The sequence below is a fragment of the Aegilops tauschii genome, chromosome 7 (genome assembly GCF_002575655.3).
Source record: "Aegilops tauschii subsp. strangulata cultivar AL8/78 chromosome 7, Aet v6.0, whole genome shotgun sequence".
In the NCBI taxonomy this organism is placed as follows: Eukaryota; Viridiplantae; Streptophyta; class Magnoliopsida; order Poales; family Poaceae; genus Aegilops; species Aegilops tauschii.
Genome location: NC_053041.3, coordinates 106,786,274 through 106,847,221, shown reverse-complemented (window position 1 = coordinate 106,847,221; position 60,948 = coordinate 106,786,274). Strand labels below are relative to the sequence as shown.

Sequence of the window (60,948 nt, the reverse complement as noted above, 5' to 3'; positions counted from 1 at the left end):
GCGTTAAATTCTTCAAGCATTGCATTATACCAGTTGGGGTCTTTGAGAGCGATTTTATAGTTAGGGGGAATGGGGGAGATGGAGGATGGTGCAGTGGTGATCGTCATTAGTTTACGTGGTTGGAGGAAGCCAGATTTAGCCCGCGTTCGCATATTGTGAAGGTTCTTGGGAGGCGCGACTGGGATGGCGCGCGGTGGTAGTGGGCGGGCAGGTGGCCTATCAGGAGAGGACGGGGCAGATTCGGTGGGGTTGGTAGGGGACATCGAGCGAGATGGCGAGCGGGGAGCGGGCGAGGTGGGCGCGTGATCCGAGGAGGATGCGCTGGGCCCCGGGTCCTCGGGCGAGGGCGACGCAGGTGTGGTGGGCTCGCGATCCGGAGAAGATGGGCTGGTGGGGCGGGATCCCGGGGGGAATCGGTCAGTACGAGGTGCGGGGATTGGTGAGGGGTGGGGATCGAGGTGGATAGGCTGGAAGGCTGGCGCGGGATCCAGTGTGGTGGGTGCGGGGCGGTCGTCTGTGTGGCGTGACGAGAGAGAACTAAAAGGAAAAGTTGTCTCGTCAAAAATGACGTGCCGAGAGGTGATAACACGATGGGTGGCTAGGTCGAGACAACGGTAGCCTTTGTGCTCTAATGGCATGCCAAGGAGCACACAGCGAATCGAGCGCGGCGCGAGTTTGTGGGGCATGGTGGCGTAGGTGTTAGGAAAACACAAGCAACCAAAGGTGCGTAGGGTGGCGTAGTTTGGGTGGGTGCCAAAGAGGACGAGATAAGGTGTAAGGTTTCCTACAACACGCGAGGGACGAATGTTGAGGAGATAGGTGGCGGAGTGCAAAGATTCGACCCAAAACTCGGGTGGCATGTGGGCTTGGAGGAGGGTGCGAAGGATGTCATTTGTGGAGCGGATGGCACGTTCGGCTTTCCCGTTCTGTGGAGACGTATGGGGGCAGGAGAGACGGAGCGCAACGCCGTGATCGGAGAGAAAAGTGCGGAGGCGTACATTCAAGAACTCGCCTCCGTTATCGCATTGCATGCATTTGATCACAACATGAAATTGTGTGCGGACGTAGGTGAAGAAGCGTTCGAGAGTGGCAGCGGCATCAGATTTATTGCGGAGACGAAAACTCCAAGAAAAGTGTGTAAAATCATCTAGAATAAGCAAATAGTATTTATATCCGGAAAAACTTGATACAGGAGAGGTCCATAGGTCACAGTGGACAATTTGAAAAGGAAAAGTGGTAAAGTGGACCGAAGTAGGGAAGGGGAGGCGAGCCTGGTGCCCTAGTTGGCACGCCTCACACGCACCGCGGGGGTGCACTAGCTTATTACACGAAGGTAAAAAAGATTGCAAACAGGAAAGTGATGCCGCGCTGGGGTGACCGAGGCGCCGATGCCAGAGGCTGTCAACGTTCACGGAGAGCGCCGCTGGACGAGTCGTGGTGTCGCCGTAGAACGGATAGAGCTGGCCGTAGCTACTGGAGCTCATGAGTGGTGTCCGAGTGGCTAGATCCTTCACAACAAAGCCAAAAGGGAAAAAATCAATTGTCACGGAATTGTCAATGCAAAAACGACGGACAAAGATAAGATTCGTAACAACGCGTGGAGAGTAGAGGATGTTGCGGAGGTAGAATGGGCGCGAGGTGAGGGTAGATGAACCAGTGGCAGTAATGGGAAGATGAGACCCGTCACCGACAATGATGCTAGAAGAAGAAAACTTTGATGGAGAACAAAGCGTGTCGAGGTTACCTGGGTTCCCGGTCACGTGGGCGGCGGCGCCGGTGTCGAGGTACCACTCGCCCTGGGCGCCAGGCTGCTGCTGCTGCATGGATAGGTTGTTCATGGCAGCGAGGAGACCGGCCTGGTCCCATGACGGCTGATGTGGCGGAGGCGGAGTCGAGGACGAAGCGCCGCCGTGGTAGGCTATGGGGTAGGCATGGGCAGGATTGCCAGGGCGCGCTCCGAGCACCCCGGCGGCGTTGGGCGGGATCCAGGGCGCACGGCCTGGCGGGGGAAAAGGCGCGCCCCAGGGCGCGAAGTAGCCCATCCGGGAGTCTTGCCCCCCGGCATCAGATGAGCCTGGCCGCGCCCGTCCGGCTGCCCGTTGTTGAAGCCGCCGCGACCTTGGCCGCGACCGCGGCCGCGCCCCTGGCCACGCCCGCGAGAGTAGCCGCCGCCACGCGCCGGAGTGCCCACGTCAGCCGGGGCTTTGCCGCGATCACCGGAGGAGGAGCCACCAGCACCGGACGAGGGCCCCCTGCCCCCGCCGCGGAGCCCGATCGCGAGCGCGGTGGAGCCGTCAGCGCGGTCACGCGCGTCCTGCGTGAGCTCCTCGAGGAGCAGCTGCGAGCGTGCCTGATTGAAGGTGGGGAAGGGGTTTTGCATCGGCAGAACCGTGGCGATCACCTGAAAGCGTCGGGAGAGGCCGCGTAGCATCTGGAGGGTGAGGGTGCGGTCAGTGATGCGCTCGCCGACGTCAGACAGGGCGTCCGCCATAGCCTTGAGCTTGCCGCAGTAGTCGGCGACGCGGAGGGTGCCTTGGGTGAGAGCGCGGAATTCCGCGCTGAGGTGGACCGCCTGCGCGAGCTGATTGGTGAGGAAGAATTCCTGCAGCATGTGCCAGGCGCGGTACGCCGTGTTGCCGTCGCCCCAGATGACCTCGTACAGGGCGTCGGTGATGGTGGAGTAGATCAGCAGGAGGATCGTGAGATCGGTGTGGCGCCAGGAAGGAGTCTGCTGGGAGGGGTCGGAGTAGTGGTCGACGTGCCTCTCGATGGCGTACATGGTGAGGATGCAGCACCAGAGCTCGCGCCACTTGGAGTAGCTGCCAGCCTCGACGTCGAGCTTGATGGTGACGAGACTCCCGATGTTGTTGAGGTTGTGGATGGAGGGGAGGGCGGCGGAAGGCGCCGTAGCCGGGAGCATGGGAGCCATGGTCATGGCAGAGGTGGAAGAGGCGGGTGGGGCAGTGCCGATGGGTGAGGTGAGCCCGAGAGAAGAGGGCAGCGGAGGAGGAGGAGGGATAGGGCTCGTGGTGTCGCCGGAGGAGGAGGAGGAGGAGGAGTTGTCCATCGCCATGGGCCTGAGGAAAGAGAGCTCTAATTACCAAGTTGGAAGATATATTTCACGCACTGTTTATCATTGATACAGAGTTACAATATATACACTTGAGATTACAACAGCCCGAGCTGGCGACGTGCGTAACAGACGCACGAAGAGAGGCGTCGTGGGAGCGATCTGGTGCAGCCGCAGGACTCGGTCAGGAGGATGCAGTCGTGGTCGTAGGAGCCGTTTTCCAACACCGGCGAGCGCGGGAGAAGAGAAGAGCAGCATCCACCAACGACGGGAGGAGCCGAGGAGGAGATGGGGTTGGGCGCTTGGTGCCGGCGGTGGCTGGACCTCCTGTGCGTCGTCCTCCTCCCGCCGCTCGGCGTCTACCTCCGTCATGGCCGCTACTCCGTACGTACACAACACACACACACGCCGAAGAGCGAGCTCACCGTGTTTCATTTCCTCCATGCATCTCTTTCACCAGCTGATTCACCGGATGCCTGGCCATCTCTTTCTCTTTTGCATGCTGTTTCTTTTGCCTTGTTACTTCTTCTTCGGTACAACCCCTGAAAACATCAACGGTCCAGATCTTTCTATACCCCCTCATCTGAAAACTTAAAAAAGGATAGGATGGTCATTGCCCCTTCCCCTCCCCAGCCCCGGCCCCGCGACGTACCCGCGCGGCCCGTCGACGTACGTACGCGTACGCGCGTCCGACGGCGTTTTTTTTACTGTGGCGACGTACTTTTTTTTACTGTGGCGTCGGTGGTCAATCCGCGCGTCGCCCGGTGAAAGCGCGTCGTGGCGCGTGAACTGCGGCCCGCCGTCCCGTCCCGTCCGTCCCCTCGTCTGCCGCCCCGTCCCCTCGTCTGCCGCGCCGCCGCCCTCGACTGTCGGCCCGTCCGCCCATCGCATTAGCTGCCCACCCGTCCACCCGCTGCCCCGCCGTCTGCCCTATAAATCGCACCCCCGTCCGCCCGTCGCCGCAAACACCACTCCTCCCGACTCCACCTCCCAAAAGGCCGCCGGCGACATGTCGTTCCACCGCGGCAGCAGCTCCGGCACCGGCGGCGACGACGGACCGAGCGCGTGGCCGTCGAGCCTGAGCACGCCGGAGACAGAGGAGCTGTACCGGTTTGGGCTCCTCGTGTCGCCGGGTTGCCGTCTTCCGCACAACTGGAAACTCGACAAGGACAGCTACCCGAGGCGCGGGCCCGGCGCCACCGCGGAGGAGAAGCGGACCGGCGGCCGCAACAACATCGCCGGCCGTCACGCGTTCTGGGACGGCAAAGAGTACGCCGCCGTCATCGGCGCGTACCGGCTGGCGGAGTCCGGCGTCACGCCAGACCTCATCGGCGACCGCCGCCGCCTTCTTGTCCCACGCCCCCATCCAGAAGCGCGCGGCCGTCGGGCCCCTCCACCACCTGCGCCGGCGCCCGACGATCCCCCCGCCCCGTCGGAGGTGGAACTGCCGCCGGAGCAGGTGGTTCTTCGGGAGGACGGCGATCCCGACGATACGCCGGGTTACCTCGTCGCCCTGCGGGCGTCGGTGGCTGCAGCGGCGGCTGCAGATGCGGCGACGGCTGCGAGGGAGGCCGCCGAGCAGGCGGCAGCGATCCAGGCGGCGGCGGCGATTCCGCCGGTGGTCCCGCAGGCAGAGGCGGAGTCGTCGGACGAAGACGTCATCGACTGGGAGCGGTTAGCCCAGGTCAGCGACGACGACGACGACGACGGCGGCGGTGACGGCGCGGCGGAGTTCATCGATCTCGCGACTAGCGACGAGGAGTAGGAGTAGTTGTTTATTTAAGAAAAATGTTATAAGTATGAACTATGTATCGTTTAGGTTCGTATAAACTCGTTTCGTTTCGGTAGTGTTTAATGGACTATGTAAAATATCTCTATGTTCAATCTAGTTTGTTCGAATCTTGTTTTAATTTGTCTTCAAAGTTTGTTCAAAAAATTAGCAAAATAATGAACAGTTATTTTGAAAAAAAATTGAAAACACATAAAATAAAAAAGAAAACTGAATAAAAAATCAAAAGTGTATCTAAATGTTTATAAAGTGGTTTTAGAAATGTTCAGGTTTTGTTAAAATATGTGCATATAGTAAAGCCCGGTGGATGAAAAAATTGAAATTTTGAAATAAAAAATATAACAAATAAAAAACAAAAATAAAATAAAAAATAAAAAATAAAACAAAAATGGGCACGTTTGGCGGATGCGTAGCGGAGACGTGCGACCGAGGGTCCCCTTCGCCCATACCGAAACCACCCCCTTAAACAGCAAGTACCTGAGCGGTTTCACGGAATGCACCCAACTTTTGCCGGCGCGTGCGGGGCCCCACCCGGGCACCCCACGGCCAAAATGAACGAAATCCGATAACGAACGCACGTTGCGTCACGTCCGGGCAGTATTTTATGGGTTTTCGGCCCGGAAAATCGTAGAAAATCCATACGGACTCGAAACGCGACAAATTTTTGCATGCGTGCCCTGCAAGGGCACTGTAGCACGTGGAAAAAAATGGGCACATTTGGCGGATGCGTAGCGGAGACGTGCGACCGAGGGTCCCCTCCGCCCATACCGAAACCACCCCCTTCCACAGCAAGTACCTGAGCGGTTTCACGAAATGCACCCAACTTTTGCCAGCGCGTGCGGGGCCCCACCCGGGCACCCCACGGCCAAAATGAACGAAATCCGACAACGAACGCACGTTGTGTCACGTCCGGGCAGTATTTTAGGGGTTTTCGGCCCGGAAAATCGTAGAAAATCCATACGGACTCGAAATGCGACAAATTTTTGCGTGCGTGCCCTACAAGGGCACTGTAGCACATGGAAAAAAGGGCACGTTTGGCGGATGCGTAGCGGAGACGTGCGACCGAGGGTCCCCTCCGCCCATACCGAAACCACCCCCTTCCACAGCAAGTACCTGAGCGGTTTCGCGGAATGCACCCAACTTTTGCCAGCGTGTGCGGGGCCCCACCCGGGCACCCCACGGCAAAAATGAACGAAATCCGACAACGAACGCACGTTGCGTCACGTTCGGGCAGTATTTTAGGGCTTTCGGCCCGGAAAATCATAGAAAATCCATACGGACTCGAAACGCGACAAATTTTTGCGTGCGTGCCCTGCAAGGGCACTGTAGCACGTGGAAAAAAATGGGCATGTTTGGCGGATGCGTAGCGGAGACGTGCGACCAAGGGTCCCCTCCGCCCATACCGAAACCACCCCCTTCCACAGCAAGTACCTGAGCGGTTTCACGGAATGCACCCAACTTTTGCCAGCGCGTGCGGGGCCCCACCCGGGCACCCCACGCCCAAAATGAACGAAATCCGACAACGAACGCACGTTGCGTCACGTCCGGGCAGTATTTTAGGGGTTTTCGGCCCGGAAAATCGTAGAAAATCCATACGGACTCGAAACGCGACAAATTTTTGCATGCGTGCCCTGCAAGGGCACTGTAGCACGTGGAAAAAAATGGGCACATTTGGCGGATGCGTAGCGGAGACGTGCGACCGAGGGTCCCCTCCGCCCATACCGAAACCACCCCCTTCCACAGCAAGTACCTGAGCGGTTTCACGGAATGCACCCAACTTTTGCCAGCGCGTGCGGGGCCCCACCCGGGCACCCCACGGCCAAAATGAACGAAATCCGACAACGAACGCATGTTGTGTCACGTCCGGGCAGTATTTTAGGGGTTTTCGGCCCGGAAAATCGTAGAAAATCCATACGGACTCGAAACGCGACAAATTTTTGCGTGCGTGCCCTACAAGGGCACTGTAGCACGTGGAAAAAAATGGGCACGTTTGGCGGATGCGTAGCGGAGACGTGCGACCGAGGGTCCCCTCCGCCCATACCGAAACCACCCCCTTCCACAGCAAGTACCTGAGCGGTTTCGCGGAATGCACCCAACTTTTGCCAGCGTGCGCGGGGCCCCACCCGGGCACCCCACGGCAAAAATGAACGAAATCCGACAACGAACGCACGTTGCGTCACGTCCGGGCAGTATTTTAGGGGTTTTCGGCCCGGAAAATCGTAGAAAATCCATACGGACTCGAAACGCGACAAATTTTTGCGTGCGTGCCCTGCAAGGGCACTGTAGCACGTGGAAAAAAATGGGCACGTTTGGCTAAGTTAAAAAAATGAGCCTACTTGATTAAGTAAAACAAATGGGCACTTTGGCTAAGTTAACAAAAATTGGTGAAGGTAAATTTTTTTGATACAGTTTAAAAAAATGAGCCTATTTTATTTAGTTAAAAAAATGAGGCCCTCTATGAAAAAAAAGCCGGCCGTCTCGCTAACCGACGCGCATGCGTGCATGGGGCCGTCGCACTAACAACGACGCCGCAATCAGCGCTCGGGCGACGTCGTTAGCCGACGCGCATGCAGATTTTCCTTGTACGTCCAGCCCGTCTCGCCGCCGGCACGATCTGCACGTGCTGCCGACGTACGCCGCCCGTCGCCCCACACTCCAAACGGCGCCCGCGCCGGCTTGACCTGACCTGACCCGTCGCCCTCTATACGCTGCCGGTGCCGCTCCCACCGTCGCCCCACCGTCCAAACGCAGTCGGTGCGCCCGTGCCGGCCTGCGTACCCTGACCTATCGCCCACTATACGCCGCCGGTGCCTCTCCCACCGTCGCCGTCGTGTAAGTTTTTTTTGTCTGTTTTTTTATACGACGAGGCTCATAGCAGTATGATGGTATGTGACAGAAAACTATTTGATGCAGTATGAATATCGACGGTGTGATTCCATGTTCTGTTCAAAAGTGGGTTAGCCTAGTTGATAAACTGTCACCAAGTCAGAAAATCCGGTTTTATGAAACAGATATGCAGGGCATGTTTAGAATACCATCGATACAGATGCATGATTTTTTGCTTCACTTTTTACTCCAAGGTTACAATCCAAGTAGCAAAAAATTCATGGTCGAAGAGAGTTCTGAAAGTACTGCTGGAAGTAAAGTCCTTATTTCACTAAGGCCTGATGATGTGTACTCCATATTTGGTTGGAAAAACAATGGAGTGGATGTTTTTGGGTTTCTTAGTACTGAAGGAGAAAAAGCAACGAAAAAATACCAGTTAGTTTTGTTAGCAAGAAAAATGGTAAGATCATGATTGATGATCTCATAGAAAAGATTGTGAAGAATAAGAGCACTGACGATGACTTTATTCGGATGACATTTCTAGTTCTCTTAGGAACTATAATTGCACCAGTCTCTCATGAATACATTCCGAAGAAATACTATGCCTTAGTGCAAAATATTAAGTTGATAAGGAAGTTCAACTGGAATGCATTCACTTCGCGTTTTTGTTTGTCGGAGATTGGTAAGCTTCTGCAGGACGGCCATGTTAGGCAGTGGCCCCAGGGGAACCTCGCCCTTTTGCAAGTACGTTGTATTTATTGATTTCAACACTTTTGTTATAAAATGTCATGGAAGAACATGTAATTTAATTAGTTTATGTGTTTTGCAGTACCTATATTGGGAGAAGGTGCAACCAATTACCGGTCCAAAATATGATCCGTTGGCATTGTTGAGCCCGCTGATGAGGAACTGGACGGAAGATATGGCTGTGAGAAGAGACAAATACGACTATGAATATGGTCGTGGTGTTGGGATGGTAATCCGAGTAATCATGTTTTTTTACATTTATGAAATAAAATTAAGTGTGCATATGGTTTGTATGTATAATTCTCTTGTTGCATTTGTAGATCGATGACAACATTACAGAGGAGTACAGGCTGAAAAAAATTGCAGAAGAAGAAGCTCAAAAAACCAAGAAAGCTAGTAGCAAAAAATCTAACGTTACTGGAATGAGGAAAGAGGGCAGTACCTCGGAGGCTTCGAGCCAGAAGCCTACTATGGACCGGATTTTGAGTGAGATGAATGAGCTTCGGAAGGAAATGCTTCGTTTGCCAGAGTTATGCGCACAGGTAACACTTGAGCACGTCACTTTAATGTCCATCACTGAATTGAAGAACAAAGATGAAATGTTTTCTTGCAGAGGATGATTGAGAAACTGAACAAAACCGGCGTCTTCTACAAACCCAGTAACCTGGAAGAAGACGAAGAGAATCTGTACGGAGGCATTAATGAGTCTTCAAACGATGGTGGACTTCCGAAAAAAGAGTTTGTATATCAAAAAGATGATTCAGACCGGTTCCGCACACCTTCCAAAATGAATTTGCAAAAGGATGATGACGGCGTTGATGTAACTTCTCGTGGAAACACACCTTTTTACTGCACACCTGAGTACTGGGGTAGTTTCAAGGGTGATATGGATGATCCTATCCAAGTACCAGAAGTATCAGATGAAAAAGCTGCCACATCTTTAGGGACGGACGAGATCGCATCGCATGCATCGCTTGGTTCTCAAGGAGTAGAAGAGGAAGTGGAGGAGGTTACTGGCAGGCGCAAGCGCAGAGGATCACAACATGTCAAGTCTCCTTATGTGGTCCCTAAACCGAACAAGCGTGCAAAACGTTCTGCGAAAGGAAGTAAGTTTTTTGTGTTTCTAATTGTTCTTGCGTAGTAATTATTTATATATTTGCGTTTATAAATATTTGAGTTCTGTGTTACAGAATTGTTCCAAAATGATGGTGTTAACAAATCTAGTGATGAGTATGATGTGGTGAAAGCGTCCATCAAGTACGTGCACGCGCATGAGTATTCACAAAAACATGCCAAAACAGAAATTTTCAATGATGGCATGGAAGAAGGTCTCAGTGTGCAGAGAGCTTGTCAGATTATTAACCATGAGTGGCTAAGTGGCGCCGTAAGTTAATTTCATATATTGTTTTACAATTGATTCGAAAATACCATTGTTAAATCTGACACATTATTTATAGGTAATTAATGCATACTCATCATATTTGGTCGACAAAGTTAATGATGATCGTTTCATGTTGACAACTTGGAGGATACATTGGTTGCTTCACATTAGACCCGGAAAGAAGACCGCCGGTAACGATTATGAAGCAGAGTCGCATAGTAATGGACCCGTGAATAGATGTGAGGACGAGTATTTCAAAAAATCAAAGGTAAGTTTGATTGGTTACACGGTACATACATACGACAATATGTGCTGATTGTGTTTTATGGTCCTTGTGATGCAGACTTATATTCCTCTAAACAAGGAAAACACTCACTGGGTTACTGTCGTCATGCATAGCGGGAAGAGAGAGTTTCAGGTTCTTGACTCGTTGATGACCGGAAAACTTGACAGTGTTACTAGAGAACTCGTTGAGGACCTGGTAGGTTTAACTTTCAAATGTGCATTTGGTAACATTCGTTTTCTTTAGTACACTGAATGACATTCTTTCCACCATGTTAATTATATCTTTAGAGAAAACAACTAGCAGAAGATATCCAAGAAGCAAATGTAACCGGAATTGTGAATTATCTGGATGTTTCCAATTGGCCTATTCAAACGTATGACATGCCAAAACAACATAATGGGTGAGTTCTTACTTTGACAGAATGTCGGTCCTGTATGTACAATAGATATTTAATCTCCGTAAATTGTATGCACTAGGAATTCGTGTGGAATATTTCTCCTTCGATGCTTTCAATATTGGGATGGTGACAAATGGACAGGCTTATTTTCACAGGTACACAAGTAATGTTTATACTACGATGTACAATGAAAGCTGTGCTAACACCACTTTTTTTCAGAGGTCAATTGATGATTCAAGAGAGGTAATGATAGCGCAACTTATCTTTTCGGAAAGAAACAAGCTTGATGAAGTGAAAAACAAAGTTATTCGGATATCAAAGAAGAAGAAATAGATGCGCCACGGAGGAGTTTTGCATGTGATTGGGTGGTAGTGGAGGACTATATTTTCCAAACGCTTTGCGCACTTGCTTATAAATTTTATGTAATAGACATATTTATTGATTTTGCCACTATTTTGTTCCGAAAAGATTATACACTTAATTACGTTTTTTATGTCCACATGATATTTTGTTTCATAAATATTATATAATCAGTATTTTTTTTGTTTACATGATTTTTTGTTTCCGAACTATGGCAGCACACTGCGTGTTATTTTGTTAGCAAAAAGTTGGTTTACAGCACACTGCGTGTTATTTTGTTAGCAAAAAGTTAGTTTACAAAAGCTAAAAAAATATTTTAGGTAAAAAAATTTCCCGCCCGTCCACAACGTGTCTTAGTAAGCCCGTCGTTATCAAGCCCACCGGGCGACTACGACAAGCGTTTCAGAACACGCCGTGTAAACTAGGCCCAACAGGGCAGCATCGACGGGGTACATCGACGGGGTAGTAACCAGAGGAGTTCAATGTGCCGACGGGAGCTGAGTATATAAGCTGGTCGTCGTCCCCTTCGGCCGGCGAGGTGGGACTAAACTTGCGTCGGCCGCGGGGCGACGTGGAGACAGCCAGACGCGACGTGGGCCGTCCCAAAAAGGCCATGGACAGCGCGGACTTCTCGACAGCTCAACGCGCCATGGGCCGGCCCAGTTAACCCACGCTGAGACGACGCGGCAGGGAAACTAACGCTAGTTTAGTCCCACCTCGCCGGCCGAAGGCGACGACGACCAGTTTATATACCCAGCTCCCGTCGGCACATTGAACTCCTCTGGTCTACTACCCCGTCGATGCTGCCCTGTTGGGCCTAGTTTTCACGGCGTGCTCTGTGGAGACGGGCGGGCATTTTTTTTCCTTTTTTTTCCTTTTTAACAATAATTCGCAGAGTACTTCTCTTATTTTAATATATTTGACAGCCGACGGAACTGTAGTAAATACATGCAGAATTCATAATATAAATAACGAATAGTGAATATTTATATCAACAATAATGATGTCTCAACATAACAATTGTTACCACAGTAATTTTATTGTAGTGGACAGAAAATAACAAGTCTCAAATAACAACGGTCTGTAGGCAATAATCTTGTTTCACACATATAAAATACTCAACACGAACATAAATTTAACAAATGTTTTTCATATAAATGGAAGAGGTAAAACACTTGCATCATCTTCACTTGAGTCTTCAAGCCCAGTTGCTGCATAGAATAAATAAAAAAATTGTGAGAATCAATGTACTGTAGATGAATCAACGAAACTAACATAAACAAAGCAAAAAGACATACAGTTACATATAAATGGATGCAGTAAAACAGATGCACCGTCCTCACTTCTGTCTTCAAGCCCAGTTGCTGCATAGAATAAACTATGAGAATCAATGTACCGTAAATGAAACAACAAAACTAACATAAACAAAGAATAGACATACTCTTCATTTTTGCTGCATGTGCTCCTGTTATGACCTGAGCCGCTGCATATGCTACATTTTCGTCCAGATTTCTTGTCAAATGCTTTAGGCCTCTCATTTTTTGTCACATCTGGGCCACCCTTACCGCGACCTCTACTGTTCTGCTTAGGTGTGCCCTTCGTCGAAACCTTTACTGGATCACAAACCAGAATATGATCTCGGTTAGGATCAAATGGATTATTGTTCACGAAGCTTCGCTGACTATCATCTTCATTTCCCTGAATGTCCTTATTCGCTATAATATCATCCAGAGCTGCCGTCAACTTGTCGAATAAGAAAGGATTACTGCATGCGACATGACATGCTTCTGAAGATTTGATGGTCAACTCACTATATCTAGCTCTGTCCTCACCACTCGACCAACCCCACGCAAACAGATCGCTGGTGCGCTTCACAGGCAGTCCAGCTCGTGCTTTTTTTGAGAATCTTCGCAGGACACTACACTTGGGTATCACAGGTAAGTTCAGTGCATTCAAAACATGAAGAATATGCTTGCAAGGAAGCCCTTTGCGAGTCATACTTCGGCAACTACACTTTATAGTTTCTGCCGAGTTACCTGGCGTATAGTCCACATTAAATCTGTGATCCCTGTTATTCTTCCACGCAACCACAAATCTCTGACTATCGGTCCCTGTCAGTCTATCAATTACCTCAAGCTCCTGTACCTTCTTCATATCTTGTTGCAACATATAAAAGTTTGCCTGCGTGAATGCTTTCGCAGCATACGACTGTTGGGTAACGTAGCAGAAATTCAAAATTTTCTACGCATCACCAAGATCAATCTATGGAGTAATCTAGCAACGAGGGGAAGGAGTGCATCTACATACCCTTGTAGATCGCGAGCGGAAGCGTTCAAGAGAACGGGGTTGATGGAGTCGTACTCGTCGTGGTCCAAATCACCGATGATCCTAGCGCCGAACGGACGGCACCTCCGCGTTCAACACACGTACGGAGCAGCGACGTCTCCTCCTTCTTGATCCAGCAAGGGGGGAGGAGAGGTTGATGGAGATCTAGCAGCACGACGGCGTGGTGGTGGAAGTAGTGGGATCCCGGCAGGGCTTCGCCAAGCGCAAGCGGGGAGGAAGAGGTGTCACGGGAGGGAGAGGGAGGCGCCAGGGCCAAGATCTTGCTGCCCTCCCTCCCCCCCCACTATATATAGGGCCAAGGGAGAGGGGGGGCGCAGCCTTGGCCCTTCCTCCAAGGAAGGGTGCGGCCAGGGAGGAGTCCATCCTCCCCAAGGCACCTCGGAGGTGCCTTCCCCCTTTAGGACTCTCCCTTTCCCTTATCTCTTGGCGCATGGGCCTCTTGGGGCTGGTGCCCTTGGCCCATATAGGCCAAGGCGCACACCCCTACAGCCCATGTGGCCCCCCGGGGCTGGTGGACCCCCGGACCCCTTTCGGCACTCCCGGTACAATACCGATAAAGTGCGAAACTTTTCCGGCGACCAAAATAAGACTTCCCATATATAAATCTTTACCTCCGGACCATTCCAGAACTCCTCGTGACGTCCGGGATCTCATCCGGGACTCCGAACAACTTTTGGGTTACCGCATACTAATATCTCTATAACCCTAGCGTCACCGAACCTTAAGTGTGTAGACCCTACGGGTTCGGGAGACATGCAGACATGACCGAGACGACTCTCCGGTCAATAACCAACAGCGGGATCTGGATACCCATGTTGGCTCCCACATGCTCCTCGATGATCTCATCGGATGAACCACGATGTCGAGGATTCAATCAATCCCGTATACAATTCCCTTTGTCTATCGGTATGTTACTTGCCCGAGATTCGATCGTCGGTATCCCGATACCTTGTTCAATCTCGTTCCCGGCAAGTCTCTTTACTCGTTCCGTAACACATCATCCCGTGATCAACTCCTTGGTCACATTGTGCACATTATGATGATGTCCTACCGAGTGGGCCCAGAGATACCTCTCCGTTTACATGGAGTGACAAATCCCAGTCTCGATTCGTGCCAACCCAACAGACACTTTCGGAGATACCTGTAGTGCACCTTTATAGCCACCCAGTTACGTTGTGACGTTTGGTACATCCAAAGCATTCCTACGGTATCCGGGAGTTGCACAATCTCATGGTCTAAGGAAATGATACTTGACATTAGAAAAGCACTTAGCAAACGAACTACACGATCTTGTGCTAGGCTTAGGATTGGGTCTTGTCCATCACATCATTCTCCTAATGATGCGATCCCCTTATCAACGACATCCAATGTCCATGGTCAGGAAGCCGTAACCATCTATTGATCAACGAGCTAGTCAATTAGAGGCTTACTAGGGACATGGTGTTGTCTATGTATCCACACATGTATCTGAGTTTCCTATCAATACAATTTTAGCATGGATAATAAACGATTATCATGAACAAGGAAATATAATAATAACCAATTTATTATTGCCTCTAGGGCATATTTCCAACAGTCTCCCACTTGCACTAGAGTCAATAATCTAGTTCACATCACCATGTGATTAACACTCACAGGTCACATCACCATGTGACTAACATCCAAAGAGTTTACTAGAGTCAACAATCTAGTTCACATCACTATGTGATTAACACTCAATGAGTTCTGGTTTGATCATGTTATGCTTGTGAGAGAGGTTGTAGTCAACGGGTCTGAACCTTTCAGATCCGTGTGTGCTTTACGAATATCTATGTCATCTTGTGGATGCTACCACGCGCTACTTGGAGCCATTTCAAATAACTGCTCTACTATACGAATCCGGTTTACTACTCAGAGTCATCCGGATTAGTGTCAAAGTTCGCATCGACGTAACCCTTTACGACGAACTCCTTTTCACCTCCATAATCGAGAAAATTCCTTAGTCCACTAGATACTAAGGATAAGTTCGACCGCTGTCATGTGATCCATTCCCGGATCACTATTGTACCCCTTGACCAACTCATGGCAAGGCACACTTCATGTGCGGTACACAGCATAGCATACTGTAGAGCCTACGTCTAAAGCATAGGGGACGACCTTCGTCCTTTCTCTCTCTTCTGCTGTGGTCAGGTCTTGAGTCTTACTCAATACTCACACCTTGTAACACAGCCAAGAACTCCTTCTTTGCTGATCTATTTTGAACTCTTGCAAAATCATGTCAAGGTGTGCGTTCTTTGAAAGTATCATCAGGCGTCTTGATCTATCTCTATAGATCTTGATGCCCAATATGTAAGCAGCTTTATCCAGGTCTTCCTTTGAAAAACTCCTTTCATACAACCCTGAATGCTTTCCAGAAATCATTTCTGATCAACAATATGTTAACAACATATACTCATCAAAAATTCTATAGTGCTCCACTCACTTCTTTGGAAATACAAGTTTCTCACAAACTTTGTATAAACCCAAAATCTTTGATCATCTCATCAAAGCGTACATTCCAACTCCGAGATGCTTACTCCAGTCCTTAGGAGGATTGCTGGAGCTTTGCATACTTGTTAGCATCTTTCAGGATTGACAAAACCTTCTGGTTGTATCACATACAACCTTTCCTCAAGAAAATCGTCGAGGAAACAATGTTTTGACATCCTATCTGCAAGATTTCATAAATAATGCAGTAACTGCTAATATAATTCCAACAGACTCTTTAGCATCGCTACGAGTGAGAAAGTCTCATCGCAGTCAACTCCTTGAACTTGTCGGAAAACATCTTAACGAAAAGTCGAGCTTTCTTAATGGTGACACTTACCATCATTGTCTGTCTTCCTTTTAAAATCCATCTGCACCCAATAGCCTTACGACCATCAAGTATTTCTTCCAAAGTCTATACTTTGCTTTTATACATGGATCCTCTCTCGGATTTCATGGCCTCGAGCCATTCGTCGGAATCCGGGCCCACCATCGCTTCCCCATAGCTCGTAGGTTCATTGTTGTCTAGCAACATGACTTTCAAGACAGGATTATGTACCACTCTGAAGTAGTACGCATCCTTATCGACCTACGAGGTTTGGTAGTGACTTGATCCGAAGTTTCATGATCACTATCATAAGCTTCCACTTCAATTGGTGTAGGTGCCACAGGAACAACTTCCTGTGCCCTGCTACACACTAGTTGAAGTTGTGGTTCAATAACCTCATCAAGTCTCCACCATCCTCCCACTCAATTCTTTCGAGAGAAACTTTTGCTCGAGGAAGGACCTGTTAACTTCCAGATCTGAAACAGGAGGTATACCCAACTGTTTTGGGTATTCTATGAAGATGCATTTATCCGCTTTGGGTTCGAGCTTATCAGCCTGAAACTTTTTCACATAAGCATCGCAGCCCCAAACTTTTAAGAAACGACAACTTAGGTTTCTCTAAACGGTGTCGTCTCAACGGAATTGCGTGGTGCCCCTTTTAAAGTGAATGCGGTTGTCTCTAATGCCTAACCCATAAACGATAGTGTAATTCGATAAGAGACATCATGGTATGCACCATATCCAATAGGGTGCAGTTATGATGTTCGGACACACCATCACACTATGGTGCTCCAAGCGGTATTAGTCGTGAAACAATTTCCACAATTTCTTAATTGTGTGCCAAACTCGTAACTTAGATATCTCTATGATCATATCATAGACATTTTATCCTCTTGTCACGACGATCTTTAACTTCACTCTGAAATTACTTTGAACCTTTCAATAATTCAGACTTGTGTTTCATCAAGTAAATACACTCAGCATCTACTCAAATCATCTGTGAAGTAAGAACATATCGATATCCACTGCGTGCCTCAGCACTCATTGGACTGCACACATCAAATGTATTGCTTCCAACAAGTTGCTCTCTTGTTCCATCTTACTGAAAACGAGGCCTTTCAGTCATCTTGCCCATGTGGTATGATTTGCATGTCTCAAGTGATTCAAAATCAAGTGAGTCTAAACGATCCATCTGCATGGACTTTCTTCACGCATATATACCAATAGACATGGTTCGCATGTCTCAATCCTTTCAAAAACGAGTGAGTCCAAAGATCCATCTACATGGAGCTTCTTCATGCGTTCTATACCAATATGACTCAAATGGCAGTGCCACAAGTATGTGGTACTATCATTACTATTTTATATCTTTTGGCACGAACATGTGTATCACTGCGATCGAGATTCATTTTAGGTGCAAGACCATTGAAGGTATTATTCAAATAAACAGAGTAACCATTATTCTCCTTAAATGAATAACCATATTGCGATAAACATAATCCAATCATGCTCAACACAAACACCAAATCTCGATGGTAGAGGGAGCATGCGATGCTTGATCACATCAACCTTGGAAATACTTCCAACACATATCGTCATCTCACCTTTAGCTAGTCTCCTTTTATTCCGCAGCTTTTATTTCGAGTTACTAACACTTAGCAACCGAACCGGTATCTAATACCCTGGTGCTACTAGGAGTACTAGTAAAGTACACATTCATATAATGTATATCCAATATACTTCTGTCGACCTTGCCTGCCTTCTCATCTACCAAGTATCTAGGGCAGTTCTGCTTCAGTGACCGTTCCCCTCATTACAGAAGCACTTAGTCTCGGGTTTGGGTTCAACCTTGGAATTCTCCACTAGAGCAGCAAATGATTTGCTGTTTCATGAAGTATCCCTTTTGCCCTTGCCCTTCTAGAAACTAGTGGTTTTACTAACCATCAACAATTGATGCTCCTTCTTGATTTCTACTCTCGCGGTGTCAAACATCGCGAGTTGCTCAAGGATCATCATGTCTATCCCTGATATGTTATAGTTCACCACGAAGCTCTAATAGCTTGGTGGCAGTGACTATGGAGAACCATCACTATCTCATCTGGAAGATTAACTCCCACTCGATTCAAGCGATTGTGGTATTCAGACAATCTGAGCACATGCTCAACGATTGAGCTTTTCTCCCTTAGTCTGCAGGCTTAAGAAACTTATCAGAGGTCTCATACCTCTTGACGTAGGCACTAGTCTGAAATCCCAATTTCAATCTTCGGAACATCTCATATGTTCTGCGACGTTTCAAAACGTCTTTGGTGCCACAATTCTAAACCGTTAGCATTACGCACTGAACTATCACGTAGTCATCAAAACGTGTATGTCAGATGTTTCGCAACATCTACAGACGACGCTGAGGTTCAGCACACCGAGCGGTGCATTAAGGACATAAGCCTTCTGTGCAGCAATGAGGACAATCCTCAGTTTACGGACCCAGTCCGCATAATTGCTACTTTCAACTTTCAACTAAATTTTCTCTAGGAACATATCTTAAACAGTAGAACTAAAGCGTAAGCTATGACATAATTTGCAAAGACCTTTTGACTATGTTCATGATAATTAAGTTCATCTGATTATTTAATGAACTCCCACTCAGATAGACATCCCTCTAGTCATCTAAGTGATACATGATCCGAGTCAAACTAGGCCGTGTCCGATCATCACGTGAGACGGACTAGTCATCATCGGTGATCATCTCCATGTTGATCGTATCTGCTATACGACTCATGTTCGACCTTTCGGTCTCTTGTGTTCCGAGGCCATGTCTGTACATGCTAGGCTCGTCAAGTCAACCTAAGTGTTTTGCATGTGTTCCGAGGCCATGTCTATACATGCTAGGCTCGTCAACACCGTTGTATTCGAACGTTAGAATCTATCACACCCGATCATCACGTGGTGCTTCGAAACAACGAACCTTCGCAACGGTGCACAGTTAGGGGGAACACGTCTCTTGAAATTTTAGTGAGGGATCATCTTATTTATGCTACCGTCGTTCTAAGCAAATAAGATGTAAACATGACAAACATCACATGCAAATCATAAAGTGACGTGATATGGCCAATATCATCTTGCGCCTTTGATCTCCATCTTTGAGGCGCGGCATGATCACCTTCGTCACCGGCATGACACCATGATCTCCATCATCGTGTCTTCATGAAGTTGTCTCACCAACTATTACTTCTACTACTATGGCTAACGGTTAGCAATAAAGTAAAGTAATTACATGGCGTTTTCATTGACACGCAGGTCATACAATAAATTAAGACAACTCCTATGGCTCCTGCCGGTTGTCATACTCATCGACATGCAAGTCGTGATTCCTATTACAAGAACATGATCAATCTCATACATCACATATATCATTCATCACATCCTTTTGGACATATCACATCACATAGCATACCCTGCAAAAACAAGTTAGACATCCTCTAATTGTTGTTGCATGTTTTACGTGGCTGCTACGGGTTTCTAGCAAGAACGTTTCTTACCTACGCAAAAGCCACAACGTGATATGCCAATTTCTATTTACCCTTCATAAGGACCCTTTTCATCGAATCCGATCCGAGTAAAGTGGGAGAGACAGACACCCGCTAGCCACCTTATGCAACTAGTGCATGTCAGTCGGTGGAACCTGTCTCACGTAAGTGTACGTGTAAGGTCGGTCCGTGCCGCTTCATCCCAGGATGCCGCCGAATCAAGATAAGACTAGTAACGGTAAGTAAATTGACAAAATCGACGCCCACAACTACTTTGTGTTCTACTCGTGCATAGAAACTACGCATAGACCTAGCTCATGATGCCACTGTTGGGTAACGTAGCAGAAATTCAAAATTTTCTACGCATCACCAAGATCAATCTATGGAGTAATCTAGCAACGAGGGGAAGGAGTGCATCTACATACCCTTGTAGATCGCGAGCGGAAGCGTTCAAGAGAACGGGGTTGATGGAGTCGTACTCGTCGTGATCCAAATCACCGGTGATCCTAGCGCCGAACGGACGGCACCTCCGCGTTCAACACACGTACGGAGCAGCGACGTCTCCTCCTTCTTGATCCAGCAAGGGGGGAGGAGAGGTTGATGGAGATCCAGCAGCACGACGGCGTGGTGGTGGAAGTAGCGGGATCCCGGCAGGGCTTCGCCAAGCGCAAGCGGGGAGGAAGAGGTGTCACGGGAGGGAGAGGGAGGCGCCAGGGCCTAGATCTTGCTGCCCTCCCTCCCCGCACTATATATAGGGCCAAGGGAGAGGGGGGCGCAGCCTTGGCCCTTCCTCCAAGGAAGGGTGCGGCCAGGGAGGAGTCCATCCTCCCCAAGGCACCTCGGAGGTGCCTTCCCCCTTTAGGACTCTCCCTTTCCCTTATCTCTTGGCGCATGGGCCTCTTGGGGCTGGTGCCCTTGGCCCATATAGGCCAAGGCGCACACCCCTACAGCCCATGTGGCCCCCCGGGGCTGGTGGACCACCGGACCCCTTTCGGCACTCCCGGTACAATACCGATAAAGTGCGAAACTTTTCCGGCGACCAAAATAAGACTTCCCATATATAAATCTTTACCTCCGGACCATTCCAGAACTCCTCGTGACGTCCGGGATCTCATCCGGGACTCCGAACAACTTTTGGGTTACCGCATACTAATATCTCTATAACCCTAGCGTCACCGAACCTTAAGTGTGTAGACCCTACGGGTTCGGGAGACATGCATACATGACCGAGACGACTCTTCGGTCAATAACCAACAGCGGGATCTGGATACCCATGTTGGCTCCCACATGCTCCTCGATGATCTCATCGGATGAACCACGATGTCGAGGATTCAATCAATCCCGTATACAATTCCCTTTGTCTATCGGTATGTTACTTGCCCGAGATTCGATCGTCGGTATCCCGATACCTTGTTCAATCTCGTTCCCGGCAAGTCTCTTTACTCGTTCCGTAACACATCATCCCGTGATCAACTCCTTGGTCACATTGTGCACATTATGATGATGTCCTACCGAGTGGGCCCAGAGATACCTCTCCGTTTACACGGAGTGACAAATCCCAGTCTCGATTCGTGCCAACCCAACAGACACTTTCGGAGATACCTGTAGTGCACCTTTATAGCCACCCAGTTACGTTGTGACGTTTGGTACACCCAAAGCATTCCTACGGTATCCGGGAGTTGCACAATCTCATGGTCTAAGGAAATGATACTTGACATTAGAAAAGCACTTAGCAAACGAACTACATGATCTTGTGCTAGGCTTAGGATTGGGTCTTGTCCATCACATCATTCTCCTAATGATGTGATCCCGTTATCAACGACATCCAATGTCCATGGTCAGGAAACCGTAACCATCTATTGATCAACGAGCTAGTCAATTAGAGGCTTACTAGGGACATGGTGTTGTCTATGTATCCACACATGTATCTGAGTTTCCTATCAATACAATTTTAGCATGGATAATAAACGATTATCATGAACAAGGAAATATAATAATAACCAATTTATTATTGCCTCTAGGGCATATTTCCAACAACGACTCAATGGCCTGACACTCAATCACTGTTACTGGGAGAGTCTATGAGGCCGTGTAGTCATCATAAGCTTCATTCTCACGGAGGCGAACAATACAATTCTCGTAGTGTACAATCATGTCAACGATCGTCATACCATAGTCAAGATGAAGGTGCAGGCTGGAGTTCAGACTCTCACTCCTCTGATTACTGCGCATACCAAAGGAAAAACCCACCAGACAAATATGATGCAGCCCAAAGCGTCCTCTTCCTGTACATCCTATGGAGCCATGTTTTCGTTCTTTTCTTCTGCCATTTGCGCACAAACGCGGTCCATCTCTCCTCAAAAACCTTATATGTAGTGGCATAGTACAATAATGCCCTGAACTCCTTCAATGACTTGTGGTTGAGGTGTTTCTGCATATTCTTTTCAATATGCCATGAACATAGACGATGCCACACGTCAGAAAGCACCTTCCTGATAGCCCTTATCATCGCTGCATCTCCATCGGTAATTACAGATTTGGGCCTCTTCTGACAGTTAGCTTTCAAGAACGTGTTAAGCAACCAAACATATGTAGCCTCAGTCTCGTCCGAAACAATGGCGCAGGCGAATACCGTAGTGCAACGGTGGTTGTTCAGACCCACAAAAGGGATGAACGGCATTCCATACCTGTTCATCTTGTATGTGTTGTCGAAGACGACAACATCACCATAGTCTAGATAATCCCGGCGTGACTGCGAATCACACCAGAACAGGTTTTGGAGCCTGCCTTCAGCGTCAACTGTGTGCTCAAAGAAGAAGTCTGGATCTCTGTCCTTTCTGGTCAACATGATTCCTATGGAAGTATCAGCATCACCTTGTGCAAGCAATTTCATCTTCTCCCTATAGCACATGTTATACAGCTTTGTCCTCTGAAACGGTGACTTTGCATAGGACCCATACCTGCTAACAACGTTGTCAAAAATGATATGTTTTCTTATCCCAGCTCCAGCCATAGCTAAGATCTCAGCTCTCTCAAATGCTTTGATCTGATTATGAGATCGGAGGAAAGGGACTTCGTCCGGTCGTGCAAGAGTGTGGCTGTGATCATCGGAGAAACTGCTGACATACCACAGATTGAGCTTTTTATCAAGCTTAACTGTCAAATGGGCTTCGCATAAGAATCGACTCTCCGGTCTAAGCCTGCGGGTCCGGCCTTCCATGGTACAGAACTTGGCCTGTCGTTTTCCTGCGGCGGAACAGAGATACCTCCTCAAGCGCACAGTCCTTGCGCGATCCTTTGAATGTTTTAGCGAGTCCTTCCTGATGCTGAACCCACGTTCTCTCGCGTGCTTGTTGTAGAACGTGTACACCTCGTCTAATGACCTGAATGTCTTTACCATCACTGCCCAATGCCTATCAAGTGACTCTTGCTGATATTCATCATAGGACATATCAAGGTCAAACTGATCATCATCGCTGTGCTCATCGTTCCCGCTAGGACCATCAATACCTCCCTGCAAAATATGACATATAACCTTGCATGTCAATCTGTTCTTGTATTGTTACTAACCATAAATAATGTAAAGAACTTACTTGGCAACCGCTCCCACTACGAGATGCATCGACCTCGCTCTCGGCATTGTCATCATCTATATTATTACGCTCATTGTCACCATTAGCATTTATCTGTGCAAATGTAAAGTAAAATAAGTGGTCATACAATTTTAATGTCAACCATTGCCCTACAATTTTTTCAACATACCTGGCTCACACTATCTGCATAAAATTGTTCATCTATATCATATTCCTCATCGTCATCATTGCCATGTAGTTGTACAAATTTAAAAGGACATGTAAGTGTCAAATAACTAGTTTCTATTCAATATGTTTTGGTCAACATTGAAGGCACTTACATTACCACTGTACGATTCATCCTGACTCATATAGTTGTCTCCGGGAGGTTGGTTCGCATTTAATGACGAGGATCCATTATCGCTACCGGAATCATCACTGGCGTATCCGGTTACTTGCTCCATCTATGCACATACAGATAAGGTGTGAGATCAATGCCAACATTCCACAACATCATCGCGAATACAGTAAATTCGTCAACAGTGACATGACTATGTGGCATGCATACAAATTTGAACATACAAAATCATTATGAGGTCATTAAGAGGTCACTACTCTCCTCTCTAATTTAGCTAAGTAGGGAATCATTTTGCATAAAAAATGCAATGGCCAAATCAAAAAGAAAAAAAAGAGCCAGAGAACCTATTGTGCGCCGTCGAGGGGTCCTCGCCTGGGGTCGACGCTGATGCACTGCTGCCACCCACGTCGTGGAGGGCGCGTACCAGGACAGAACGTTGACGCGGGAGCGCTGGGCGTTTCACCGGCGACACGGCGTGTGCGTGAATACGGACGCCGTCGGTGCTCGCGACTAGACGGGCACGTCGGGGTCGACGTCGTGACGGCGGTGGACCACGGCGGCGTTGATGCCGCTAGGGTTTCCTAGGCGGGGACGGGGTGTCGGTTTCACGCGACACCGATGATACGGCGCGTGGGTGACTACGGTCGCCGCCCGACGTCGTGGCGGCGGTGGACCACGGCGCCGTTGATGCCGCTAGGATTTCGTACGCGGGGATGGGGTGTCGGGGTGGGGCGTCGTTTTTTTTTCCTTTCCCGATCGCACTACCGAACCGCACGGTATGCGTACGAAGCGGGCGTACGGGCCGGGACGTACACGGGCGGCCGGCCCTACGACGGACGGCGGGTACACAAATACACAATTTAGTATGGACACCCCTTCTACGTTTATTTTGGGGGGGGGGGGGGGGGGGGGTCGGTTTGTACCGAAGTACTTCTCCTTGTTTTGTTGCTGGAGCAGACGGGGTTCTGGATCAGCGTGCTGCTCACCATCCTCGGTTACCTCCTGTTATTTCTCGAGGTCCACTTCATGGGCTACGCCTACTGCGTCGTCTACGCCGTCTGGGTCCTCGTCTACGTCTACCGTGACGGCCTCCCCCATAACGGCGACGACGATGATGACGAGTCCCCATGTGCCACCGCCTCCTACGTCTTCGTTGCCTGACCAACGGACCAACCAGCAAAACCGTCGCCATCCCCTGCATTGATTTTTGTATGGACCTTGCCCTTGCAAGCTCAGTCTGCCCGACTGCTGAACGTTGAGATTAACTTATTTGACATTTTATTATTGTAGGAGTAGGAAAGAAAGCATAAAAGGAGATAAAAACAGGTTAACCAAACAATAAAACAAGCAAAAGAACTCTGGAACTGTTCGTGCAGATGAAATTTTCATTCACTCTGAGTCTCTGACCTCTTGGAAGAAACCTATGTACTCCTTCCGTCCGAAAAAACTTGTCCCTCAAATGGATGTATCTAATACTAAGTTAGTGCTAGTACATCCATTTGAGGAACAAGCTTGGGACAAGCTTTTTGGAACGGAGGGAGTACTTCCTATGAAAATAAACTTCAATGCAAATCCATTCATGTAGGTCATGCGCCTTTTCTATTCTTGAGTTTTTAGGAGTAATTGCTCAAAACCACCACATTCGTGGCTAGAGTATTGTAAAATGTCATTTTTGTCAAAAATCACAAAAAACCACCACTTCTGCGTCAAGTGAATAACAAAGTGCACTAAACGGGCTGCAAGCCGCGACTAACTGGATAACTAACAGGGATGGCCCACCTGTCGGGTACATGTGGCGCGGGCAAACTGTTGTGCGGAGACGGACGTTGGCACTAGATCTTCTTCCTCCCACACCCTTTCCCCCATCCTCGATGGAACCACCGCGGAAGGGAGGGGGTTGGGCTGCTGGAATCCCACGACGGCGACTGGTGGTCGCTGCAGTCCACAAGCAGCGATGCGCGCACTAGCTACACCACTGACACCTGGCGAACCGCACGAGGGGCGCTGGACAGCACCACGCCCGGCCGGCACCAAGACCGGTGTAGCGGTAGTGAGCAGCGACGGCGCAAGCAGAAGCAACAACACAGGCATTGGGCAGCAGCGACGCAAGCAGAAGAAGCAACACATGCAGCAGGCAACAACGGCGGCGGGCGGCGGCAAACAGCAACAGAGGGCGGCGGCGGCAAGCAGCATCAACGGCACATGCAGCGGCAGCGGCGGCGGGCAGCCACGGCCGGCCACCACCACGGTGGGCCCTGCCATGGCCGGCCACCATCATCGTCATTACACAAAGAGGACTTGGTTGCTTTTTAAAAGAAACTAACAGGGACTTGATTTTTTTTTTAAGTTACAGGGACCCAATTGTTTTTTTTAAGTCCAGCGGTGACAACCGTCTGGCTGCGACTGTTTTCCCTTGCCACGTGGCTCCGACAGGTAGGCCCTGGATGTCAGTTTTTCTGTTATTCGTGGCTCGAACCTTGTTTAGTGCATTTTGTTATTCACTTGACGTAGAAGTGGTGGTCTTTTGTGATTTTTGATAAAAATGATAGTTTTGAAGTACTCTAGCCATGAATGTGGTGGTTTTGAACAATTTACTCAGTTTTTATAGACCTACAAATCAAGAAGGCAACTGGGGATATCTTAAGAAAGTATAGTTTAGGAAAAGTTGATGTAAACTCTATGATGTCTTAGGGCATGTACAATGATGATATTTTAGTGATGCCACGTCGGATAAAAAAAACACATGAAACTTGTTGTATCCCACATTGGATAATAGTGAAAAAGATTTGGATAGCTTTGGCCTACCGTTTGTACCCCAACTTGAGCATCGCCCCGAGAAGCTCCAAATCCACCCATTGGACTTGGACCCTGATCTGGATCCAAACATGACCGAAGAGGAGAGAGGAGGAGACGGGAAATGAGAGTGAGAGCTCGGGTTTGTGCGGATGGGTCAGGACAAGCCGACATGGCAGACATGTCTGAACATGCTCACATAATTCAATATCCGGCCAACATTTGGGATGAGTTTGAGGAGATCAGGGCAGTTCAGATAAAATGGGTGGCTTCAGTGAGAATTTTTCCGGATGGTGTCCATACAATTCGACTGGACAAACGAGGTGGCTATGAGGACGACGACCGGAGATGCTCTGATGGTACGTAACTGGTTTTTCAACTTCAGTTTTGGATGGCCATCGGAACTGGAATGTTGGTTGATGCTTATATTCAAAGAATGGGAGTCGTAGAATTTTAGATTTTGTCGCTCTCAATACGCAATTTGGCAGGACACGTGAGCGCGTGATAAACCCGAGCTGACCTGTAAAACGGGACCAACAGCGCTGCCGTGCGTGTGGCAGAACTCCCAGCCAACCCCAACCCGCACAAGTCGCGAGGCCCGCGTCTCCGTGTCCCCCACCCCAACCGAGTCGCGATCTCCCCCACACAAAAACAGAGCACCCGCACAGAAAAGCAGAGACCCGCACGCATCGTTGGTCCAGCTCCCCTTCCCTCCCGCAGTTCCACCCCCGCCTCCGAGTCCGGCGACCGCAAGCAACCCAGCCGGCGACCGCAGCGAGCGAGCGAGCGCGATGGGGCTGTGCTCGTGCTGCTGCCGTTGCCTGGAGATCCTGTGCGCCATCCTCCTCCCGCCCCTCGGCGTCTGCCTCCGCCACGGCTGCTGCTCCGTACGCCACCAATTTTACCTCGCCATTCCCCTCCTCAACCCCCTCCCTTTCTTGGCCGGCTAATCACCATGTCTCTCCTCCTCGTTTCTGCGGCAGATGGAGTTCTGGATCAGCGTGCTGCTCACCATCCTCGGCTACCTCCCCGGCGTCCTCTACGCCGCCTACGTCATCTGCTCCGTCGACCCCGACCGCGTCCGCCGCCGCGACGACGACTACATCTACGTCGCCTGAGCAGCACTCCTCCCCTCCCCCGCCGTGTGGTCTTTCTATGGGATTAGGTTAGTGGAATGAACCAGCCCTGCTCCTGCCCCCTGTATATGTACATTTTGGACGGGTTATATATAGTACCTGAAATTGGATCCAGATTTGCTGGTACCGTGGATTGCAGTTACCGCTTACTTGCCTGATTCAGCTGTGGTTGTTGGTTTATGAGTATTTCATCTGGGTTCATTTCAACTTTGCTGTGATGATAATACTTTGATATAACAAATTCCATCCTAGATCCATTTCAGAAAACCTTGAGTTCCGACAAATTGATTCATGAGCTAGAGGATCAGGCTTCCTATAAGCTCTTAGATGTGCATGTGAACTGAACAAGGTATCATTGATCAAAGTGAGAGATACAACTAAGCCCTAGTGTTTCATCTAGTAGCACAACACAGAGTGGCACATGATTTTCCTAGGATCACACAGATGCCTTCGCAAATCGTGAGAACCTTGATCTGTTGTCATTCATAAGAACCTCTGGGTTTCCTTCTTCAACCTAAATTTGGAGGAAATGGAGTTAGATACTATTCTAACAAGGTGAGCGAAGGGCATTTCTAATGATTTGAACATAGTATAACCACGCTGCTGCAGATGTCCAATGAAGGGCATCTGATTCACGTTGCCGTTTGTTCATTTCTGTGAAGCATTTTGTTGCATCCAGATTTTGACTCTTCAGGTATATATCATCACTAAGAGGTTACAAAAGAATAATGGCATGACTTACCAGTTTGCCTTGATCAAGAACTAGAATATTGTCCATCTTCATCACAGTTGAAATGCGATGGGCTATTGTGAGGACCGTCATGCCCTTGCATTCAGCAGAAATAGTATTCTGTAACAGGAATGCTGTCTGATTGTCAACATTGGCTGTGCACTCATCAAGGCAAAGTACCTGTAGAATCATAAGCAAGTTTAACTTCTTTGAGCAACTACGCGGCACGCAACTTAATATCATAAGCTTTTGCTGCTGATGAAACTTGCAGAATGTTTGAAAAGACCAACATAGTATAGATACCTTTGATGATTTTAGGATAGCACGGGCAAGACATAGGAGTTGTCGCTGGCCTACTGAAAAGGATCCACCACTTTCTTTAACATGGATATCAAGTCCTCCTATCGATTCTATCTCTGCCTTCATATGGCATTTTTCAAGAGCTTCCCATATCCTGATATCTGTTGTTATACCGAAAGGGTCTAGGTTTTCCCTGTTTGTCAACTTAAAATTAGAATGCTGGACATAGGTTTCTCTGTTTAGTTCTCTAAATGTCCAACCCAATGCCCACAAAATTGTAGAAGCCAGAGAAGAGAGAAATAAGAGCAACTAATAGTTTACCTCAAAGAACCATCAAACAAAAACGGACTCTGGGGTACTACTGCAAAATGTCCACGAAGATCTCGGACAGCAACTTTGGCCACATCAAAACCGTCTACTAAGATGCGACCATTGCAGATTGGAGTTAAACGGAAAAGTGCATTCAGTATACTGGATTTTCCTGCTCCGGTCCTTCCTATTATTCCAACCTAATAAACCAGGGCAGTTTAATGGTAGTTTTCTGAATGACTCAATAAGAATGTGCAGACAGTTACCATACCTGCATGCCAGATTCAATATGGAATGATATTTCATTCAAAGCCGGTGGTAGATCCGCTTTGTACCTTAGAGTTACATGCTCAAACTCAATCTTCCCTTCTGTTGGCCAACTTCTATCAGGAGATTCTGATCCCTGGAGTTCTTCTTGAGGTATACCGACATACTGCAAGCATTGTTGAATTATTAGAGGAAAATATGCTTGTCACTAACAGGCAGAATATTTCTTGGCTTTTTACCTCAACAACCCTCTCAACAGAGATCATTTCCTTTTCTGTCTCTGTAAAAGTGGTTAAGAAGCTATTCAACAGTGATACAACAGGTGCTGCATATGATAACGCCAGGCCAACCTGCAGTGTATTTTCTCTATCTTAAATTCTATATAGTTCAAACATACCAATATTTTCAACAGGAACAGAAATGTAAAAAAATGAGCCTAGATTGGTAATTTCTTCCCTGTCATACTTACCAGTCCAGGTGTACCAAACTTAACAGGAGAGTTGCTATGGAAGCCAACAACGGAAATCACGGCGATGAACAAAATGATCAACCCTGCCAACAACTAAAGTGATCTGCTAGTTAATACATTGACTGCGCAATAGGCCTTACTAATAGAGAAAGATTCATGGTTTCATAACAGAAGACGAAGTTACTATCCCTTGACAAAGAATTATACCTGGAGTCTTAATGAGAGCCACAGACTAGCAGTAAGCTCAGAGTAGGATGTGTTCTGATATAGTGTCAGTTGTTGGATGAACCTCTCTAAGAAAAAACCCTGTGTATTTTACCGTCAGTATCTTGAACAGATCACATCAACAAAAGTCACTCACGCTTTAAAGTTTTAACAGCTTGGTTCAAATGAAGGTAAAGGCTCTGGTATCCTTCATATAATTGTCAATAGTCTTGATGTAATTAACATACCTCCTTTTGGAATGCTCTTATCGTTGATGAACCATCAAGTGTCTCTGTAAAAGATGAATAGATAGGTGAACGAGCAACACTGTCAAGCCGTCTTACTTCACGTGATGTCGACCTGTAATAGAACTGCACAGAATGTTAATTTGTTTCTCCAAAAGTAGAGCATATGTACAGTGCGAAAGAATCAGATTCCACACTGTAAATGTATTTAGGCTAACAAGATGAGTTATACACTACACATGAGCTCCTTACAGTCTGTTTTCAGTTTTGTGGAAGGCTCTCCTGAAACGATGTTATGCAGTACAACTTTGTGGTTGATACCATAAGTGCCAATCAGTTCTTTTTTTTTGCGGGGTAAGTGCCAATCAGTTTACACTACATAACATTATTCGAACATTCTCAATGCATGTTATATATCAGTTTATTACTACATAACATGCATTGAGAATGTTCGAATAATGAATTTTAAAAAATTGGAAGAATGTGAATGACCAAAGCCTTAGTGAAGAAAAGCACAAACTAAGGAAATGGATAACAGTACCTGCACTTTGCTGTAGATAAGCCAGAGAGGGACTAAGATGAGTAGAAATGTAACCTGTGTGGGAACGTTCATGAGTTACAAGCTAAGTGAATTGGTTTATTTGAATATAATGTTGGCCCACATTAGAATTATAGTAAAACTATTGCGTATTTACCTGTGAATAACACAAAACAACAAGGGTGCCAAGTAAGCCGAAGAAGTTGGCCACAAATATATTGAGAATAAATGGAAGAGAATCATCAACAGTGTAGAGGTCTGACGATAATCTGGAAGTTCAAAGTTCATCAAGGGTGTTTCTGTATTGCAGAGTTTGCTGAAGATTCCTGGCATACTAACCTATTCAGTATTCGGCCACTGGGATTTTGGTCGAAAAAAGAAACCGGGGCACCGATTAGACTGCCAAGAAGATCAGCATGTATCTGAATTGCTGCACACAGACCGCCATATGCAAAAGAAAATGCCCTTCCCAATGTGAAAAAGGAGTTGATTATGCCAAACCCAGCAAGGATAGTCTACAGAGATCAAAATCTTGAATCAGCATAAATGCACATCAGATCTTATTTATTTCACACACTGCCTTCCGTCCTGAGTGACCAGATATAGATAACATGTTTATGATAATAACTGTTCAAATTCAGTAGACTTAGATAGAGAGCACTCTTACCAGATAAAATCTTGTGTTATTGGTGCCTGAGCTGCTATCCACCCAGTAAGTCAACCAAAGATCATTGCCATTACGAGATGCTTGCATTAAGAATGCACTCACAAATATCAGAAATACCATTGACCACCCTGCAAGTGTTGCGTATTTTCTGTAGAAATAATCATTTCGGATTAGCTGTAGTAGGAAGTTTAAGAAGCTTCCACTATTCAATGCAGTAAATCAACAATATTGCAAAACAACTCACTTGTACACAATTATCTCAACCTTGCCTTCTTTCCTGCCCTCTGCTTCAGTCTGATCTCTTTGTTCCTCCTGATCAACCACTGAACCATTGTCAAGCACATCTTTAGTGTTGAATTCAGAGGTGCTTGGTCCTTTATTTTTTTGTGAACTTGTTGCTGAGACAGCAGATGAACTATCTGGATTAGATATTTTTGAATATGGAGTTGCCAAGAAACTGTCCAATGTCCCGAACCATTTGACAAATCCATTAGCCATGACCACGATCATATCTGCAGCATAAATGGCCTGAAGAAAAAAGGAAACGTTGTTGTTGTTTTAGTGGAAGCTATCTTCATTTTCTTGCTATCAAATTAAATGCTCATTTCATGCATTTAGAAACAACATGCTACAATCTGTTTTGGTCAGATCAAAAAATGATTACCTGGAGATTGTGGGTGCTTAATAATTGTGTTTTTCGCTTCATTTGCGGTCCCATAATGGCTTTTTCGAGGATCCATGAAGCAACCTCTGAGTCAACTGCACTAAGTATATCATCAAACAAGTATACATCAGAGTCATGATACAAAGCCCTGCAAGTATACGATCACGTTGTTAGTACAAAAACTTTGGACTTTCCAGTCTCAACTGCACAATCTTTTTAATATGACCTTGCCAATGCTAGACGTGCTCTCTGTCCACCCGATAAGTTGAGACCTTTCTCTCCAATATGTGACATATCTCCCCCAATCATTGTTGAGATGTCAACATCAAGGGTACATGCTTGTATTACTTCTTCATATCTGCATAAATGCTCCAACACAGAATAATAATTAAAATAAGGCACAATAAACACCTGGTAATTCAGCTTTTAAGAAAAATAATAAAAAAGCACCACAGTTAGCAGAACAAGTGATTCTTATTGGTAAAGCTAACAATTTAATAATCTACCTCCTTGTGTCAAATCCTTTTCCAAGCAAAATGTTATCCCGTAAAGACCCAGATAATATCCAAGGTACCTACAAAAACCAATGAAAAATTTAAGTTTTATGCAGTTCAACTGCGAATCTTAAGCCATCTCTAAATCATAAAGTACAACCTGTGGTACATATGCAATTGAACCACATGAGTTAATAGAACCACTGATGACAGACATCTCTCCAATAATAGAGTTCAGCAAAGATGACTTGCCTGAACCAACCTGCAAATGAACATAATGTTATTATTTTTCCAATTAACAGAAAACAACTGCAATAGCCACAACACTCTACAAAAGTGGTTATTTTAAATCCTCTTGGCAAATTAAGGTGCTTAATAGAAAGCCTTGTGAAAGTTCCCTATCCAACTATCAGTATCCAAATGAAACGCAAATTTGCATTATAGAAGTGTGAGAGAACCGATGAAGCTGGAGAAAAAAAAAGTGTGGCAATGAACATTTAAGAAGGTTTCACTGGTAATAGTATTGCAAATTCAAATATGATTTTCAGCCAGTAATACAGTATCACCAAGGTATTCTTTCACCAACTAAAAGAGAAATATTCAAAGATAGTAGGATAATTATACAATTTTAAAAATCACCTCGCCTACGATTGCAATGAAGAGGCCTTTCTGTAGCTGCAGAGATATGTCTCTGAGAATTATTTGGGGCTCAACAGTGGAGGTACTAGACCAAGAACAACATAGGTTCCTGATTATAACAGTTGTGGGATCATAGATTGTTTCAGTATTTCTGTTGAAGTCATCCTTTACAATGTCACTTGAGATAGTCAACTCGGAAGAGCAATGCTCTGGAGTAGACAAATAGTTGTGCAATCTTCTGCTAGAGATAACAGACTGCAATACCAGAGAATACAGATAAGGTTGCGGTGGTAGAGATGCATCTGGCGTTACAATAGCAGATGGAGATCATCTAACTTACATCAATCATCCCATTAATAACCCATGGCAATGAGTTTAAGGGAGATATTAATGTGTTGAAGAGTGCGACACAAGTGAAGACCTGTAAGAAGGAATCCATGTATGGAGTTTTTGTCACACCCCGAGACCCGAGGGCATGTTTCAAACATATAATTCAAGATATTGCTTTACCGTGGCGGCATCCAGTGAGTGGCCCATTATTGCAAATATGGAAAAGGTGAAAAGGGAGAACAATGTTGGCGTGGTTGCCCAGAAATAGACACACCATGCATCCAGATATTTTCGAGTCTGTCAGGAAAAGAAGCACCTGTGAGTTCCAGTGCCAAAAATGCAACTTGATAGAAATTTTAAAATTGCTAACAAGCAACTGCACACCGCAAGATGCTTCACTTCTAGTTCTCTTCTTTTATTCAAGCGTTGAGTGAATAGTTTGTCCCAGCTGTACATCTTCACTGTTCTAATGTGTGCTAAGAGTTCTCCTGCACAACTTATCCTGTCCACAGAAAAATAGCAACAGACATTTTTGCACAATTACTCAAACTATTTTTTCCATTCCTATTATTCAATTAAGACAATAGTTTCTTTGTTCCACGATAGTAAGAGAGGAGTATCTTATCTCACCTCTCATCTTTTTGCTTCATCATTTTTTGTGTGGCAGTAGCAATCCTTGTAGAAATCCATTTGTTCACTGTATAATATGGCAGTGTTTTGATGACATAATTTGAACATAAATCTTGAAGTAATGATTAAGAAAGGCCTAGCATGACGTGATGCAATATTTATGGAATCATGGCTGCTTTAAGATGCACATTTTTATGTGTTAGCGCTAGCATAGGAGCATGTATCTGTCAATGCCCCAGATAAGGAGACATGGATGAAGTAAGAGGCCGAAGAATGATCTACAAGTTACATAAAAACATGGGATTTATGACCTGGCAAGTCTCTCGAGATATACGGAAACCTAGTTCACATTAAACAATTAGAAAAATAGCAATACCTGGTATCAGTATGATTGTTATTGCAAGTCCAGATAGAAATGCATAATTGACTTGTGTATATAGTAGGTAAAGAGCAAGTCCAATCTGCAATGGGAAGCTAGCCAAGCACCAAAGCGTGCAATTCTGCAATTAATTAAGGCGGCACAAGCATACAATTTAAGTCCGTAATAGCCAAGAATCAGTAACGAAATACCTCCAAGCATCGTGAAGATTGTTACATATGTTTACTGTGCGGTCAACATCAACAGACATGAAGGTCTGAATCTCTCCTTCAGAAAACCTAGAACGCTCAGATAGACTGAGGCATAGACACTGTTTTTTTAAGGCGCATACAAATTGAAAAGGGACAAAGGTAAGTCAAGTAATGTTTGAATGATGCTTCAAGTCTATCGGAAGTTGTTACAAAATTCCCTGTTGATTTGTAAGAACAAAAAAACACTCTACAGCAGCAGCCAGCAACAGAAGATACGCTACAACTATTGTACAATCTCACAAGATTGGTCTAAACAAACATGAGCTATCATACAAACTACTCACTGGATCCATACGAACATCTTGTCCTAGATGACGATTCCTATTGTTCTTGGGAAGTGAATAGTAGCCAAGATGCATACGAACATCTTAGTAATATCTCCTCACAACCAGTTTAATTAACTATTGTACAATGCAAGCAGACTGCAATATTCTTTGCTTATTTTTTTCTTTTTGACAGAATTACAGTAGGCATACCTTCCGGTAAACTATTCCCATCATGCTTGATCGCAACATCAACTTGAGCTTTGCAAGACGAAAGGAGTACTGGGTATCTAAAAATGACCTAGCAAACGGTGAAACAGAAATTGAATAAAGTTAATTACTAATGAGATTTGAGAAGATGCACAAGTGGTTAATCATCTGGAAATAATTGTTCAGCATTTATGTCATTTTATTGTTTAGTATGGTCATTACGACAAGTAAAAACCACATTCATAATACCACAAGAGGTCAGAAATTATAACTGGTGAAGTGATCTTTATTATCATACTTATTCCATTCAGGACGAAACCAATTTAGCTAAAGCAGCAGTAAAATGAACATGTGACCCCAGTACAAGTGTACGGCATGATGCAGCATTCTTCAGACGATAACATGAGAAGACCACAATGCCTACCACATAACCTGTCCGTCAGTGAGTAAAAGGCTTACGCAGTTTACAACTTTTAAACTGAACGTTTATTTCGTTGGAATTAAAGGCATACTGTGGATCTCAATAAATTCAATACATAAAATGGACTCATCACTTTCTGCTAAAAGAAAGACTCATCACTCTTGTTGAAGTATCAAAAATAAAATTTTCATCTTCATAAACTGTGACTATGTTACCACAATTTTCACCTATAACTCATCAGTGTCTAAGACTCGGTTAAAAACAATATGTCTACACTTCCAAATTTAAAGAAAAAACTAAAATGGACCCAACACTCGAGAAGAAGTATCGAAATAAAAAATTCATTTTCATAAATTGTGAATATTTTTGCTGCAAAATTCACTTGTAGCTCATCAGTATCTAAGACTGAGTTAAGAATAATGTGGCTAGCTAGACTACGAAAATGCACAATTAATTTGTGGTGAGAAGATTTACTTGATAATCGAAGTCAATCCTAGGGAAATGGCAATAATATATCCATCCATGCCAACGGAACCTGACGAAAGAAATGTTGATAAATACCAGAAGATGTAGCTTGGTTCATTTACATGGCTAAAAAGCACAAATAAACCAGTATAATGTATGCTACTTTGATAAGAAACATTATTCAGATACCCTGTTGTTTAATACATGTTGTAGTTTAATTATTGATGAATCCCAACATATTATGCAGTGCTTCTACAAGGATCCTAAGAACTACTTCTAAAAAGCTTGTGAGAATATTTGCTGATTGTCTTTGGTTTTTGAGCTATACATGTGAAGCAAACTAATGAAACACTCTGTATAGTGCAAGTTTTAGAGCCAGAGGAACATGGCAGTTATTATCCTTAGAAATTTTTAGTGGAAAGCCTTGTAGATTTTTAGGAAACAACACCTTCTTGAATAAGCTTTATGAACTTGTTGAGTAGCAGTGGGCTTACAAAACTGATACTGTCATTTATCACCTGCACGAACGGAAATTATGATAATGTATTAGAAAACAAAACAATCTGTGAATGTAGGGTTCATTCTAAGCAATAATTTTGCCAGCATTCATTGAACAAGATAGAAATTATTAACCAAGAATATCAACCTCCTTTTTGTGAACTGCTAGCAATATATTAATCATAAAGCTGTCTGTCACAGGACACGTATCAAATTAATAAAATCCATCCCAGCATTTAGTACATGGAGTTTTCGATAGCAACATGATAATCCTTTTTTTTGGTAACTTGGTTAATCTGGTCATTTATGCAACATGGCTATATAAGAGGGATGCAGAAAGAGATCATGTACTTCTGTGTCATAAATCCCTCGCCCTTTTTAATAAAATTACAACCCCAAACAACTAATTCATATATACGACATAAATTTACTCAGCTGATCTATAATAATTTTAAAAATGTACCTTTAGTATGCCCAAACGTAAGTAGGACCATCCATAAGCGTAAAACATAGCTCTAAGTAGAGAAGAATCAGCACGGTATTTTTGATGTTCAGCAGTCCAGGAAGACAGAAGTTTGTCATAACAGGAAGTAGTTCTGAGCTCAGCGGGTAAATCAAGTAGATCTGTGAAGTCAAGTTGTCTTCTGATACCAATGTCCATCATTGGATTAACAGACTTAAAAGTCAACAGTTCCCAGGCATTGTGCTGCTTATTTACCTGAGAGGACAGGACATAAAGCATAGAGAAACTCAGAACCTAACTATGTAATTTGGTTAATAGAAGCGAAATACCAGTGTCCAAATTACAAATAATCAAGTAGCAGGAACATTTTTTTTCATTCACCAAAGGTTTACATTAACATATTGGCATGGTTTTAGAGGAACATGTTTGCAGGTGTGGATTATAGGATGGCATAACCTTAATATTGATTCAACTATTCCTGCCATGTTTGCAATTGTCAGTTGGAGTTTTCAGCTGTTTGGGGTTGACACCTGCACCCAATACAGGGATGCCATTTGTATCGCACAAATCAAACAAAGATGCCATATATTTTTGACAAGAAAAGTTAACATTAACTTGAAAATTATGCATTTATAACATAAGAAATTGCACACATCCTGAATGTACAACAGGAACTCAAAAAGGGATTACAAAAACGTCATACCAAGTTTGCATTTTCAGCCTCAGAATTTTCATTGTTCGGAATGAGGGGAGCTTCGATAGAGTTAACTTCTCTGAAAGAGAACAACACAGCACACAGCTTTACATGAATTGTGAGGAACACAGCTCAGTATGATTTATAACGATGAATAACAACACAGGGTTTGTTATTCAACAGAGTAGCTAGGTTGCTGTGCTTGGCAAAAGAATTGTCTAGCGTGCCTAGGTTAAAGTTAAATAGAGGATGCAGCCTGCATGGATCCAAAACAAATTACAGTTGTAGTTTGACTTTGCCTCATTTAGCAACGACGCACATAAAATAGAGCATGATAAGATTAAAATAAAGCACAAGAGCGTACTATTCAGAATGACTAAGCATAAGTTATTTATACATGATATACCAATGACTTAGGTTGCATTTTATGATAAGCAACATGCTTGCTCGAAGTACAACTCCTAATACTTAAAAGATAAAAACCGATTTAAGCATTAATAAAAACAATAATGTGTTGTAGGTGATTTACAACCAGTTACCTTTTGTTGCATAATTTTTGTATTGCAGTTATCACAATAAGAAAAAGTCCAAATGTAATTGATGCAGAGAATGAGACGATCTCTGTAACATATGCCATTGCCTGTAATGAACACCAAAACAGAGCATAAACTAGATGCTTCTTCGTGTGTAGCTGCCATTTCATGTCAATTTATATGCAACTTGCAGTAGCATGCCAGCTAAAGAAACAGTGGAATGGACAGAGAAGTTATAGGTTATCATAATACAGCAGAAAATCGTAGAGAGGAGTGTCATAACTCGTATCCATAACAAAGAAGCATCACTCAAAGGGAAGAAAAGACGGCAGATTGTGTGTAAAATGGAATACCTTCATTTCTGTAAGCGTGTATTGCAAATGAGGTATCTCTAGAAGAATCTTCAACATCCAGCAGATGCATATGATTGGGTTGCATAGTATTTCGGACCAAGGGCCATTGGCAGAGATAAGAACAGCTACCTATTCAAAGGACAGACTATAATGGCCGGCTGGAAAGGAAGAGCATGATTATTGTAATGACCTCTTACCCATGCAAGAAACTGCGAGCACCTGAAGAATGATTCGTGGTTTGGGACATCTATCCCTTCAATTTTCTTCTTTACAAGCACAATTATTCCAAGCAGAGAAAGGCAGGCTGCAAAGCTAGGTATGGCGAACACAAACAACTTCTCTGGTAAACGTCTCCTGGCGTTCTGAAGCAGTGAGTGAAATTATATAATTGTTAAAAGAAAATGGCAAAAAGTAATAGCAGTGTATAAAATTAAATAACAATGCTAATTGCAGTCTAATTAACTATCGTTGCAAACATGGCATATTTGATGATTAAACTTCTGCAACATTTAAGCAACTCTCAGTTCTCCACTTATTCAAACAGGACATATTTGTTCTCCACTAGAAACATCAAACAGATCATTAGCAAGAATCTTTGAGTTCAGCATTCCAATTGGTAGAACAACCAACCGGCAACAAAGACCTTCAGCGAGTTCTGAAATACTACATGCAAGTTGCATAGTACCCGAAGGTAGACCTAGCAATTCATCCTTCAGCATATTGTTAACTGAACCCCTGTTTCAACCTAGATTAGTATAAGTACATAAATGCTCTGCCTATAAGAAATAGCTGCCAGCATCCGACTGTCCTATAATTTGCAAACAGACAATAACACCTTGAGAATGACAGGTCCCGCAAATAATCATATATGTTGTCTCTGTCACTAGTTAACTGTCTTCGTGCTTTCAGACATCCTCAAACTCCGGAGGCCAAATTGCAAGCAAACTGAACTAAACTTGTAAGCGATTTTGCTCGGTGCTGCGATGCCTCCCCAGTAAGTAATAAGTTGGTGCCATCAACCATGTATCCACTATAAGTGTCGATTAAGATATACTACTATTTACTTTGATACGAACTAAGTAACCAGAGCATTTAATCAGTTCTGAACCCAATCGGACCAGTACCTCGGTTCTGGACGCGCTCCTCTTGGCGATGAAGAGCGCCAGGACGGCGACCGCGGCGACCACATTCCCCCCGAGCCCCAGCACCGTGCGACGCGGAGGAAAATTAAGGAACCGCAAAGCCAAAAGGACGATCTCTGATCATCACAAAGCGAACCGCAGAGCCACCCGCACAACGAAGAACAAGGAAAAAGGATATAAATCCGCGAAGCACGGAGCGAAACGCCTCCCGTCCCAGACCTGCAGAAACCGCCGCCGCGTCCTGATCAACAACGCGCGCATTCGAAAAAGGGGGAAATCCGGCGCGTGCGAGGGGTTTAGGAGCCGTACCGTGGGATCGCCGGGGCAGAGGAAATCCATGGCGGCGGCGGGGATCGGCGCGCGGGTGCGAGATTCGGCCCGGCGGCGAGCGGGGAGCCGGGGACCACGCTAGCGAGGGAGGAGGGAGAGACCCTCGAGCGTGCCGTCGTCCTCGCCGTCCTCGCGCGCATTCCTCTTCGCCCCTCCCCCTCCTCTTGACGAGTGAGTGCGCCGTGGAGCGAGGGGTTTTGGTGCAACTTTGCCGTCGCCGTCTTCCACCGCTGAGCGGCCGGGCCACATCGAGCGGGGGACCCACATGTCATGGCTGGTGAAAAGTGGCTTAATCTTTTCTGGGGGAAAAAGATGAAAGAGAGAAAGCCGCGGCCGCACTAGCACGACGCGAATGGCGTGCGCGCACGCACGACGCACCGGGCACGCGGACGCCGGTGTCCGCTCTGCGAGAGTGGGTGGGCTTTTTGTCAGCTTTTTGCCTTTTGGGCTTTGGATCCATCCTTTGCCTCTCTCTCATTTCCCTCAAAGAAAAAACTAGTCTCTAGATTCTCAAAAAAAAAACTAGTCTCTCATGTGTTGCCCACTAGATTCTCAAAAAAAAAGTGTTGCCCACTAGTAGATGCACACTTTCTCACAAGCGTCGGAGCTATACCTCGCCTATTGCGATATAACACCATCCCGCCAGAAGGGTTTTCGTCGTGACTGGGTCTGGGTTGGCTCAGTAACATGCTTTCCTATTGCTTTCTGGGGGCGGTTTGGAAAAGCTTCTATCGACGCTTAAAATGCTTCTTTCTTGCCTGTTTTCTCTATCTTTTTCTTTATTTTCCATTGATTTTGTATTTTCTATCAATTTGCAAATACATATGGACATTTTTCAAAAACTTTGAATATTTAAGATAATTTTCGCACAAAAATCACGATTTATATACAGGTTAAAAAAATTGAAACGCGTTAATTTTTTATTAATGCACATATAATATTTGTAAAATGCACAATTAACTTTTTTTCATAACATAGTGAGCATTTTTAAATACATGGTTGAACATTTTCCAGAAACATCATCAACGTTTTAAAAAAAATGCAAACATTATTTAAAGTGCTAGAACATTTTTTAATGGCATGTACATCTCCACATGATATGATTTTTATTCTAAAATTGCATGAAAAAATGTTTAAATTTCACGATTTTTGTAAAAAAAGAGTCATCAAACATATTTTCAAATAAATGCAGACTTTTTACATGTCATGAATAATTTTTTGAATGGATCGACCATTTATTTTAGAAACTACACGACCAATTTTCTACATTTTCATGAATATTTTCTTAAATTTAATGATTTTTTTAAAACGTGCGATTTATATTAAATGACCCGAACATTTTTTTTAGAATGGCATGAATTTTTTTTAAAAGTTGCACAAACAAATTTTTTACACTACATTAATATTTTTAGATAAGCAGTTAACATTTGTATGTTTTTTGTAAATTAATTTTGGAAATACATACTTTGAATATTATCAAATATAAAAAGGTAAAAAACAAAAAATTGAAAATGAATGAAAAAGAACCAGCATAGTGCGAGTCTCAGCTTGTGTTGCACATTGGACCTGGCCCAGATAGTGAGCGTCGCAGGCGATGTCTCGATCATGAAGCTCCTAGTCAGCGCCTTAGACGCCAGCTACCCAAGTGGCTCACAATTTAGCGAAACATACTTTAAATTTAGTATGGGGTGCCATGTTTGGATAGGACACCCCGGAGATCTTCTGTTCGTCCCTGTAAATATTGTGACATTATAATGAAGCTTCACTAGATTACCTAAAAAAAACTACCTAACTGGCGCTCACATGCCCACTCCCGGCCCACCAATGCGGCCTCCTTGCTCGCTCAGGTCTTCCCCTTTTGTTGACAGTTGTCTATTTGTCTGTTGACCGTTGACTTTTCTGAAAAAATGTTCACAAGTTAAAAAAATGTATATTTGAAAACATTTTTAAATTAAAAAAACATGTTTTGATTTTTTTGCAAATATGAAAAAAATATTCATCAATTGAAAAGAAATTGTGGTTTAAAAAATGTTTGCAGATTAAAAAAGGGTATATTAAAAAAGTGAAACAAACAAATCGAAGGAAAAGAGGAACAAAAGCCAGTAGAAAACACCAGCAGAAAACATAGAAAAAGAAACCAAGCCAAATGTATGTACTAGCTTCACAAAAGCGGAAGTGCAGAAGTTGTACGGACCGTTAAATCACGATACGCATGAGCACTGTGCACCGATAACGAAGAAACGAACGCTAAATAGGAAGTGGCCGAAAGAAATCGCTTTAAGCGGTGTATAGACGTGTGCTCGCTGTCAACCGGTGTCTCCTATTTACCCCGTAGGTCGACAATTGTCTACCAAACGCGCAGCCCCCTGCTCGCTACGTGACTTGGGCCAGCCCAAGTAGCTCGGATCACTCTTCCTTTTATATATTTTTTATGCTTGTCTTTTCTTTTCTTTTTAGTTTTTCTTATTTTATTTTATGTTTATTTTTTCTTTAACTTTTCTGTTTTTATTATTCGTTTGGACAACATTTTACCAAATTTAGTGAACTTTTTTGTTGATCGATTTAAAAAATCATCAAATTTAAATTTGTGTTCACCAAATACAAAAATGTTCATCGTATAATAAAAAAATGTTCAGCTATTTGAAAAAATGTTCATCCATTTCAAAAAAAAAAATCATCAAATACAAAATTTGGGACTGACAAAAAACCGGAGAAACATATTGTCCTTTAATATTAACTAGCACAAATGTTTGTATGTTGCAACGGGAGACATTGTTACTCATCTGATGTGTTTGCAAGTTTCTTCCGATTCATCAAAGCGATCTTCCGTCCACCTCCATTTAATTGCTCACCACTTAATTAGCCCATATAAGGCAGCATATTCCTTCATTCCTTTAGCGGGACTCATTCTCTTTTTCTTGCGTCACCATCCTCACCTCTGTTATTAATTCCCAAGCCGATATATTGACTTATTGATAATAGGTAACTCCAGGACAAATATAAATTGATGGTTCTGGCTCTAAGGAGGCGAGGTGGTATTATTTGATGATAAATAAATATTAAAGGGAGGATTGTTTCTCCAGTATTTTTCGTTCACGGTGGACCCACATAATTTTCGTACCTCCTAGGCTTCGTACGTCGCAGCGTTTCCTCCTTCTCTTGATTCGTTTCTATCAAAAAAACATAAAGAAGAAAATCACAGGACGCATAGAGCCGCAATGGGCCGGCCCATTAGCGTACAAAGAGCCCACGCTAAAAGAATTTCCAACGAAAAAAATACTGTGACGCGAGGAATCAAACCCAGCCACTCATGCTAGAGCACTCAAATGCTTACCAATAGACTAAACAAGAGTATTTGTTTATTAGCACCACGAAATTTTAAATTACGTGCACAGTGGCGCCAGATACTGAGAGGAAAATATATTTTTCAAAGTGAATATATTTTAGAATGCGAAAATTTGGCAAAGTTGTTAATAAAAAATTTAAAGTCTCACATTTTTTTAAAGAAAAATATTTGTCTTTTTTATTTCTTTGAAACCTGAGTATTATTTAAAACACAGACAAATTTTTAAAACTAGGAGGTATTGTTGTGATTATTTCTCGAATTTGGAAACAGTTTTAAAACACAAATATTTTTTGAACTTTAAATTTGAAAAGGCAAACATTTTTGTAAACATGTTTTTTTAAATGGGAGGTGCTGTAGCTAAATTGTTTTAATCTATACATATATTAATAAAACTTGGCAAATATTTGAAATATGCCCACATGATGCTTTGTTTTACTTCATTTTATTAAACTAGGGATATGAAAGGAATCTTTTTCTCTTTCGCGTCTTCACGTACAACCAGTCTCACTCGGCCTAATGACTCCCGTCAAAATGCATGAGGAGTCAAGCTAAGGTTTCATGGTCTATCTGACACAAACTACTCAATTTACATGATGACACGGGCATATATTATGTGCAATGTTTTTTCCCTAATATATTAGCCAAATGATAAAAACAAATTGTGTTCAACGCTTTTGATCTTCATCGGACACGAAGGTGGCTCAACAATCCAGCTATTGGACCTTGCCAACCTTGGTTAGTGACAGCTGGTACTGCGACCACCGACGACGAGGACGACAAAACGACAAGCGGAAACATGTGTCTGGTGTTATATTGAAATGGAGGATGTGGACCTGGGAATGAGGTATTAGTCATGTTTATTATGTTATGAGGTCTTTAGCCATGCTCAATGGGTAAGGGCATGTAAGGGCTGTTTTCTCCCGTTGCAACGCACGGGCATGTTTCCTAGTTTGATGATAATAGGAAGAGCCGATTATTGAATTGGTGTTTTTCCCCAGGCCCAACAGAGGCCCAACGCAGCATGCGTTATGTAATTGCAGTCGGCCTACTCGGAGCATAGATTACAAAGAAAGCGCTAATTTTTTGTGCATTTATTTTATCCCAATGGCCCAATAGAAAAAAGATGTGACGGGCCAAGACCCAAAGCATGCCCAGCCTAGTTGGTTTCTGGAGTGAGTCAGGGACATACAAAAAAAAGGAACGTGACGTATGAAAAAAGCTTGATGGACGAAAAAAAGTGAAGGAGGTGGTGTTTTTTTTCCAGGCCCAACAGAGGCCCAATGTAGCATGCGCTATGTAGTTGCAGTTGGCCTACTCTGAGCGTAGGTTACAAAGAAAGCGCTATATTTTTTGTGCATTTATTTTTTCCCTACAACCCAATCAAAAAAAGATGTGACAGGCCAAGCCCCAAAGCATGCCCAGCTGAGTTGGTTTATGGAGCGAGTCGGGGACGTATGAAAAAGGGAACGTGACATACGAAAAAGCCTTGATGGAAAAAAAAATGGAGAAACAATCATCCTTTTAATATTAGGTATTGATACGTATAGGTATGGCCGGCCTTTTTTTCTCTAATAAATATGTTGGAGCTCGTGCTATAATCCTCCAACCCGCTCCTCTTCTCTCCCTTCCAACTAGGCAAAAACGGATGTGGCTTATAGCCAGCCTACATCATCCTACTTGTACTTACTCTTATGATAGAGATGACCACTTTTCTCTTCTCTGCGACAAGCCATGAATGACTAGCATGCCTGGGGTGGCGTGTTTCTGGGGGCGAACTGGCCGCTCTAGCATTGCGGTCGTGTTCGGACCGCCCCATATCCGTTCAAATATATGGGCTGGGCATGGTGGGTGCCGGACAACCCAAATGTTTGTGCTGGGTATAAGAAGGTCGATTGAGTGATGAATTCGTAACGGGTTAGGGGGGTTGAGGAGCCCCGGTTGTAGATGGTGAGTGTTGGCTATGAGTAGTGCGAGCCATGATAGCCATCTCATCCGCAACCAAAAGATACCAAAATCCGTACAGTTTGACTCTTTTGCTCGTAATTCCCATGTGCTATATTCCAGTACATGCTATGATCCTCACGTGCCCGATGGCTCGAGGGGCCACTCAGCCGACTTTTATGCCGAAGAACTTCTCTTCTTGCTCGCCCGATGCCATGGAGATTGTGGAGAAAATGGTACAAAGAGGAGATGGGATGGTGCGATTTTGCCCGCGTCTGGCACCGTTTAAATAGCGGGCGGACGGCCGGAGCCAATCGGCGTTGTATTTAATGCCGGGTGACTCGCGTACGGACGTGTGGCCGAAGTAGATTTCTCGGCACACACATGGGTTTTAATGTAGGAAGGCGAACAGTCTGTGGCCGTTTGAATGCGGCGAGGAGGCGTGTTAAGCCGGGCGAGCAGCGGGCAATGCTCTCTCGGCCGGCGTGCCGCTTCAATGCCATGCCGGCAGTGAGAGGCCGCGTCTGTCGTGGACATCAATGTCGGCCGCTGCATGCTCTGAACCGGCATGAATGCGGCATGGCAAGCGGTGCGGGCATTCGATGGGAAGTACGGGAGAGGCGGGTGGGATTTTTTTGTGGGCGAGGGTGGTCAGAAGCGGACATGACAGTTGTTCGTACGCCAACAAAGCCCCCTAGTTTGTCTCTGGCTTGCGGGAAAAAACACGTTCGGACCGCTCGACGAACCGATACAGGGCCGCCTTGAATGGCACACCATGTCTGAACAGCGTGGTTTGGATGTATGTGAGCGGTTCGAGGATCAGCGTTGAAGATGCCCTAAGGTTCAGTGTGTATTCATGTCGCGAAATGACGGAAACCCACCAGTCCTGTATGTGCGTCCGGTCGGTCGCTCTCCTGCTCATGATGTATATCTTCTTGCTTCTGTGCACAACTTCCACTGCTGCCTTCAACTGTTGCCGTTTCGTTGCGATCACGTTGCTGTTGCTGGTAGGATTCGAGCTGCAGCTTCTGCTGCAGTGATTGCCTATTCATACCATAGTTACTAGTGGTAGCAGTGCAGCACTCACGTACTATTCCTTGCACCCCAAAGAAGTGAGGTTACTATGCCGAATGTCGTTTAATTAAATTGTATAGTGAACTAGAGAAGTTATTCGCAAGTCTAACGCTAACGACTCATCCCTCCATCACCATCATATATGTCCGGGGATGCCATGTACTTCTTCTTTTCTGGGGAGCCATGTACTTCCTTATACATGGTAAGAGCAACATTAACTGAACTTTGGAAAAAGACCCCCCAAAATTTATCTTCAAATCTTTTTTTTCGCAGGCATCTTCAAATCTTAACTCCTCTAATGAATTAAGAAATGTGTGTAGCTAAACAAACTCTCAAATTTAACTGCTCAAATTGAAACTGTGCACAAATATTTCATTCAAAACTCAAATTTGAAACTATATTAGGACCACATAATGCATAATTTTACATAATAGTTCATAACACAACATCGTAATTCACAATTAAAGTAGATAACACTTACTTGGAGCTAAATTAAAGATAAAAGGAGCGCAATTCAGGCTAAAACGAGCACCAATTGGAGTCAGAGGCAAGGTTTATCACTGTCAGCCTGCCGGCGCCTGATGCCTCACCGTCGTGGGCGTCCCTGTGCATCCTCAGCACTGGTTCACCATTAGTGTAGGCGCGGTATTAGCGAGATTTGTGACAACTAGCAACACTCATGATGCTCGGCGCTGGTGGTGAGTTGTGCCTCAACTGCGCGGAGCTCCATCACCATCGCGGGTTGGTGAGGAGAGTGGCGACGGCCGCAACATCGGTGAGCTGTGCCTGGGCGGCGTTGTGCTTCTCATTTTGCCACGGTTGGAGTGGCACCACGATACCGCCGCCATGTACCGTCGCGCCAGCATCGGGCTGCTCCCCCACCCCCTTCTCCTCCCCTCCTTTGATGATTCGGCGTCGACGTGGGGCTCCCCCACCTCCAGCTCCTCAATATCGTCGTCAACGTTTGACACGAGGCCGACGAGGTGTTGGCAGAAGTAGGTGAGTGGGGATGACTTGTGGGGATAATGGGCGGGGGGGGGGGGGGGGGAGGGTTTCAGTGAGGTAATAGCAGGAATTTACAGTGGTGGGTGGTCAATCGGGCGGCGCGCTGGTGGGTGTGCCATTTGTCCAGCGAGTAGGGATATCGCCGGACTTGACGAATCTTTTGAGGCTTAAATCCTCAAAAAAAGGAGTTATAGGTTTGAGGGTTTAGTAAGCTAAAGTTTAACTCCCTTGCCAGTATGAGCAGTTAAACATTTTTTAGGGCTCAGTTAGAGATGTCCTAGCCTCTGATGAGTTACAATGTGTCGTCAAGAGCCCGTGAGTGGGTTGAAGCCGAGCAAGCGCCAGAGTCTGTGGCATCTTGATGAGGCTTCATGTCAATCATAGGAGGGTCCACTTTTACAACCATGTGATCGAGGTTGTTTTCCAAGTGGGTATTAGTGGTGCCACCTTTTTTCCTTCATTGGGTGTCCATGCTCTTCTTTTAGCAAGTGAAGCTTAGGCGGGGCCATGTAGCTTTACAAAATGGTTGGCCGTACAAAGGAACAACATGATTATATTGATTTGTTGTTGTGCTATCAAATGTTGAAATGAAGTACAAGCTTCACATCTGCAAACATCTTGGAATGATCGCTATTATTGAGGTAAGCTTTTGATGTTTTGGGTTAAGTGGCATTCCAATGTATATGTTTAAACACTTCAATTTTTCTAAGAAAAATGGGCGGTTGAATGTTCTATTTTGTAATTATATATTGTCAGTGACTAATTGATGTTACTAAATCCATGTCAAATATACATAACCCCCATTTACTAAGAACATGTATGCTAAGAATGTGTGCTAAAAGGATCGGTATTTCAGGTTCATCATGAAAAAGAACTGGACCGTGTGCTATAAATAGATGGTTGATGTTTACTACGCAACCTTCTTCTTGTAGACGTTGTTGGGCCTCCAAGTGCAGAGGTTTGTAGGACAGTAGCAATTTTTTCTCAAGTGGATGACCTAAGGTTTATCAATCCGTGGGAGGCGTAGGATGAAGATGGTCTCTCTCAAGCAACCCTGCAACCAAATAACAAAGAGTCTCTTGTGTCCCCAACACACCCAATACAATGGTAGATTGTATAGGTGCACTAGTTCGGCGAAGAGATGGTGATACAAGTGCAATATGGATGGTAGATATAGGTTTTTGTAATCTGAAAATATAAAAACAGCAAGGTAACTAAAGATAAAAGTGAGCACAAACGGTATTGCAATGCTAGGAAACAAGGCCTAGGGTTCATACTTTCACTAGTGCAAGTTCTCTCAACAATAATAACATAATTGGATCATATAACTATCCCTCAACATGCAACAAAGAGTCACTCCAAAGTCACTAATAGCGGAGAACAAACGAAGAGATTATGGTAGGGTACGAAACCACCTCAAAGTTATTCTTTCCAATCAATCCGTTGGGCTATTACTATAAGTGTCACAAACAGCCCTAGAGTCCGTACTAGAATAACACCTTAAGACACAAATCAACCAAAACCCTAATGTCACCTAGATACTCCAATGTCACCTCAAGTATCCGTGGGTATGATTATACGATATGCATCACACAATCTTAGATTCATCTATTCAACCAACACATAGAACCTCAAAGAGTGGCCCAAGGTTTCTACCGGAGAGTCAAGACGAAAATGTTGGAAATATGCCCTAGAGGCAATAATAAATAGGTTATTATTATATTTCCTTGTCCATGATAATCGTTTATTATCCATGCTAGAATTGTATTGATAGGAAACTTAGATACATGTGTGGATACATAGACAACATCATGTCCCTAGTAAGCCTCTAGTTGACTAGCTCGTTGATCAATAGATGGTTACGGTTTCCTGACCATGGACATTGGATGTCGTTGATAATGGGGTCACATCATTAGGAGAATGATGTGATGGACAAGACCCAATCCTAAGCCTAGCACAAGATCGTGTAGTTCGTTTGCTCAGAGCTTTTCTAATGTCAAGTATCATTTCCTTAGACCATGAGATTGTGCAACTCCCGGATACCGTAGGAATGCTTTGGGTGTACCAAACGTCACAACGTAACTGGGTGACTATAAAGGTGCACTACAGGTATCTCCGAAAGTATCTGTTGGGTTGGCACGAATCGAGACTGGGATTTGTCACTCCGTGTAAACGGAGAGGTATCTCTAGGCCCACTCGGTAGGACATCATCATAATGTGCACAATGTGACCAAGGAGTTGATCACGGGATGATGTGAGTTACGGAACGAGTAAAGAGACTTGCCGGTAACGAGATTGAACAAGGTATAGGGATACCGACGATCGAATCTCGGGCAAGTAACATATCGATAGACAAAGGGAATTGCATACGGGATTGATTGAATCCCCGACATCGTGGTTCATCCGATGAGATCATCGTGGAACATGTGAGAGCCAACATGGGTATCCAGATCCCGCTGTTGGTTATTGACCGGAGAACGTCTCGGTCATGTCTGCATGGTTCCCGAACCCGTAGGGTCTACACACTTAAGGTTCGATGACGCTAGGGTTATAGGGAATAGATATACGTGGTTACCGAATGTTGTTCGGAGTCCCGGATGAGATCCCGGACGTCACGAGGAGTTCCGGAATGGTCCGGAGGTAAAGATTTATATATGGGAAGTCCTGTTTTGGTCACCGGAAAAGTTTGGGTGTTATCGGTAATGTACCGGGACCACCGGGAGGGTCCCGGGGGTCCACCAAGTGGGGCCACCAGCCCCAGAAGGCTGCGTGGGCCAAGTGTGGGAGGGGACCAGCCCCAGGTGGGCTGGTGCGCCCCCCCACCAAGGCCCAAGGCGCATGGGAGAGTGGGAGGGGGCAAACCCTAGGTCCAGATGGGCCTTAAGGCCCACCCTAGTGGCGCCCCCCCTCTCCTCCCCTTGGCCGCCCCCCCTAGATGGGATCTAGGGCTGGCCGCCACCCCTTGGGGTGGGAACCCTAGAGGGGGCGCAGCCCCCTCCCCCCTTATATATAGTTGAGGTCTAGGGCTGCCCAAACACATGAGTTTTCCGATCTCCCTTGGCGCAGCCCTATCCCTCTCCCTCCTCCTCCTCTCCCGCAGTGCTTGGCGAAGCCCTGCAGGATTGCCACGCTCCTCCATCACCACCACGTCGTCGTGCTGCTGCTGGACGGAGTCTTCCCCAACCTCTCCCTCTCTCCTTGCTGGATCAAGGCGTGGGAGACGTCACCGGGCTGAACGTGTGTTGAACGCGGAGGCGCCGTGGTTCGGCGCTTAGATCGGAAACAACCGCGATCTGAATCTCTACGAGTACGACTCCTTCATCCGCGTTCTTGCAACGCTTCCGCATCGCGATCTACAAGGGTATGTAGATGCACTCCCCTTCCCCTCGTTGCTAGATTACTCCATAGATTGATCTTGGTGATGCGTAGAAAATTTTGAATTTCTGCTACGTTCCCCAACAGAAAATGTGTGCCAACCCCTATGCATAGGTTCATGGGCGGAACCCGCAAGTTGATCACCAAAACATACATCAAGTGAATCAATAGAATAACCCATTGTCACCACGGTTATCCCACGCAAGACATACATCAAGTGTTCTCAAATCATTAAAGACTCAATCCGATAAGATAACTTCAAAGGGAAAACTCAATCCATTACAAGAGAGTAGAGGGGGAGAAACATCATAAGATCCAACTATAGTAGCAAAGCTCGCGATACATCAAGATCGTATCACCTCAAGAACACGAGAGAGAGAGAGAGAGAGATCAAACACATAGCTACTGGTACATACCCTCAGCCCCGAGGGTGAACTACTCCCTCCTCGTCATGGAGAGCGCCGGGATGATGAAGATGGTCACCGGTGAGAGTTCCTGCCTCCGGCAGGGTGCCGGAACAGGGTCCCGATTGGTTTTTGGTGGCTACAGAGGCTTGCGGCGGCGGAACTCCCGATCTCTTATATTCCCCAATCGTTTTAGGGTATATGGATATATATAGGTGAAAGAAGTACGTCAGGGGAGCCACGAGGGGCCCACGAGGGTGGAGGGCGCGCCCAGGGGGGTGGGCGCGCCCCCCTGCCTCGTGCCTCCCTCGTTTCTTTCTTGACGTGGACTCCAAGTCTCCCGGATTGCTTTCCTTCCAAAAATAACTTCTCCAGAAGGTTTCATTCAGTTTTGACTCCGTTTGATATTCCTTTTCTTCGAAACACTGAAACAAGGAAAAAAACAGAAACTGGCACTGGGCTCTAGGTCAATAGGTTAGTCCCAAAAATAATATAAAAGTGCGTAATAAAGCCCATAAACATCCAAAATAGATAATATAATAGCATGGAACAATCAAAAATTATAGATACGTTGGAGACGTATCAGCATCCCCAAGCTTAATTCCTGCTCGTCCTCGAGTAGGTAAATGATAAAAACAGAATTTTTGATGTGGAATGCTACCTAACATATTTATCAATGTAATCTTCTTTATTGTGGCACGAATATTCAGATCCATAAGATTCAAAACAAAAGTTTAATATTGACATGAAAACAATAATACTTCAAGCATACTAACAAAGCAATCATGTCTTCTCAAAATAACATGGACAAAGCAAGCTATCCCTACAAAATCATATAGTCTGGCTATGCTCTATCTTCATCACATAAAATATTTAAATCATGCACAACCCCGATGACAAGCGAAGCAATTGTTTCATACTTTTGATGTTCTCAAACTTTTTCAATCTTCACGCAATACATGAGCGTGAGCCATGGACATAGCACTATAGGTGGAATAGAATGGTGGTTGTGGAGAAGACAAAAAGGAGAAGATAGTCTCACATCAACTAGGCGTATCAACGGGCTATGGAGATGCCCATCAATAGATATCGATGTGAGTGAGTAGGGATTGCCATGCAACGGATGCACTAGAGCTATAAGTGTATGAAAGCTAAAAAAGAAACTAAGTGGGTGTGCATCCAACTCGCTTGCTCACGAAGACCTAGGGCATTTTGAGGAAGCCCATCATTGGAATATACGAGCCAAGTTCTATAATGAAAATTCCCACTAGTATATGAAAGTGACAACATAGGAGACTCTCTATCATGAAGATTATGGTGCTACTTTGAAGCACAAGTGTGGTAAAAGGATAGTAGCATTTTCCCTTCTCTCTTTTTCTCTCATTTTTTTATTTGGGCCTTTCTCTTTTTTATGGCCTCTTTTTTTCTCTCTTTTTTTCGTCCGGAGTCTCATCCCGACTTGTGGGGGAATCATAGTCTCCATCATCCTTTACTCACTGGGACAATGCTCTAATAATGATGATCATCACACTTTTATTTACTTACAACTCAAGAATTACAACTCGATACTTAGAACAAAATATGACTCTATATGAATGCCTCCGGCGGTGTACCGGGATGTGCAATGACTCATGAGTGACATGTATGAAAGAATTTAGGAAAGGTGGCTTTGCCACAAATACAATGTCAACTACATGATCATGCAAAGCAATATGACAATGATGGAGCGTGTCATAGTAGACGGAACGGTGGAAAGTTGCATGGCAATATATCTCGGAATGGCTATGGAAATGCCATAATAGGTAGATATGGTGGCTGTTTTGAGGAAGGTATATGGTGGGTGTATGATACCGGCGAAAAGTGCGCGGTATTAGAGAGGCTAGCAATGGTGGAAGGGTGAGAGTGTGTATAATCCATGGACTCAACATTAGTCATAAAGAACTCACATACTTATTGCAAAAATCTATTAGTTATTGAAACAAAGTACTACGCGCATGCTCCTAGGGGGATAGATTGGTAGGAAAAGACCATCGCTCGTCCCCGACCGCCACTCATAAGGAGGACAATCAATAAATAAATCATGCTCCGACTTCATCACATAACGGTTCACCATACGTGCATGCTACGGGAATCACAAACTTTAGAACAAGTATTTCTCAAATTCACAACTACTCAACTAGCATGACTCTAATATTACCATCCTCATATCTCAAAACAATCATAAGGAATCAAACTTCACATAGTATTCAATGCACTTTATATGAAAGTTTTTATTATATCCCTCTTGGATGCCCATCATATTAGGACTAAATTCATAACCAAAGCAAATTACCATGCTGTTTAGGACTCTCAAAATAATATAAGTGAAGCACGAGAGTTCATCTATTTCTTCAAAATAAAACTACTGTCGTGCTCTAAAAAGATATAAGTGAAGCACTAGAGCAAACGACAAACTACTCCGAAAGATATAAGTGAAGATCAATGAGTAGTTGAATAATTATGTAACTATGTGAAGACTCTCTAACATTTAAGAATTTCAGATCTTGGTATTGTATCCAAACAGCAAGCAAAACAAAAGAAAATAAAATGACGCTCCAAGCAAAACACATATCATGTGGTGAATAAAAATATAGCTCCAAGTAAAGTTACCGATGAATGAAGACGAAAGAGGGGATGCCCTCTGGGGCATCCCCAAGCTTAGGCTCTTGGTTGTCCTTTAATATTACCTTGGGGTGCATTGGGCATCCCCAAGCTTAGGCTCTTGCCACTCCTTATTCCATAGTCCATCGAATCTTTACCCAAAACTTGAAAACTTCACAACACAAAACTCAACAGAAAACCTCGTGAGCTCCGTTAGCAAAACAAAACAAAACACCACTTCAAGGTACTGTAATGAACTCATTATTTATTTATATTGGTGTTACACCTACTGTATTCCAACTTCTCTATGGTTTATAAACTATTTTACTCGCCATAGATTTATCAAAATAAGCAAACAACACACGAAAAACAGAATCTGTCAAAAACAGAACAGTCTGTAGTAATATGTATCAAATGTATACTTATGGAACTCCAAAAATTCTAAAATAAATTGGTGGACCTGAGGAATTTGTCTAGTAATCATCTTCAAAAAGAATCAACTAAATAGCACTCTCCAGTAAAAAGTTGAAGCTAATCTCGTGAGCGCTAAAGTTTCTGTTTTTTACAGCATGATCATAAAGACTTCACCCAAGTCTTCCCAAAGGTTCTACTTGGCACAAACACTAATTAAGACATAAAACCACATCTAACCAGAGGCTAGATGAAAAAATTTATTACTAAACAGAACCAAAAATCAAGAAACTAAAATAAAATTGGGTTGCCTCCCAACAAGCGCTATCGTTTAACGCCCCTAGCTAGGCATGATGATTTCAATGATGCTCACATAAAAGATAGGAATTGAAACAGAAAGAGAGCATCATGAAGCATATGACTAGCACATTTAAGTCTAACCCACTTCCTATGCAAAGGGATTTTCTGAGCAAATAACTTATGGGAACAATAATCAACTAGCATAGGAAGGCAAAACAAGCATAACTTCAAGATTTTCAACACATAGAGAGGAAACTTGATATTATTGCAATTCCTACAAGCATATATTCCTCCCTCATAATAATTTTCAGTAGCATCATGAATAAATTCAACAATATAACCAGCACCTAAAGCATTCTTTTCATGATCTACAGGCATATAAATTTTATTACTCTCCACATAAGCAAAATTCTTCTCATGAATAGTAGTGGGAGCAAACTCAACAAAATAACTATCATGTGATTGGAAATTAAGATCAAGATGACAAGTTTCATGGTTATCTTTATTCTTTGTAGCATACGTGTCATCACAATAATCATCATAAATAGGAGGCATGCTTTCATCATAATAAATTTGCTCATCAAAACTTGGGGGACTAAACATATAATCTTCATCAAACGTAGCATCCCCAAGCTTGTGGCTTTGCATATCATTAGCATCATGGGTATTCAAAGAATTCATACTAATAACATTGCAATCATGCTCATCATTCACATATTTTATGCCAAGCATTATATGTAATTCTTCTTCTAGTACTCGAGCACAATTTTCCCTCCCATCATTTTCACGAAAGACATTAAAAAGATGAAGCATATGAGGCACCCTTAATTCCATTTTTTTGTAGTTTTATTTTATAAACTAAACTAGTGATAAAACAAGAAACTAAAAGATTTGATTGCAAGATCTAAAGATATACCTTCAAGCACTCACCTCCCCGGCAACGGCGCCAGAAACTGCTTGATGTCTACTACGCAACCTTCTTCTTGTAGACGTTGTTGGGCCTCCAAGTGCAGAGGTTTGTAGGACAGTAGCAAATTTCCCTCAAGTGGATGACCTAAGGTTTATCAATCCGTGGGAGGCGTAGGATGAAGATGGTCTCTCTCAAGCAACCCTGCAACCAAATAACAAAGAGTCTCTTGTGTCCCCAACACACCCAATACAATGGTAGATTGTATAGGTGCACTAGTTCGGCGAAGAGATGGTGATACAAGTGCAATATGGATGGTAGATATAGGTTTTTGTAATCTGAAAATATAAAAACAGCAAGGTAACTAAAGATAAAAGTGAGCACAAACGGTATTGCAATGCTAGGAAACAAGGCCTAGGGTTCATACTTTCACTAGTGCAAGTTCTCTCAACAATAATAACATAATTGGATCATATAACTATCCCTCAACATGCAACAAAGAGTCACTCCAAAGTCACTAATAGCGGAGAACAAATGAAGAGATTATGATAGGGTACGAAACCACCTCAAAGTTATTCTTTCCCATCAATCCGCTGGGCTATTCCTATAAGTGTCACAAACAGCCCTAGAGTTCGTACTAGAATAACACCTTAAGACACAAATCAACCAAAACCCTAATGTCACCTAGATACTCCAATGTCACCTCAAGTATCCGTGGGTATGATTATACGATATGCATCACACAATCTCATATTCATCTATTCAACCAACACATAGAACCTCAAAGAGTGCCCCAAGGTTTCTACCGGAGAGTCAAGACGAAAACATGTGCCAACCCCTATGCATAGGTTCATGGGCGGAACCCGCAAGTTGATCACCAAAACATACATCAAGTGAATCAATAGAATAACCCATTGTCACCACGGTTATCCCACGCAAGACATACATCAAGTGTTCTCAAATCATTAAAGACTCAATCCGATAAGATAACTTCAAAGGGAAAACTCAATCCATTACAAGAGAGTAGAGGGGGAGAAACATCATAAGATCCAACTATAGTAGCAAAGCTCGCGATACATCAAGATCGTATCACCTCAAGAACACGAGAGAGAGAGAGAGAGATCAAACACATAGCTACTGGTACATACCCTCAGCCCTGAGGGTGAACTACTCCCTCCTCGTCATGGAGAGCGCCAGGATGATGAAGATGGCCACCGGTGAGGGTTCCCCCCTCCGGCAGGGTGCCCGAACAGGGTCCCGATTGGTTTTTGGTGGCTACAGAGGCTTGCGGCGGCGGAACTCCCGATCTCTTATATTCCCCAATCGTTTTAGGGCATATGGATATATATAGGTGAAAGAAGTACGTCAGGGGAGCCACGAGGGGCCCACGAGGGTGGAGGGCGCGCCCGGGGGGGGGGGGGGGGGTGGGCGCGCCCCCTGCCTCGTGCCTCCCTCGTTTCTTTCTTGACGTGGACTCCAAGTCTCCTGGGCTGCTTTCCTTCCAAAAATAACTTCTCCAGAAGGTTTCATTCAGTTTTGACTCCGTTTGATATTCCTTTTCTTTGAAACAATGAAACAAGGGAAAAAATAGAAACTGGCACTGGGCTCTGGGTCAATAGGTTAGTCCCAAAAATAATATAAAAGTGCATAATAAAGCCCATAAACATCCAAAATAGATAATATAATAGCATGGAACAATAAAAAATTATAGATACGTTGGAGACGTATCAATGGTGTCAAGCTTATTGGAATCATAACTGCGGTTTCTAGTACATGCAAGCCTTCTCCTCATCAACCGCATGCATGCCCTTCCCATTTTCTTTTTAACACATGCAAAACCTCATCAACCGCATGTAATCCTTCCACATTGTAATATTTTATGTTTTAGCAACACATCATTGCATTGAAGCTCGAAAAATCACGAGCAACAAAAAAATGTTGTCACCCTCTATATATATGGCGAGAATGTGGAGCTAATGTGATTTTGTTGATTGATGTTGTGCTGCCGGATCTTGACTTGAAGTACATGCTTCACATCTGCAAAAATCTTGGAATGACAACTCTTATTTGGGTATGTTTTGGATGTTTTAGGTTATAAGTGGTATTCCTATGTATATGTTTGATCAATTCAATTTTTGTATAAAAATGGACCGCTCCATGTTCCATTTTTGCAGTTATACATTGTGATTCACTAATTGATTTTATTAACTACATTTTAAATATATATAACACTCTTTCATTAAGAAATGCATGGTACAAATGTGTGCTAAAACTGGTCGATATTTCAGGGTAATGATGAGAAAGAACTGTGTTGTGTGTTGAAAATAGGTGGTGTTGAGCTTACTGAAATAAATCACAATTTTCTATCACATGCATGCCCTCCACATTATCAAGCACATGCAATACCTCAACATTCCCTTTTCAAGACATACAAATAGCCCAGGTCAGCAACCACATGCAACGTTTCCACATCGTCATTGATTTTTATTGGTTTAGCAACAAATCACTTCCTTGGAGCTCGAAAAGTCATAAGCAACTATAACACGTCATCATCTGCAATATATATCATGAGAAGTGGAGCTGACGCAATTTTGTTGATTTTTGATGTGCTACCGGATCTTGACATGAAATACATGCTTCGCGTCCGCAAAAATCTTGTAATGACTGCTCTTAGGTATGTTTTGGATCTTTTGGATTTAGTGGTATTCCTATGTCTATGTTTGTACAGTTCAGTTTCACTATGAAATGGACTGCTCCATGTTTCTTTTTGCAATTATATACTGTGACCGACTCATTGATGCTATTAAGTCCATCCTAAGTATATATAGTCCCCTTTTGCTAAAAGAACATATGTTTTAAATGCGCACTGAAAATGATTGCTATTTCAGGTTCGAAAGAACTAGACCGCGTGTTGATTTTTTTCTTCGGCGTAGAGCTTACTAGAACCAATTATTCCATCCGATCCAAATTGATTGACGCAACTTTAATACAATTTTAGTACAAAGTTGTAGTACTAAAAATGCGTAAATTAATTTGAATCGGAGGGAGTAGCACACTTTTCTAGCACATGCAAGCTCTACCATTCATCAAGCATGTGCAAGATCTCCACCTCTGATATTTCAAGACATGCAAACCCTCCATCTCATGAGCCACATCCAAGCCTTCTTCGTCTTTATTTATTTTTATTGTTTTAGCAACAAACAAGCAACTATAGCATGCACTGACTCTCAATATATATGACAATAATGTACAGCTGACGCAGTTATGTTGATTGTTGTATTCACCGAATCATGGCATGAAATGCACCTTCACGTCCGCAGATATCATGGAATGGTTGCTTCTATTGAGGTATGTTTTGGGTGTTTCGGGTTAAGTAGTACTCCTATGTATATGTTTGAATAGTTCAATTTTGCTATAAAAGATGGGCCACTCCATGTTCCATTTTGTAATTATACATTTTGACTAACTAATTAATATTCTTAACTCAATGTTAACTATATACATCCCACTTCCAATAAAAATATATGCTCAAATGTGCATGTAAAATGATTGGTATTTTCAGGTTCACGATGGGAAAGAACTAGATTGTGTGCTCAAAACATATGGTGTCGAGCTTATTGGAATCGATAAGTACAGTTTTCTACCACAAACATGCCCTTCACATAAAAATGCACATGCATGCCCTCCACAATCAGTTTTCTGCCGTAAGCAAGCCTTCTACGTCATTACTTTTATTTTTATTTTTAGCAACAAATTATGTCATCGAAGCTAGAAAAGTCGGCCAACTATAACATGCAGTAAATCTCTATATTTGGCAAGAGTGCAGAGCCGACACAATTCTCTTGATTGCCACAGTGGTAGCGGATCTTGACATGAAGTAGATGCTTCGCGTCTGCAAAAGTTTTGAATGACTACTCTTATTGAGGTATGTTTTTGGGTTAAGTGGCATTCCTGTTATATGTTTGGTCAGTTTCATTGTTCCAGACCAATGGACCGTTCCATGTTACATTTTGCAACTATATATTGTGATTGACTAATTGATGCTATTAACTCCATCCTAAGTATATATAATTCCTTTCACTAAAAAATGTATGTTTAAAATGTGTGCTAAAAATGATTGGTATTTCAGGTCCACGATGGGAAAGAACTAGACTGCGTGCTAAAAAAAGACGGTGTTGCGCTTATTGAAATCGATAACTGCACTTTTGTTACACATGCAAGCCCAGCACATCATCAAGCACATGCAATCGATTCGAATTCACGAAAGCTAGAAAAGTCGTGAGCAACTATAACATGCACTCACCCTCTCTATATATGGCAAGAATATGGAGAATATTAATATTATAAATTTATCCTCGATAAACTCATGGCTATAACTCTCTACATCATCAAATACATACAAAACCTTCGCATTCTATTTTTTAACACATGAAAAACTTCCACATAATTGACCATATGCAAGCCCTTCATATCATCTTTTTATTTGTTTTAGCAACAAATCTTTCACCTAATCTAGAAAGTCACGTGAAACTATAACATGAAGTTGCCCCATTTATATATGGTGAGAATGTAGAGGATGTTAATATTTCAATTTTGTTCTTGATAAATTTATTCTTATAAACAATTGTAGTAATACGTGGTGTATTGCCAAGTAAATAATAATAAAAATTAATAAGAGTGCTAGATCAACCCTTCTGATTAAATTTACATGGTGCTTTGGGACCGAGTTTGCTCATCGATTCTCAACGAGATCATGGAATAAATGCAACAATGGAAACATGTTTATTAATGGTCTTGCATGTCTACTACACGTCAATCTTTTGCAGATAATATGTGGCCGATTGATGAATATGTCTGATCTCCTTCTATCAATAAAATTGGATCGTCGGTACATATGCTAATTCTTAGCTTCTTCTGTTATGTTGTTTAATTGGAGTGCAGGGCAGACATGATACAATGGTGAAGTACTTGCCACTTGTGCCAAGAGGTCCTGAGTTCAATGTGGCCTCTATGCATTGCACTCGGTAAGGGCAAGGCTTGCCTCGTATACTTCTTCACGAGACCCCACCTGGTGTAGGAGATTTTAGCACTGGGTATGTCCTTTTTCTGGCCATGGTGTTTAGTTGGAGTCTCACTCAACATTGCAGCATTGCGCATACTAAAACTGAATCAGACATGTTTTTCCTACTGAGTATAACAATTTTACTTTTCGTAGAGTGTTCTGTCGGCACCAAGAGAAATGATATGATCTTGCATCACCGAAAACTTGTTTTGGTTGATTACTCTGTTTAGTTATGTTACTGTTGGCTTTGTTTGTCTTTTTAACCCAAAATTGGATCAGTATGTGAGGAGGAAAAGAAGCAATCAAGCAATCGCCATTGATTTGCACAATATATAATATATTACACTCTCAGGGTTAGATTTTCACCTCCACCGTCTATTCTTTGAATTAAGTTTTTAAATATTACCTCCGTTTGTGTTTTTAAATATTATACTCGTAGTTTGGGTCAAAGTTTTGTCATATTTGACTAGCAAAATGTTAATGCGTGTTGCCAAAATATATATTGTTGGATTGATATTTTACTGTAGTTTCCAATGATATTACTTTTGCTAGGTATAACTTATATTTCATTAGTTAA

General features: G+C 44.2%; 3 protein-coding genes and 1 pseudogene across 8 annotated transcripts; 2 read left to right on the top strand and 2 right to left on the bottom strand.

The window, feature by feature from the left end:
• The first annotated feature begins 8,059 nt into the window (after positions 1-8,059).
• LOC109736506 (uncharacterized) lies at positions 8,060-11,185 on the top strand (annotated as a pseudogene).
• A 10,453-nt stretch (positions 11,186-21,638) lies between these two features.
• On the bottom strand, positions 21,639-23,595 carry LOC109736511 (protein FAR1-RELATED SEQUENCE 5-like). The gene is made up of 5 exons (XM_020295724.1): positions 23,473-23,595; positions 23,153-23,245; positions 22,826-23,073; positions 21,902-22,675; positions 21,639-21,783 (listed from the first exon to the last, which is right to left on the bottom strand). The coding sequence occupies exons 1-5, from the start codon at positions 23,593-23,595 to the stop codon at positions 21,639-21,641; spliced, it is 1,383 nt and encodes a 460-aa protein (XP_020151313.1).
• A 3,283-nt stretch (positions 23,596-26,878) lies between these two features.
• LOC109736508 (hydrophobic protein OSR8) lies at positions 26,879-27,604 on the top strand. The gene is made up of 2 exons (XM_020295721.3): positions 26,879-27,169; positions 27,266-27,604. Exons 1-2 carry the CDS (start codon positions 27,074-27,076, stop codon positions 27,398-27,400), a joined length of 231 nt encoding a protein of 76 aa, XP_020151310.1. The 5' UTR covers positions 26,879-27,073; the 3' UTR covers positions 27,401-27,604.
• Positions 27,605-27,645: 41 nt separating this feature from the next.
• Positions 27,646-40,122, bottom strand: LOC109736507 (ABC transporter C family member 13). 6 transcript variants are annotated; one of them, XM_020295719.4, is made up of 36 exons: positions 39,886-40,122; positions 39,755-39,795; positions 39,559-39,643; positions 38,632-38,796; positions 38,435-38,563; positions 38,088-38,188; positions 37,558-37,627; positions 36,855-37,109; positions 36,342-36,411; positions 35,903-35,963; positions 35,011-35,098; positions 34,475-34,593; positions 34,281-34,378; positions 33,905-33,971; positions 33,659-33,776; positions 33,455-33,571; positions 33,285-33,365; positions 32,945-33,199; positions 32,466-32,567; positions 32,318-32,385; positions 32,038-32,169; positions 31,812-31,959; positions 31,392-31,675; positions 31,148-31,295; positions 30,820-30,995; positions 30,638-30,749; positions 30,484-30,537; positions 29,946-30,068; positions 29,701-29,799; positions 29,494-29,586; positions 29,264-29,374; positions 29,029-29,190; positions 28,770-28,957; positions 28,452-28,641; positions 28,161-28,328; positions 27,646-27,932 (listed from the first exon to the last, which is right to left on the bottom strand). In XM_020295719.4, the coding sequence occupies exons 1-36, from the start codon at positions 39,913-39,915 to the stop codon at positions 27,855-27,857; spliced, it is 4,386 nt and encodes a 1,461-aa protein (XP_020151308.1). In that variant the 5' UTR covers positions 39,916-40,122; the 3' UTR covers positions 27,646-27,854. The 6 variants fall into 6 exon arrangements, with proteins under 6 accessions (XP_020151308.1, XP_045087208.1, XP_040252394.1 ...); XM_045231273.2 differs by having other exon boundaries at positions 38,435-38,559; positions 39,886-40,075; XM_040396460.3 differs by having other exon boundaries at positions 38,654-38,796; positions 39,886-40,068.
• Positions 40,123-60,948: the final 20,826 nt, after the last annotated feature.

Excerpts from the sequence above, each read along its gene's own strand:
- LOC109736511 (XM_020295724.1), bottom strand. The coding sequence starts at position 23,595 with ATGGAGCAAGTAACCGGATACGCCAGTGATGATTCCGGTAGCGATAAT. Across the intron at positions 22,676-22,825 it reads AGGACTGTGCGCTTGAGGAG|TTTCTCCGATGATCACAGCC; the intron begins GTATCTCTGTTC and ends GTATGTCAGCAG. Across the intron at positions 21,784-21,901 it reads TTTGAGGAGAGATGGACCGC|TAATCAGAGGAGTGAGAGTC; the intron begins GTTTGTGCGCAA and ends TGGTATGCGCAG.
- LOC109736508 (XM_020295721.3), top strand. The coding sequence starts at position 27,074 with ATGGGGCTGTGCTCGTGCTGCTGCCGTTGCCTGGAGATCCTGTGCGCC. Across the intron at positions 27,170-27,265 it reads TCCGCCACGGCTGCTGCTCC|ATGGAGTTCTGGATCAGCGT; the intron begins GTACGCCACCAA and ends TTTCTGCGGCAG.
- LOC109736507 (XM_020295719.4), bottom strand. The coding sequence starts at position 39,915 with ATGGATTTCCTCTGCCCCGGCGATCCCACG. Across the intron at positions 31,296-31,391 it reads GTTGAGATAATTGTGTACAA|AAAATACGCAACACTTGCAG; the intron begins GTGAGTTGTTTT and ends TTATTTCTACAG. Across the intron at positions 29,191-29,263 it reads CTGTTGAGAGGGTTGTTGAG|TATGTCGGTATACCTCAAGA; the intron begins GTAAAAAGCCAA and ends CAATGCTTGCAG.